This window comes from Rhinopithecus roxellana, chromosome 9, assembly GCF_007565055.1.
Source record: "Rhinopithecus roxellana isolate Shanxi Qingling chromosome 9, ASM756505v1, whole genome shotgun sequence".
Classification (NCBI taxonomy): Eukaryota; Metazoa; Chordata; class Mammalia; order Primates; family Cercopithecidae; genus Rhinopithecus; species Rhinopithecus roxellana.
The window spans coordinates 28,911,083-28,983,171 of record NC_044557.1 but is presented as its reverse complement, the minus strand read 5'-3'; the positions used below and the strand labels follow the sequence as shown (position 1 = coordinate 28,983,171).

The following is a 72,089-nucleotide window of genomic DNA, read 5'->3' as shown; positions in this document are numbered from 1 at the left end:
TGGTGAAACCCCGTCTCCATTAAAAATACAAAAATTAGCCGGGCATGGTGGTGGGCACCTGTAATCCCAGCTACTCCGGAGGCTGAGGCACAAGAATTGCTTGAACCCAGGAGACGGAGGTTGCAGTGAGTCGAGATTGCGCCACTGCACTCCAGCTTGGGCAACAGTGTGAGACTCCATCTCAAAAATTAAAAAAAAATTAAAATAAAAACATTAAAAAAAACCTTTGCTTTCTGCACAAACAGAAGCCATCGTGTTGCTTGACCTTGATTAGCAATAAAACTATAGACGGATGCTACAGTTTTCTTGCTGTTTTGCAAACACTCCAGCAGCCCAGCCTCTGGGGAGGTAAGAGTGGGAGAAAAGTCCAAGGGGCCGCTGCCTGAAGTGCTTGGAGAAAGCAGGTGAGTACCTGTCTTTTCTGAGCCTTGCTCCTTGGAAACTAGGATTTCCTTGCAAGCAGCAAAGCTAAGGTAGACTTGGGAAGATAACACGAGTATGAAAACACATGAGTTATCACTCAAGTCAACAGAGAAGCTCCAGGTCAGCAGGACCCAAAGGCTATCTTGAGTTTGCAGTCTCTAATTAATTTTTTTCCCAAAAGTTCATATTTTGAGCCCTCATGACTTCATTTTCTCCTGCAGTGGCTACCCATCCCAAACCCCTCCCTAAACCTTGTTCTATGTGAACTGACTAGATCAGCACAGTCTTGGCCTATTTATTACACTATCCAACAGTATGTGTTTGTACGTGGGGTGCTTTGGTCATACTGGAACCACCTTTGCAAATATTATATGAGTGAGAAAATGATGGCAGTGGAGGAAATCTGGTCTAGCCAACCCCATTCTCGTCTTTAGCCTTCAAGCTGTCTTAATTATTCCTGGGCTTAAGCTGGGCCAGTTTTGGGAGACACCTAGTTTTTAATGATAATAGCTCTTCCCCTAAATTTAACCACCTTTGTAAAGCTAATGAAAGACCACCAGGCTAGGAGGAAGACAGGAGCCTCAATTCTGCTAAGGTGTAGACACAAATGATTGCCAGACATTATTCTGGAGGTCACAAGATATACAACTTACACAATTATTCTGGCAGATAGCATCAGATAACATTTGGCTCACAAGTTTGGCCTTTTGAGATACATTTTCACATTTATTGCATGTCTGACAGCAATGGCTTCACCTGGACTGCCTAGTGGGTCCCGCTCCTGTGGCCCCACCCAGAAGTGACTCAGCACAAGAGAACAGCTTCAACTACCTATGATTTCATCTCCACTCCCACCAATCAGCTGTAAGCACCCATTGCCTAGCCAAATTACCTTTGAAAAACCCCTAATCTCTAAGCCTTCAATGAGATTGATTTAAGTAATAACTCTGTCTCCCACGTGGCATGGCCAGCCTCATGTCTATTAAACTCTTCCTTCACTGTAATGCTACGGTCTTTGTGAATTGCTTTTGTTTGTGCAGTGAGGAGGAAGAACCCATCAGGCATTTACAATATCCTAATACAGCAAATTGTGATGAACTGACCAGGTCCTTTAACCCGACATAGTGGCCTTTTTTCTTTTTGTGAGACGGAGTCTCGCTCTGTTGCCCAGGCTAGAGTGCAGTGGCATGATCTCAGCTCATTGCAACCTCTGCCTACTGGGTTCAAGCGATTTCCAGCTAATTTTTGTACTTTTGGTAGAGATGGGGTTTCACCATGTTGGCCAGGCTGGTCTCGAACTCCTGACCTCAAGTATCCGCCCACTTCGGCCTCCCAAAGTCTTAGGATTATAGACTTGAGTGACTGTGCCTAGCCCTGGTGACCTTTTGACCACACTTTAGCTATCTTTGTCCTTATAATTAAAGCAACCCAAACCATTTTACATTGTCTTCTCTCCTTCTTTGTTTCTCTCCCATCCTAAAGACAGGCTGCCCTAAACAGTTTCCTCTAAGTTTGCTAAACTAACATCTTAGTTCTACCACGTAGACGCAGTATCTTTCCTCTCTTCCTAATCCACACAGGTCCCTGCTGATGGCATTTCCCTCACCACACCTCTAATGAGCTCCCTGCCTTCTCACTGTTTGCTCAGCCTCTGAAGTGCCCAGTTCCTCACAAGCTGAGCCAGCCAATCCCAGCTTAAGCTTGCACTTGTCTGCACTTCTCTGTGGTTTCTGCCTGACTACCTGCCCCCACAGCAGACCTGCAAGCTCCCCTTTTATTGGTTTCCTTAGGGCTCTGCACTCTTCTGTCCCAATCTACCTACTGTGGGACATGTCAAGACACATCAAAAAGCATATTGAGATGGAGAGCTTGTGCCCATTTATTATTATCACAATGTTCTACTCTACTAAAAACATATTTTTAATATTTAAATAAAATATCATGAATGGTGGCCTTCCTACTCCATTCAGCCCACAGCTGCTTGCATGTGCTCTTATTAAAGCAGGATCCAGTTCTATGCACCTAACACCAACACACTCATAAATCCTAGATACTGTCCCACTGGACTGAGCAGAAGGAACCAGATTAATAACCTAGGTTACATCCTCCTTACCTAAAATAAAAGCTTTGGAAGTAGGATAAAAGGCTGGGCGTGGTGGCTCACACCTGTAATCTCAGCACTTTGGGAGGCCCAGGCGAGTGGATCACCTGAGGTCAGAAATTCAAGACCAACTTGAACAATATAGTGAAACCCTGTCTCTACTAAAAATACAAAAATTAGCCAGGCCTGGTGGCATGCAAGTGTAGTCCCAGATACATGGGAGGCTGAGATAGGAGAATCATTTGAACTCGAGAGGCAGAGGTTGCAGTGAGCTGAGATCGTGCCACTGCACTCCAGCCTGGGTGACAGAGCGAGACTCCATCTCAAAACAAAACAAAACAAAACATGAGAAGTAGGATAAAGGCCAAGAAGGGATCAGCCCTTTGCTCTGCTTTCTAGGGGTTTGAACAGAAGCAGTGTCAGCAAAGTACGGTTGCACTTCTAACCACAAATCAAAAATGATGGCATGACATGAACATAGGGGCATGTAGAGGAAGCTGGATCAGATGTTCCCATTTGAAGTAAAGCCCAGAGAAGAAAACACATGTTTTCTTCTTCCATGTGTAAACATGAGACCAGGTTGAAACTGTATTTCAGCCCAACGGAGTCACAGGTAAGTGTAAAACGGGGAAAATCCAAGTCACAATGAGCCACACAGCCTCCGAGCAACAGCAAAGTCTTTCAGAAACTTTACCAGATTAAAACCACTCAACTACATGGTAACTGAACAACCTGCTTCTCAGTGACTACAGGGTACATAATGAAATGAAGGCAGAAATAAAGATGTTCTTTGAAACCAATGAGAACAAAGATACAACATACCAGAATCTCTGGGACACATTTAAAGCAGTGTGTAGAGGGAAATTTGTAGCACTAAATGCCCACAAGAGAAAGCAGCAAAGATCTAAAATTGACACTCTAACATCACAATTAAAACAACTAGAGAAGCAAGAGCAAACACATTCAAAAGCTAGCAGAAGGCAAGATATAACTAAGATCAGAGCAGAACTGATGGAGATAAGAGACACAAAAAACCCTCCAAAAAATCAAAGAATACAGGAGTTGGTTTTTTGAAAAGATAAACAAAACTGATAGACTGCTAGCAAGACTAATAAAGAAGAAAAGAGAGAAGAATCAAATAGATGCAATAAAAAATGTTAAAGGGGATATCACCACCGACCCCACAGAAATACAAACTACCATCAGAGAATACTATAAACACCTCTACGCAAAAAAATTAGAAAATCTAGAAAAAATGGGTAATTTCCTGGACACTTACACTCTCCCAAGACTAAATCAGGAAGAAGTTTAATCCCTGAATAGACCAATAGCAGGCTCTGAAATTGAGGCAATAATTAATAGCCTACCAACCAAAAAAAGTCCAGGACCAGATGGATTCACAGCTGAATTCTACCAGAGGTACAAGGAGGAGCTGATGCCATTCCTTCTGAAACTATTCCAAACAATAGAAAAAGAGGGAATCCTCCCTAACTCATTTTATGAGGCCAAAATCATCCTGATACCAAAGCCTGGCAGAGACACACACAAAAAAAGAGAATTTTAGACCAATATCCCTGATGAACATCAATGCAAAAATCCTCAATAAAATACTGGCAAACCAAATCCAGCAGCACATCAAAAAGCTTATCCACCATGATCAAGTGGGCTTCATCCCTGGGATGCAAGGCTGGTTCAACATATGCAAATCAATAAACGTAATCCAGCATATAAGCAGAACCAAAGACAAAAACCACATGATTATCTCAATAGATGCAGAAAAGGCTTTTGACAAAATTCAACAGCCCTTCATGCTAAAAACTCTCAATTAAATTCAGTATTGATGGAACATATCTCAAAATAATAAGAGCTATTTATGACAAACCCACAGCCAATATCATGGGCAAAAACTGGAAGCATTCCCTTTGAAAACTGGCAACAAGTCAGGGATGCCCTCTCTCACCACTCCTATTCAACATAGTGTTGGAAGTTCTGGCTAGGGCAATCAGGCAGGAGAAAGAAATAAAGGATATTCAGTTAGGAAAAGGAGAAGTCAAATTGTCCTTGTTTGCAGATGACATGATTGTATATTTAGAAAACCCCATCATCTCAGCTCAAAATCTCCTTAAGCTGATAAGCAACTTCAGCAAAGTCTCAGGATACAAAATTAATGTGCAAAAATCACAAGCATTTTCATACATCAGTAACAGACAAACAGAGAGCCAAATCATGAATGAACTTCCATTCACAATTGCTTCAAAGAGAATAAAATACCTAGGAATCCAACTTACAAGAGATGTAAAGGACCTCTTCAAGGAGAACTACAAACCACTGCTCAGTGAAATAAAACAGGACACAAACAAATGGAAGAACATACCATGCTCATGGATAGGAAGAATCAATATCGTGAAAATGGCCATACTGCCCAAGGTAATTTATAGATTCAATGCCATCCCCATCAAGCTACCAATGAGTTTCTTCACAGAATTGGAAAAAACTGCTTTAAAGTTCATATGGAACCAAAAAAGAGCCCACATTGCCAAGACAATCCTAAGTCAAAAGAACAAAGCTGGAGGCATCACGTTACCTGACTTCAAACTATACTGCAAGTCTATAGTAACCAAAACAGCATGGTACTGGTACCAAAACAGAGATATAGACCAATGGAACAGAACAGAGTCCTCAGAAATAATACCACACATCTACAGTCATCTGATCTTTGACGAACCTGAGAAAAACAAGAAATGGGGAAAGGATTCTCTATTTAATAAATGGTGCTGGGAAAATTGGCTAGCCATAAGTAGAAAGCTGAAAGTGGATCCTTTCCTTACTCCTTATACGAAAATTAATTCAAGATGGATGAGAGACTTAAATGTTAGACCTAATACCATAAAAACCCTAGAAGAAAACCTAGGTAATACCATTCAGGACATAGGCATGGGCAAGGGCTTCATGTCTAAAACACCAAAAGCAATGGCAACAAAAGCCAAAATTGACAAATGGGATCTAATTAAACTAGCTTCTGCACAGCAAAAGAAACTACCATCAGAGTGAACAGGCAACCTACAGAATGGGAGAAAATTTTTGCAATCTACTCATCTGACAAAGGACTAATATCCAGAACCTACAAAGAACTCAAACAAATTTACAAGAAAAAACAAACAACCCCATCAAAAAGTGGGCAAAGGATATGAACAGACATTTCTCAAAAGAAGACATGCATACAGCCAACAGACACATGAAAAAATGCTCATCATCACTGGCCATCAGAGAAATGCAAATCAAAACCACAATGAGATACCATCTCACACCAGTTAGAATGGCAATCATTAAAAAATCAGGTAACAACAGGTGCTGGAGAGGATGTGGAGAAATAGGAACACTTTTACACTGTTGGTGGGATTGTAAACTAGTTCAACCTTATGGAAAACAGCATGGTGATTCCTCAAGGATCTAGAATTAGAAGTACCATATGACCCAGCCATCCCATTACTGGGTATATACCCAAAGGATTATAAATCATGCTGCTATAAAGACACATACACACATATGTTCATTGTGGCACTATTCACAATAGCAAAGACTTGGAATCAACCCAAATGTCCGTAAGTGACAAACTGCATTAAGAAAATGTGGCACATATACACCATGGAATACTATTCAGCCATTAAAAAGGATGAGTTTGTGTCCTTTGTAGAGACATGGATGCAGCTGGAAACCATCATTCTCAGCAAACTATTGCAAGAACAGAAAACCAAACACCACATGTTCTCGCTCATAGTGGGGAACTGAACAATGAGATCACTTGGACTCGGGAAGGGGAACATCACACACTGGGGCCTATTACGGGGAGGGGGTAGGGGGGAGGGATTGCATTGGGAGTTATACCTGATGTAAATGACGAGTTGATGGGTGCTGACGAGTTGATGGGTGCAGCACACCAACATGGCCCAAGTATACATATGTAACAAACCTGCACGTTATGCACATGTACCCTAGAACTTTAATAATAAAAAAAAAAGAAAATTCATTTTTAAATGTTCTAAAATAACTGTTGTGCACAGCAACCAAAATATATTTTTTATTTTTATTTTTTTTTTGTTTTTAATGAGAGATGAGAATGAAAAGAGGCAAAATTTCCCAGAATTAGGAAAAGGTTTTCACAAGTGTTCAAAGTTCTCAATAGTGCTTTTAAAAATCAGGCCAGATAAGATGGCCTCTTTAACTTTATTTTCCCAGTGACCTCTTTTGCCTCCCAGTGTTCAGTTTTATTTTTTAAGTGCCCTCAAAACTGACTAACCATGAGCTCCCACACAATCCTTTAGACTGTAATGGCAAATGTTGCATTCTTGATAATTTTCAGGAAATGTGAAAAAAAATTACCTGGTATTTTTCCTAAATTTTACAAAAGTTTTAGAGTATGATTTAAACACCACTTCAAATGTGATTCTATTTCCAAATGTCGCAGTTTAGAAGCCACTTTCCCAATTCCTTGGACATCTTCTCAAGCTGAGGTATCCACAACCAAGTCTGGAGAAATTTGCTCTGTACAGGCACGTGGCCGTGTGCAGCCACCTGGATGTGTGCTGGGGACAGGAGCAAAGGGGCTGGGGCCTGCTCTCTGCTGCCCTGCCCAGCCCATCACCGGGTGTGGATGGCCCTGGATGTGTGCTAATGTGTTTGATTGAACCTCAGATTCATCCGAGCATTTCTCAGTGTACTCTGGTCATGACAGATGATGTTTTCCTTAAGTATCTTCAACTCTTACCATTTCAAAATATAATGCTCTCTGCTTTATTTTTCCTGTCAGATCCTATGTTCCTTAAGGGCTGAGACTTTGTGAATCATTTTGTGTCCTCCTCCAACATCTGGCTGCAACAATGTTTTGTACCCAGTGAAATCTCAATGAAATTATTGAGTGATAAATGAATATATCAACGTCTTCTCTTCCAAAGATTCTCCCCACTCCATGCTTACTTATCCCTAATTTTCTTCCACATGTCCTAAGCTCTGTTATTGTGTAGTAGCAAATCAGGTCAGCTCCAGGCACCTTAGGGCCTGAAGGAACTTGTCAGATTCATCCTACTGTCTGTGGAACCCTGAAGAGGGCAGGCCTAAGTTAAGGATATAGGTGGGATGGCCACAGACATGGTCATAGGAGGGGAGGAGAGGCAGTAGGTGAGAAGAGGAGATGGGAGGAAGTATTGTGAGGCAGTTAAGAACAGGCTTTGAAGCCACCTGCCTGGACTCACATCTCAAGCCTGCAAGAGGTAGGCCCCCTTCTGCTTCAGTTACTTTGGGTGCAGAATAGAGATGAGACAGTGCAGTGCAGTCTTCCTAGAGTTGCTATAAGGATTAGAAGTCTTAATATGGGTAAGTAACTTTGATAGCGTTTCTGGCATATGCTAAGCACTCATGTTTCTTGTTATTATTGGAGAGGGAAATTAGAATTTAAAGGATACGGAAGTGGCCAGGCAAATGAGTTTGACATTTGTCTATCCATTTTTAGTTCTCATTTAATCAAAAGTTGGTCCTGGTTCCCACATAAATCTGTCTTGCACATGGCAGTGTAGACAGGAAGGGGAGAAAGGCATATGGAGTCAGACAGACCCGAGATCCAGTCCTGTATTCTCCGCTGACTGGCTCTGAATCCTTGATGGAGCTCCACAAAGCCCACCTGAGTCCCAGATTCCTCAGCTGGAGAAGGCTGGGGATACTAGAGAAGAAAAGCCAAAACACATGGCTTACACCACCAACCAGCTAAGCAGCCTGAGAAAGTCAGCTACTCTCTCTCTCCTTCTCTCTTTTCTCATACATGTTGAATAATCTCTGCAAAGATTTTGGAGTTTAATGAACCAACACCTTATATTTATTTCTCTAATCTAAGCATTCAAAAGAAAAGATGGAAATACTTGAAATACTGAGTGTGCACTGATTTTGTTGAGATCATACCAAAAGTCAAGGCCCATCACATCCAAGTCAGGGCACTTGTCTCTAATGATATGAGAGGGTGTGTGGATAAAGTGCTGGTGTTTGGGGAGCCTGGCCCAGCACAGGAGGTGCTTCTTGGCACAAGGCTCTTCCAGCACCAACAAAAGCATGGAGCATCACAAACAAGCAGGTGTTCCTTTGTTTGTGTTTGCCTTTCCGTACAAACTGTAAGGACAGTGGTCTTTGCTCTGCTTGTTTGGTTTCGTGTTGCTTCTGATTTTCCCAGATCACCCTGAGGGAACACATTTGTGACCACATATAATCGGTACTATTTCTGATGATGATATTTGAAGATTATTCATGTACAAGGAATTTTTATTCCTGAGAATGTCATTGAAAAGACCGCCTGCTGTCAAAATGATTGAAAGGCAGGTAAATTCTCTGGTTTCTCTTCAGATCACATAAATACATTGCCTTTTAAAAGGTAGTTAAATAATTGACTGAAAGCTGCAGTCTAATTGCTTCTGAATACTTTGAACTGCAGATGATGTGTGTCCAAAGCTCCGACTCTCCTGTGTTGCTTCTTATTTTCCCAGATCACCCTGAGGGAACACATTTGTGACCACACATAATCGGTATTATTTCTGATGATATTTGGAGATTATTCATGTATGAGGAATTTTTATTCCTGACAATGTCATTGAAAAGACAGGCTGCTGTCAAAATGATTGAAAGGCAGGTAAATTCTCTGGTTTCTCTTCAGATCACATAAATACATTGCCTTTTAAAAGGTAGTTAAATAATTGACTGAAAGCTGCAGTCTAATTGCTTCTGAATACTTTGAACTGCAGATGATGTGTGTCCAAAGCTCTGACTCTCCTGAGAGTTCAAAGGAAATTCCAGGAGGGCACAGGATACACAAACGCTCCTGTGTGTGACCAATAAGCACAGGGACTGCCAGGCGTGGTCCATTGCCTGGTTGGCAGTGCTTGCCTTTCCTGGTAGAACACCATCAAGGAAGGAGACTGACATGCATGAACACATGTATTTCTCCAGAACACAGGTCACCTGTGTCAACTTGAACTAGAGAAAATGGTTTTTCCAAAACGTGGTAATTGAGTTTGTTTTGAAATAAAACCAGCATGAAAACAATGAAAACAGCTCTTTTCTCTTCACACAGCTTAACCATAGTTACAAAACTAAGAATATTGCTCCTTGACTATTGATGCAGTAGACTATTAAACGTAGTCAGCAAACCTAAGCCATGGAAGAAAGGGAATTGAATTTAGAATTTGGACTTGCTCATTATATCAAAAAGACACCTGCACACATATGTTTATTGCAGCACAATTCGCAATTGCACAGATACGGAACCAACCTAAGTGCCCATCAACCAATAAGTGGATAAAGAAATAAGCTATATATACACCATGGAATGCTACTCGGCCAGGAAAAAGAATGAAATAATGTCTTTTGCAGCAACTTGGATGGAACTAAAGGCCATTATTCTAAGTGAAGTAATGCAGAAATAGAAAACCAAATAGCAGGCCAGGCATGGTGGCTCACTCACACCTGTAATCCCTGCACTTTGGGAGGTTGAAGCGGTGGACCACCTGAGTTCGGGAGTTTGAGACCAGCCTGACTAACACGGAGAAACCCCGTCTCTACTAAAAATACAAAGTTAGCCAGGCGTGGTGGCACATGCCTGTAATCCCAGCTACTCGGGAGGCTGAGGCATGAGCATTGCTTACACCCAGGAGGCAGAGGTTGCAGTGAGCTGAGATTGCGCCACTGCACTCCAGCCTGAGCCAAAAGAGAGAAACTCCATCTCAAAAAAAGAAAATCAAATAGCGTTTGTTCTCATTTATAAGTGGAAGCTAAGCTATGGACACACAAAGGCACACAGAGTGATATCAAGGACATGGGAGACTCAGAAGGTGGGAGGTTGGGAGGGGGGTGAGGGATTAACCAAACTACATATTGGGTCCAATGTGCACTACTTGGGTGATGGGCACAGAAAAATTTCAGACATCACTGCTATCCAATTCATCCATGTAACCAAAAACCACTTGTACCCCTAAAGCAATTGAAGAAAAAAAAAGAATTAGGACTTGCAGGCCGGGCACAGGGGCTCACACCTGTAATCCCAGCACTTTGGGAGGCTGAGGTGGGCAGATCGTCTGGAGTTCGAGACCAGCCTGACCAATACGGTGAAACCCCGTCTCTACTAAAAATACAAAAGTTACCCGGGGGTGGTGGCGCATGCCTGTAATCCCAGCTACTCAGGAAGCTGAGGCAGGAGAATTCCTTGAACCCAGGAGGCGGAGGTTGCAGTGAGCGGAGATGGCGGCAAGGCACTCCAGCCTGGGCGACAGAGCAAGACAGAAAAAGCGGAAAAGAAGTAAGTGGGACATTTGGGGATTTTTTTTCTTCTGTATAAAAAAGAAAAAGAAAGGAAGAAAGGGATAAAGGGAGGGAGGGAAATCTTAGTTCTTTCTAAAAAGAATCAGAGAGAAACTGGGCTCTATGAAGAGCTACAGGAAAATATTAACTTGGTAGACAAAGATAAAGAATGTAAGAGAAAAATCTTTGTGACTTATAAATGGCATAGGTAGACTTGCTCAGGACATTAAATATCTAAAGAAAATGAAAAGGAAGAAGCCATTCAAGATACCATGAAATTCCCGAGAAAATGTCCACTTTTCTGCGGCTGAATGAGCACATTTTGCCCTATTGTGCCGAGAATCTTCCTTGATAAGCATTGTGGAATGTAAACAAAAGATAGGAGGTGAAAATATCAAGTTGTTGGCAACTTAAAAAAAATCACCAGTAATTACTACAAAAATCTCTGAAAACATATTTGTTTTTCTAGCTACTGTGCCCAAAGCTGTCTTTTTTATTTCACGGATAACTATAGACAGTATGTTCATCCTCCTCCTCTGACATGGTTACTACTCACTGACTAGAGCTGAGCCTTATGAGAGAATCTCGGGGGAGGGGGAGGGCAGTATAAATGAAGCTGACAATCAATAGTATGAATCATTCTATGTGGCAGGCACTGTGCAGTTTTCATATAAACCTCTCAACAGCCCTGCAAACTAGGTAATATATCTAATTCACAAATGGGGAAACTGAGTCTCAGAGCAGCTATGGAACTTATGCTTGTTTGTGGACTTGCTAATCAGCCTGTGCATTTTCCCCTTCATCTCACTGCCATTACCTAGCTGGAGAAATTAAACTGACCCATGAAGCAATGAATAAGCCATATCAAGCAATACTATGCTGGAATAAATGAGGGAATACATGGGAGGAATTCGGAAGAAGAATACAGAGATTCAGAAGAGATAAAAGATGACTGAATCTTGGCAGAAGACAAATGCTTTTCAAAAGGCATTTGCTTTGATGGGGAACATGGGATTTAGAGAGGCGGGCTTGAGAAAGAGCGGCATGACTGCTCAAACGATCATTCCAAGCAAAGGTGCTGTGGTGGTCAGTAGCCAGCATGGTGAGAAAACAGAGGTCCTGAAGTGGATCCATGAATTGCTGGAAGGTCTGAGTCAGGTTAGAAGATATGTGAGCCCCTAAGGTCACTACAAAATTTATTATCCAAATAGGAAATTTTGAGGTCAAAAGGGAGCACTAACTGGATGTAACACCATGGTTCCAGATACAAGGAAGAATGGCCCAGGACAAACTGGACTGTGCGATCATCCTACACTTGATCCATACACCAATAAGTCCAATCAATGTTAAGCAAATTAAACTAACTTCTGAACCCATTTTCACTGTAAGCAAAATTTTATGTGTCTTTTTGTATATGCATTTCCTAGGGAGAAGATTCGTGGTTTTCATAAGCTTTCCAAAGAGGTCTGTGCATCCCTTCTCCACCCGCCCCACCAAAATGGTTAAAAACTGCCTGACCGAATCAAAGGAGTATGTTCAAATAGGTTGTGGCCAGATAATGATTCATCTTGGAAGGCTGGACTTGATGCAACAGGAGATAGAAGCCTTTCAAAAATGCTAAGTAGCATGATAAGACCAAGAGAATAATTTGTTTCCATCAGTGGGACAATTGCTCCCCCATGCTAAGAGACATCCACTCAAAATTGCCATTTGCTTGCCCACTTGGTGCTTCAGACTCCACATGTGGAAAGATGCACTCAGGAACTATCCCCTAAACCTGCTTCTGCCTCACCTTTCCCTACAGTGGGAATGGCACCTCCATCCACCTAGTTGTTCAAGGTTGAAACCTGAAAGTCTTTCTTTACTCCCTCTTTCCCGTAAGTGCAACCTCCAGGCAAGCCCCAGTCTGGAACCTACTACTTCCTAACTGTGTCACCCTTCTCCCTAACCTAACCGCCAGTACACTAGGCCACACCAGCATCATCCCTGCCTGAAATCCTGTAATGGCCACCTAATTAAATAACCAGAAGCCCCTCCTGCCTCCTCCAGCCCACACTCCATGTGGCACCCAAAATGTTCTTTTTAAAACCCAAATATAATTATGTTATTCACTGGCTTAAAATGTTTTCACTAATTCCCTTTGACCCTAGTAAAAGAAGTCCCACGTCAACAAACAGCCTAGAAGCTCCTAAATAATCTGGTTCCTTCTTCAACTATGACATCCTTGTCCTCCCAGTCCCTCTGCCTAACTATAGGTTCCATGCTCATAGCATTCTGCACATTCATTGTATAACACCCATCACACATGTGATCACCTGTTCATACCTGTCTTTCCTGCTGGGTTAAAGCTGTCAAGCAAGGGCCCTTAAGGAGCCAGCATATCTCATGCCCTAATCAAGTGTCTGCACATAGAAACTGCCCTAGAAATGTTTGTTCAATGTATGAACGAATGAACAAATCATATATGATCATCAGTCTTACATATATGCATGCACCCCTCTGATATGAACTCTAAGCACAGCCTCTAAAAGCAAGTTGAAGCACAGTGGTAGAAACTATAGGGGGAGGCCACAGCAAGGGAAAGCCTGGCTACAATATTCCTTCTGGTGCCCTCGTTCAGATCACCAGACCATGGTAACTCGTTACTCTCTTCACGCTCCCTGTTATACAGGTCCTCACCCTAAGAAACATTTACATCAACTGTGGGAACTTACACCTGGCTGATGCAAACACATTACTCAAAAAAGACACCTCTGGAGTTCAATGATTACTTATAGAACAAATGAATGGAAAGTCAGTGGCCCTTGTCAAAATTGTGAAGCTTGAGTGTTATCTTCTTCTTTCACCATTTCCCCAATTTGTGCGTGCCCTGTGAATGCTCCTATGAGCCACCCGTGTGCCCCTTAACTTTCCCGTCTCTGAGGAAATGATTGCAAATGAAATCGGTTCTAAAGGTATAAATGACTGCAAAGATGCAACATTTTACCACCTAAGGGTCATTCTGCAAAAATAGGAAATGAAATTTTAAGCCAAATGAGTGTACTGTAAATCTAAAATTCTAGGCATTCACAAGCTGACACTTTGTGAAACAGTGGCCTCCTTGACACCGCTGCCCACACAGCAAGTGAAACTGCTTTTTCTGCCCATTTCCAAAACCAGCTCTTTGGGCTAAATTGTTTGATTTTCTGCTGCTGTTTCCTGCTATTCAAAAGCTCAACTAACTAGCCTACAGCTGAGCCCAGGTACCTCCTTTATACAGTTCCTTTTGACATCTCACCCTCCCTTCCCATCATTCAATATCATACTAAAAAAAAAAAAAAAAAATGCAGTTTTAAGGAGACCATCCCTTCTATGAAAAAGAATAGCCGGGAATCACTTATTAAACAAATACTTGTGAAGTTTAACTGTATGTAAATGAGTAGACCTTAAAATTGGCCATGATTTTTTTTCCTATCAATTGTTAAGTCTGACCCATTAAATTATTCAAAATTACAGCATTTCCACTGTTTCAAAACCATGAGAAAAGTTTGGCAGTTTTACCACATCCTGGATTAGTTTCAAATTAAAACTGTGCCCTAATCATAAGTGGTCCCAATGATATCAGGATATTCTTTCTTTTCCTTTTCTATGCCCATGATTATGTCTGAGCAAAGGACTAGGAAAACCATTGTCTTTTGTGGCAGACCTCTTTGTTAACAACAACAACAACAAATCCTAGTTACAGTTGCTTCTCAGCACAGTAAGCTGTATAGTAATTGTATTCATCCTTTTGGGATGAATTCTGGGGAACTGCTTTGATTATGAATAGTAAAAGAGTGCTGAGTCATGGAACACTTGCAATACTGTATTGATGCAGGCAGTTCTGCTATAAAGAACTACCCGACCCTGGGTAATTTATAAAGAAGAGAAGTTTAATGGACTCACGGTTCCACATGGCTGGGGAGGCCTCAGGAAACTTACAATCATGGTGGAAGGGGAAGCAGACGTGTCTTATGTGGCGGCAGGTGAGAGATGTGTGTACACAGGAAAATCTACCATTTACAAAACCATCAGATCTCAAGAAAATTCACTATCACAAGAACAGCATGGGGGAACCACCCCCATAATCCAATCACCTCCCACCAGTTCTCTCCCTCTATACCTGGGGATTACAATTCAAGATAAGATTTGGGTAGAGACACAAAGCCTAATCATATCAAATACCAAGCTGGGAGTTCTTCATCATGCAATAACATATGAGAACTTGTAAAGTTTCTAAGTCATTCAAGAAATTTTGTGAGTGCCCCAGACATGGTTTTCTGTGCTAGGAAAATAACCATGAACCAGAAAATAACAGCCCCTACCCTTGTAAGACCTCCAGTCTAGTGGTCACGCTTTTGAAAGATTCAAGTACATAGAACGGACTGAAGGTTTGAGGTGGAGGAGCAAGTAAGAGGCTTTCCAGCAGTGCAGGCTTTATGCACACATAAGATCAAAAAAAGGTGGCAAAGATGACTCCAAGGTGTTGAGTCTGAGGAACTAAATAGCTGTTATTAGTATTAAGAGAAAGATAAGATTTTGAAAGAATTTGGACAAAAAGTTGATGACTTTGATTTTATATACATTCAGTTTGAGGAAACATTAATATAAAATCTAGATGGAGATGCCCAACTGGCAATGAAAATCCTGTACCTAAAGCTTAGGAAAGGAAGATTTGAGACTCCAATGAACAAAAATATAGCAGGCATTATAGCAGTATCTGAGGTTGACCAGAAGAAGGTAGAAAAGAGAATAGGGACACTAAACTTATCTTTGTATCCAAAGTTGAACAAAAAATCCTACATTGTTTGCATTTTATCATCCAAGTTTACACCCACAACTGTGGTGCCTGTGAAATATTATGATAAAGGCAGAGAGGAAATCTATAATTCAGTGCATTCTGTCCTCCTTAAATGAAAGAAAATCAGATGAGTCCACGCCCTAGAAGGGAAGAGGCTAGCCAGCATTTCTGCCTGGGTCAGCTATTTGCCAGAGCCCTTGATGGTCTGGAATCCCCCAGAGTAGCAGGTCCCAAACTCCTTGTGCCTTTAATTAATAAGAGAGATCACAATGTTTCAGGCTTATGTTGTTTGTAAAAGAGATGAGGTTAGACAGTTGCTGAATGCATTCCAAGGAAGGAATTCATGACAGAAGATGCCTGATCCAGATATCCAATTACTACTGCAAATCCCATGGAAAGGCTAGCTTTGCTGGAGTGGAGAGGGGCACATATTAGGGACATGGAAACTGATAAGCTGCTGCTGTTCCCTCCAGAAAACATGTGAAACAAGGAGGAGCTTGGAAACTACAGGTTTGTAGGTATTTAGAAACCAAGATATGTTGAAAATAAGATCCTAAAAAAGTATGCTATGCAAAGATCAACTCCTAACCAACTTAAATGGTGTGCTATTTTTCTGACGTCAGGGAAGACTTTAATTTGGGAAGAAGGCTGACCAGTGGTATGTATAGAGGAACTCTCTCAGTTTTAAAATTGTTTAAAGAGTAGTAATGCATTTATGTTCAGTTATACTACTCAGAGATCACACACATCAGTTCCCAATATAAAATAAATAAGCAGGACATTTAAATAAAGCAATATAATTCAGCAAGGAAGATAGCAACTGGGAACAGTGGATTTGAATAAATCAAGCATCATGATAGTGTTAACTGCCATCAAATTCAGTGTACACTCAGAAATATACAAGTAGGAAAAAATATTTTTAATGCATCACATAAATCATCTATACAATGTTCTTACCAAATGCTAATGGTTGTTTCAGTCTCTACAATAAAGACATGATGGTCCCATTCTAAACCTGATCTGGTCAAGGTACATCTGGGGTATTGATCAAATTTGAGTGCCCCACTGGAAGCTGTTCAAAGGAAAACAACTACAACAACAAATAAATCAAAAGCTTTCCAACGAAAGGAATTATTGAGGAGGCTTTAGAAATTTGCCTTAGGAAAAATAATATTTAAGAAGAGTATGGTACTGCCAGCAGATATTTTAAAGGGTTGTACTTATTTTATATAACTATACAAGGAAAAACAACAATGAATTTTTTCACTTAACAAATATTTGAGACTCTGCTATGTGCTAGAGGTTTGGTATACAAAGTGAGTAAAAACAGATGTATCCTTGTCCTCTTGAAGTTTACAGTCTAGCACAGGAGGGAGTAACTAATCCCCGCACACAGAGGTGACAAATTCTACAAAGAGGTGCAGGCCATAGGAAAGCATGTAAAAGACGAAGTTGATGAAACCAGTTGGCTGAGAATGACTTCCTTACAGAGGTGATTCAAAAAGGTACAGATGTGGGCTTACTACCAAGAAAATCATTTAAAGAATCATTTAAGAACGGTCAACTTCCAGAGGAAGTGAGCCTCTTATCACCAGAGGCATTCAAATGGCTTTTGAATGGCTGGTTGCTGGTTGATTCACAAAGGAAGTCACCCACTAGGAAGGGTTATACTATTTAAGCTGAGAATCCATCTAACCCTGAGATTCTGGGAATCTACAAACAGCAATACCAAGCACCCCCAAGAAAGCCTTGACGGTGGGTTTTTAAGATGTCTGATTAAAGATTGCCCTTCAGTTACAAAACTACGAAGCTAAGCAACCTGAGACATTTGCATACATGTGTACATACATACATTTGCTTGTACACATGCAAAGATTTATATTTGTATACATCTGTATGTATAGAGATATGTTTTTAATCGCAATAAGAAGCAATATTATTTTATCAAAGCAATGCCATAGCCCCTACCATTCACTCTACCTCTTCTCCATGATTGCCTCTTTTCCTTTTCTGACAAAATAGAAATACATTTTGGTAGGATCACAAGATAGAGCAAGAATTAAATATACTTAATGATGTGCATTTGCTAGGTATTTTTATCTTAGTACACAGATTGTGATTATTTTAGAACAGGAGTCCTCAAACAACGGCCCGTGGGGCTGTCTTTTTTAAATAAACACAACCACACTCATTTATTGACATATCATCTAATGGTAATTGCAACAGAGACTTCATGACCTGCAAAGTCTAAAATTTTTACTACGTGGTCATAACAGCAAACATGGAAGCTATCACACTGCTAGGGTTGTTTCAAAGGCACCTGCTAGATATAAATAGGTTGATTTGAGTAGCAATGAGGATAATAACTGCAATGTAATAAAACATTAAATGTAATTAAATTAAACCTATACATTCACATGTATTAAACATGCACCGTGTTTGGAATACAGATAGAAACCACTCATTATTTTGAAAACTACTAAACATTCATCCTGTCTTTTCTATACTCAGGTTAACCTAAGAATGGATAAGGGGAAGTTTCTCTCTCTAGAAGTATCCTAGCTAATAAATGAAAAATAGACAAAAAAAATTAGAATTTTGCCATTTTACAGTTTCTAAGAAAGTGACAGATTTAGACAATAGTCATCAACGGTTGGTAGCCTGACAAGAAAAGAGGCAGCCCAGACTTTGTATGACTCCTGAGGAGCGGAAGCACCACCACCTAGGAGGAAGTCTTCCTTTCAGCAGGGATCAACAGGACCAGACATTGCTCCCGTCATCCCCGGAGAGCTTCTGTACTAGCTCCCGTTATCGCCGACGTCCATCTGGACTCCAGAGAAGGATGAGAGGTTGGCGCTCTGTGGCTTCCTTTGAATCTCCTGAGAGAATCTCTTCCTTGCTACCCACAGAAACACCCTTTCCCATGTTGGTCCTCCAGTACTACTGCTTCCAGGCTTGCTGGCTTTGCCAGAGCTGTGGCTCTCAGCAAAGTAAAATTAAATTCTGATTTTGTTCAGTAGCTCTACAACCATAGGATAAGTGATATGTGTGCGGTATTCACCAGTACCACATCTGATCTCCTTAAAACAAGTAACAGAGGGCTCCCCTTCTGAGTTAGGTGAGGATTCCTCATTTCCCCGGGTGCCCCCACAGAAGCACACACTGAAGCCCCATCTTCAGGCTGTTCCTCAAGGGAGTGTTTGTGTTTTTCCATCAAGCTGTCTGCAATGCAGAACAAGATGCTTGACACATAACAGGTGTTTGAGAACTCTTTATGGAATGTATTGAACGTATAAGTAATAAATCTGTGAGCCCAGTAAATCAGCAGTGAGCTCATTTACAGCCTGCCTGTTCTGTAAGTACACAGTAGATATAAACAAAATACTCCTTGTGTTATCACAGTCATACCTGAGTTTACAGCCATGCACTATGTCACTGTTGTCATTTGGAGTAATATACAAAATTCAGCCACATTGAATAATAAATCATTTTTAACTGGGATGAATTATGCCTTATGGTAACTATTAAGATGTCATAAATTTAAGTGGGAAAAATGTTTGAAATTATTTAAGTGCCCTTAGCATTGAGTCTTGTGCTCCTGCAAAATATGAAAGAAAACAAATTTAACTAGGTGCAGCCAAAATGTTGGCTGCTTTCTGGAATAAGGCAGAAGCCTCACTAAATGGAGAATAAAGTAATTTGGTGTGGTAATCTACTCGTTAAGTAGAAGAGAAATTAAAACATAGAAATATAAACATTCTGAGATCAAGTATTTTCTGTGTGTGTGTGTGTGTGTGTGTGTGTGTTTCAGTATTTTAGAAGTTAGGTTTTTAAAAAGAGCACTTCTCTATTTCTATTTGAAAAACAGCTGTTCAAATCATTTATAGAGAACGGTCTGATTTTTTTCTTCTAAAGCAATTGCTTTAGCTGCCAGGGTATAAACAGGTTGTGGAATATAAAAGGAATAGCAAAGATCAGAGAACCTCAATATCCAGCTATGAAACTCAGAGCACTATTTTCTTTTCAATAGGCTGACTCCTGGAAACATTCTTGAGTTTTTTTTTTTTTTTTTTTTCCTTTTGAGATATTACCTACCCTGAAATCTAAGACCCATTTAGATTTATGACTTATAAATGTGATAACTCTCCAAGTTATCATGGAGCAACTTCAAAGAAATCTAATTGACATATTTCTGATTATAAAATTGGGAACTTAAAATAATTAAATGTACCTCATAAGATCTAATGTGAAACTTCAAACAAATTCTTCTAGAGTCATGAGAAAATAAACTTTAATTTCTTTTTGCTTAATATCAAATCTGTTAACAATTCAAATAAAGTTTGAGTGCAATTAATTTTGTATCAATTTAATCTCACCAAACTCTCATATTTTCCACAGAAGACAGTTTACGTAAGCTAACTTGGGAATAAAACTAGAATTTAGATTGTTAAAATAAATTTTCTTATCTGATTAAACGTATTTCTTGGTGTCCTTCAGTAAGGAACTCAAGCTTTTGTTTGTAATCCCTAAGTAATAATTTTTAACTTTAGAAGCCTCTCATTGTTTTTTAAAACCCAAATGGTATAAATCTGATGTTTCTGAAAAAGAAATTACTTGGGTCAGGATTTTCTAAGGCTATGAATTAAAAACACTGGTAAAATAGTCTCTGAGACCCAAAACAGATTCAATCTGTTTGGGAAATATGGTTGTCAGGCATGAGCTTTTAGTTTTCCACTTAACTTTATTTTGCTGATTTAAAATAAAAGAGTTGTTTCTGTCACAATTAAAAGACTTTAAGCAGCTGCATGACTTTGTTCTTCAGTGCTCTAAGGGATTTGTTTTCTTTTAAATATGTAAACCTACCAAACAAAATAAATGGCCTTCATGTGCATCCAAGGTCTATTAGCTCATTAGGGATAGGAATTTAGCAAATACCACCAATAAAGGAAATAAACAAATTGGATCTCTGGTGCCCTGGGCTCCAAGGGTTTTCTCCAAGGGGCTATTTTCACTGGGGAGAAGGGATAATTGCTCATCCTGAGGGCTGTAGTGATTTCTTCACATCGAAGCACTTTGCTCCCTATTCACTTGTGAGTTGAAAAACAGAGAAAAGCATGCTCACAGTCCCTAAAGACCCCTAGAAATCTGGTGTAAATAAGAACTTGCCTTCAGAACTGTGAACAAAGCAGGCATTCCATAACTTGCCTGATGAAAATGTAGAAGGAGAACTCCAATGCAAACGCTGGCCTGTGCTCCCGTCCTCCCAGGGGCTCTCTCTGAGCAGACTTTCTGCAGCAACGCATTGTATCCTGATTCGCACCACTTCCGCCCCAGCTTCCAGGGGCTTCATGCTGCCTCTGGGCCTCCCCCCTCACGCATGGCTTCATCTTCCAACCCCCCAAACAAGCATGCACACATGTGCACCCAGGGAATGTCCCTGCCCTCTCCTATCAAGGTGCCCCATTAGCGTCCCAGGAAGGCCCGACACCAAGCCACCAGCTGACCCCCACAGAGCTGAACACAGCCAGTGGGGCCCCAGGAGAAAGTGCCTGTAAGTGCAAACCTAGTGCAAGCACCCAGAAATGGAAATGCGACTATGATGTCCCAGCTCTGTTGCTAATTACTGGGTGTGATCACCCCTGTGGACAAATGATGTATGTCCTCTGCATTTCAGTTTCCTCATCTGTGAAGTGAAGAATAAGTGGTAAATAATCTCTTAGTTGCTTTCAGTTCAAATATGATCTTAATTCCTACTGAGGTATCAGAGGCTGATAAGGGCTGATCATGTCCCCCCACTGTCAATCCTGGGGAATGTGTAATTCACAACAGCCTTAAAGCTTTGGTATCTTTCCGCAAAATAATAAAACTTATCTATGAAAATATAAAGAAACCTAAGTGGGGGCTTTAGAGCACCCCACAAATCATACCTCTCCCCAGCCATGTACTTCTGCCAAGCATGAAGTCTCCTTCTGCACAAACAAGGGATAAGCCTGGAACCTCTGTGCTGATTATTTAATCAATTCAAATATTTATTTTTTTAATGATAGTTCATTCGATTTGATACAGGATATTTCAGAAAGTTGTAAAAATCCTTGGGGAGAATTCTGTGACTGTGACTACTAAGTAGAGAACAAGCATAATTTTGTATGAAAATTTTGTCAAGATAAAAAACTAAATTATCTCAAAAAAAACAAACTATTCAGGTAGGAAGCTACTGCATTTAGGTATTCTTTAGAACATTTTAATAAACTGGAAACTTTCAGTGGTGGCAAATGTAACAGACTATATTCACACAACTAAATGGCTTTAAATGCCTGTTTTCTTTGGCAATTATGAAGCAAAAATGCCTATTATTACATGAACTCACTTTATATATTCGATAAACTGGTTAAAGTCTGTCCATGACTTTTGAGTGATTACCTCTTTTAGAATTGAATAAAGAAACACTCTGAAAAAAATCAGACATGCGTTAGTTGGGAGAAACAATGAACAATTAGAAACGTTTAAATCAGCAAAGAATTGATGGGTTCATATGTCTTTTATTGTATATATTCATCCCATTTCCTTTGTGAGTTTCTTGGGAACAAGAACTGATTTCTGTTTCACTTGCATGCCTCCATGACAGAAAAGGCAAAAGATCCCGACAGACAAGCAGTCCCCAGGAGATCCTTGGGAACTGATCTTACCTGACAACTGGAGGTGGAGGTTCAAGTGTTCCCAGACCAAACTGAGGATCGGGGTGCGATTTCTCATGGCCCAATAATGAAATGCAGATGAACTTGGCAGGGAAGAGAGTTTTATTTCTGCTACCGGTTACAGGGAGAAGGCCTGGAAGTTACTGCCAGACCAACTCAAAATTACAAAGTTTTCCAGAGTTTATATACTTTCTAAGCTGTATGTCTATGTGTAAGTGTGCACTCATCTAAAAACATAAGCGATTAACTTCTTCTAATCTGTAACTAAGATCTGAGTCCTGAAGACCTTCCTCTGGAGCCTCAGTAAATTTACTTAATCTAAATGGGTCCAGGTGCTGGGGTGATTCCCTTTATCTTGTCTCCCGCTAAATCACAGAGGTTTGAGGAGTTCCTTCGGACCCCCAATAAACTTGTTTGTGGAGGCCTGGAGTAGTTTCTTCAGACCTCCCAATAAAACTGGTTTAATCCTAAATGGATCCTGTTAAGAATTACTTCATTATTTTGTCATACTTTAAGGCCCAGAAAAGGCCTAGGCAAAACTCTTGGTGGGCTTTTGTTACATTCCAGCCTTCGTATAAGGACACTGGCTCTGTCAGTTTTTAATATTTAACTTAAACACTGGGTCAGTACTGAAATTGTTGTTATGGAGGCCTGCGTTAGTGAGACCTGGGCTGCCACATAAGGGCACCCCAACAAGGTCACACAGGGTGCCTAAGTAGAGGTCATGAAGGTCACAATGCAGAGCTGAAGACATGCATGTGCCAAGAAGCTGTCCCTGCTTCCAAATGTCATACAGACAATCATTGAAAGATCTTCAGGTCTTTTCTGGGGACTTGAAAGACTATGTATAAGTGTGCTCTCACATTGCCATAAAGAACTACCTAAGACCAGGTAATTTATAAAGAAAAGAGATTTAATCGACTCACAGTTCTGCAGGCTGTACAGGAAGCATGGCTGGGGAGCCCTTGGGAAACTTACAATCATGACAGAAGGTGAAGGGGAAGCAGGCACATCCTACATGTCTAGAGCAGGAGGAAGAGAGCAAAGGTGGAGGTGCTACACACTTCAAACAACCAGATCTCCTGAGAACTCCCTCACTATCACAAGAACAGCAAAAGGGAAATCCGCCTACATGATTCAATCAACTCCCGCCAGGCTCCTCCTCCAACACTGGAGATTACAATTCAACATGAGGTTTGGGCAGTGACACAAATCCAAACCAAATCAGGCAGGAAAGAGGAAACTCCCTTGGATCATCACATACGGGGGCTCTGACAAGGAGGCCTCTCACAGTGCCGCCCCTCAGCCTTCCTGGGCCAGATGAAGAGGGAGGAAGAAGCCAGAATGAGCTGCAGTTTCCAGGCCCTCTTTCCTAAGAATGAGATTGTCCTTACGGTTCACAGAAAGAAAGGAGCCCTGAATTCAGTATAACAATTACGCCTAAAAGGTATGAGGGTAACCAGAACCCTGAGAATACCAGCTGCTGCCTTCATACTGAGCCATTCCCTCTAAAATTGTTTCCACAGTTCCTCTATTACTTAAGAAGGAAGCATACACATGCACTAGCGTGTCCACAGCATCATCACCACAGCTCCGGCAGCTACCCTTGGCTGGATCTTGGTGTGAATTCTTTGGCTGATCAAGCACCCTCTACCTTTCCCTTCCATTTCCTATTCCTGATGAAACCTCCACTCAGTCCTGGCAGCAGAATGGCACATCTTCTTATGTCTGGTCCAAATGGGCAGTATTGGGGCAGTTTGCTCCTCTTTGAATGTTAAAGGATCAGTCTGTATTTTTCCATGTCCCATCCAGCCATACCCTGGCCACACAGGCCAGACATCCTGCCAGCCTCCTCTCTACTTTTGTAGGTCAACATGTGAGCCTTCTGCCTGGGACACGTAACCTTCTGACTAACAAAAGTTTGTCTTTCCAGCATCTCTGAGGACAGCCCGCCCATTGCCTGCTCAAAAGCCTCCTGGGGGCTCTTAGTGTCTGGCTGTGCACCCAGCTCCTCTCTGTGAGGGGGAGGAGAGACTGGCCTCAAGAGGCTGTCAACAAGGCTGTGTGCTCCACACGGTCCAACCAGAACTGGAAGGGCCAGCAGTGATGGTCTCTTTCTCTGTGCAGCTGATATCCTCTTCTGGCCTGTTGACAAAAAGAGTCGAACTCTGTGAAATATTTGAAGAGATTTATTCTGAGCCAAATATGAGTGACCATGACCCGTGACACAGCCCTCAGGAGGTCCTGAGAACATGTGCCCAAGGAGGTCAGGGCGCAGTTTGGTTTTATACATTTTAGAGAGTCATGAGACATCAACCAAATACATTCAAGAAATATGTTGGTTTGGTCCAGAAAGGTGGGACAACACAAAGCAGGGAGCTTACAGACTATAGGTGAATTTAAACATTTTCTGGTTGACAATTGGTTGAGTGTGTCTAAAGACCTGAGATTGATAGAAAGGGAATGTTCAGGTTGAAATAAAGACTGTGGAGACCAAAGTTCTTTTGAAGTCTTATGGTGGCTGCCCTTAGAGACAACAGATGGCAAATGTTTCCTATTCAGATCTTAATTAATCTCTTTAGGATTGGGAGGGTCTGGAAGAAAAAGATCTAGCTATGTTAACAGAGATTCTTTACAGATGCAAATTTTCCACCACGAAGAATAGCTTTGCAGGGCCATCTCAAAATATGGCAAAGAAATATGTTTTGAGGTAAAATGTTCTTATTTGCTTCCTTGTCTAGTAATGTTATGTCAGAGTCAGGGTGGAAAGTAAGTCATGATATATAGAGTTAAATAAAACCCATATGGTAAGAATCTATCTATATCTATCTATCTATCTATCTATCTATCTATCTATCTATCTGTCTGTCTGTCTATCTATCTATCTTATTTATTTTGAGATGGAGTCTTACTCTGTCACCCAGGCTGGAGTGCACTGGTGCGATCTCAGCTCACTGCAAGCTCCACCTCCCACATTCACACCATTCTCCTGCCTCAGCCTCCCGAGTAGCTGGGACTACAGGTGCCCACCACCACGCCCCGCTGATTTTTTGTATTGTTAGTAGAGACGGGTTTCATCGTGTTGGCCAGGATGGTCTCGATCTCCTGACCTCGTGATCCACCTGCCTCGGCCTCCTAAAGTGCTGGGATTACAGGTGTAAGCCACCATGCCTGGCCCACATGGTGAGAATTTATGATTTGTAGGGCATGACACTCAAGAAATATGGGCAAGATAAAAAAAAAAAAAGTCAGAATTTAGTCCTCAGGGCAAATAACCTCTAGACAACTCACAGCTTTTCTTGCAATCCACAAGCAAGGTTTCAGAGTTCATGAAGCCTCTGCAATCTCTTGCTATTTCCAAGGTTGCAAATGCAAACAGGGAACATCTTGACCAGGACTCCGTCCTATGAGATCACTGTGACCAAGCCTGGCACACATTTTCCAGAGGTTGCACAGCATGGGCGTGTGTGCATCTCCCACAGGAGTCTTCTGGGTGGGGTAATTCAAGTTCAGCCTGGAACCTTCTCCTAGAAGGATATGAGAGCCAGCAGGAAGAATGTTCCTTTTCTTTTTAAGTCCTTTAGCCTTAGATTTCAGGCAAATTTGAAATAATTGAGCATCTCCTTTCTCAAGAAATAAGAACCTGTACTTTTTAGAGGAGAGACAGAAAATTCAAGAGACCACAGTTCTTTTCCAATTAGGTCACTACATTCAGTTTTCATGGGCTAGCCACTTTATGTTTGAAATCTCAACCTCTCTCTGATCTATCCAAATAATAATTATAAGAATAGAAAAAAACACTTACATAGTACAAATTATGTCTACATGTGAACATTCCCAGCAACCTTAAGAAATAGTATTCCCATATTACAGATTGGACAAATGAGGCACAGAGAGGTTAAGTAACATACCCAAGATTGTACAGCTAAGGGATGGTGAGCTGGGATTCGAACCCAGTGTCCGGTGCTGGATTCTATGACATTAACCAATTCACAAGGCACTACTGAAACTTGAATGTTTCGTGTTTCAAACTCAAAAGTATAACGATTTGCTGGGAGATGAGACAAAGTGTTTTTTTAAAAAAAGGAGCCAAGAGTATCAGGTACCTCTGCTCCACCTGCAAAATCCATTATTAAGCTACATTTTATAACCCAGGTGTCAGTGGGCCCTCCCTGCCTGCTCAGGATGATCCTGAGATCTTGTCTTAAACTCCCAAATTCCTCAGCATGTGATGTTTCAAACATCAGCCAAGATTTCCACAAATTTCTAGCTGCTTATAACATTATGTCATATTTTGCCTTTTGGTCTCCTGTTTCTGTTACACATATAATAAAATCTATTCTCACAAAATATTTTTGGGCAAACAAAGCTATCATGAGGAGAGAACTGTTCCTAAAGTGTCATCTTGTCACCCTGACTCTGGTATCTTACTGACTCTCCCTCACCTCAGTCTCTCTCCATTTTCCTCTGGCCTGGCCCCTTCTTTCTCCTCCTCATTCTTCCCACTCCAATCACCCGCCACCACCACACCCAAAATGGAACAAATCTTCCTTCAAGTCTTGTTCTTAGCAAAATCCTTTTGCTGCTTGGCCCTGCTCTTGAAGTCTCACCCTCTATCCCAAGCAGTGTAACAAACAAAGACATTCTGGTGCCAGCTGTTCAGATAATAACATTTGTTCTCCCTCATTACAACTTGGAAATAATGTGCTGAATGTGATAAAAGAGAGAGGGTGTGGTTGTACAGAAGAGATCAAGACTGACGATGCTAGGGAACGCCTCGGTCTGCTGTAGCCCTCTATTGGTGTTTACGCCTTTCCACGCAAAGTCAATAAAAAGTCTAGAGTGAAGCCCTTTGGAGGCAGGTCAGTGGATGCGAGGGAGACAGACCAAATGGCCCCTCGTGACGTTACATTCTAGAAACAGAGACGGACAACAGATACACAAATGAACATATGGCAATGTCAGGCAGGGATAGTGCCATGAAAGTAAGAAATAAAAATAAAATCCCAAGACCCCCCCACTCAACTGAACGGATCCCCTCTTAGCCAAGGAGGCCCCAGAGAAAGTTTAAAAACTGAGTTCCTGGCCATGACAGGACAGGAGGCTGGAGACACCTTGGTATACCCGCTCCTTCGCTAACATCCAGTGAACTTTATTTCCTCAGGGAGATATAGAAGCCAGTCCTTTTAAGAAAGACTTGCTCCACTGCCGATTTCAAACATCTACCTGATGTTGTAGCCTTTTTGTGGTTTTGACACAGCAACTGACAGCATTTCCTCCTGATAAAAGACCACTGACCCTGGAGTGGTTCTGGCCAGTTTATACAGGCTGTGCACAGAATGCCTTTGTCTTTTTCACCTTTTGATGTATAGAGCCCAATGTTAATGCAGTTAAATGTTAAGTCTCCACACCAAAGTAAACATGGGACATATGTAACATTCACTGTTGCTTATGTGTGTGCAAGTGTCCCTCCTTTATGAATATTCAACGCTCCTTCCACAAACTGTTAAATATGTGTACTTAGCCAACTCCTTCAGTATAAACTCCTGTTTCACCCTTCCTCCTTTGAAATACCTAGTTTCAGATTCTGCTGGCGGCTATGCTTCCCAACCTTCAGGCAGCAACCATTTATAAGAAATAAAGCTCTCCTCTCTAAATTTACAGCTATTGTGATCTTAAACTGACAAAAGAAACTACAGCTGATGAAAGGACAGAAAGTGAAGGTGTAGGGGGAAGTATTCTGAAAGGGTGGTCAAAGAAGACACCACTGAGAGGTTATGTGGGCAAATATCAGAGTGAAGTGAGGAAGTGAGGCACGAATTTCTCTAGGGAAAAGCATTCCAAGCCAAGGGAGCAGCAAAAACAGGGTTGATTAAAATGACAAGAGGATGTGACTATAGTGCAATGGTAATAGAGTTCAGGCCATCATGCTCTGTTCATTGCAGATAGGAAGGTCAGGGTGTTGACTTCCATGCATAAAATTTTTTGTCTTTAGTCAGCTAAATATTTTGAACATATGATTCTATACAGACATATCTTTCCCTTTTAGACCTAAGTGCAGACCTTTACATGAGTTATTTTCATATTTATTAATTTTTACCAAATTTAACCCATAACAAAAATGTTCAAAACAATGGTTTGAATAGTGACAATGTTATTTCCTCAAATTATTTTCTTACCCGAGAATTCTATCAGCTTTCTTCCCATACCACTTCATGAATAGATGCTTTCTTAATGGTCATGTAGTGTAAAGTATAATTTATTTGGTCCAGGCCTTGTTGGTGGACATTTAGCTTCCTTCTTGAAATATTTGTGTGTGTGTGTGTGTGTGTGTCTGTGTCTGTGCGTGTTTATGAAAGAGACAGAGAGAGAGATTTGTGCTCTCCTGCTCACCATTCCCCTCTCCCACATTTCTATCTACTCTTTCTGTTCTCTTTTACAAGATTTCCTACTTCTATTCCCTTGAATGTTTATGCTGCCCAGGGCTCTGTCCCCTGCTTCCTGTTCCTGTTGCTCTACATACTCTCTGAAAGACTCTAAAAAAACTATGCATTCCTTTCCTATATGCCAGCAATGAACAAGTAAAATTTGAAACTAAAAACCCAATATCATTTACATTATCACTCTCAAAAGTGAAATACTTAGGTGTTAAGCTAACAAAATATGTTTGAGATCTATATGAAGAAAGCTGTGAAATGTTGATGAAAGAAAAAAAAAGAACTACATAAATAAAGAGATAATCCATGTTCATGGATAGAAGACTCAATATTGTCAAGTTGTCAGTTTTTTCCAATTTGATCTATAGATTCAATGCAATCTCAATCAAGATCTTAATAAATTACTTTGTGGACATCAACAAAGTTGTTCTAAAGTTTATGTGAAAAAGCAAAAAGACCCAGAATAGCCAATTCAATATTGAAGAAAAAGAACAAAGTCAGAGGACTGACATAACCTTGGTACTTACCTAAGTACTTACATACCTATAGTATGACTTCAAGACATAAAGCTACAGTAGTCAAGATAGTGTGGTATTGGTGAACTAATAGACAAAAAAGGTCAATGGAAAAAATAGAAAGCTCAGAAATAGATATACATAAATATAGTCAACTGTTCTTTGAGAAAGAAGTAAAGGCAATACAATAAAGCAAAGACAGCCTCTTCAACAAGTGGTATTGGAACAATTGGACATCTACATGCAAAAAAAAAAAAAAAATCTAGACAAAAAACTTTACATCCATTCCAAAAATTAATTCAAAGTGAATCACAGACCTAGATGTAAAACATAAAACTCTGGCCTGGCGCAGTGGCTAACGCCTGTAATCCTAGCACTTTGGGAGGCCAAGGCGGGCAGATCACGAGGTCAGGAGATCATGATCATCCTGGCTAACATGGTGAAACGCCGTCTCTACTAAAAATACAAAAAATTAGCCGGGCGTGGTGGCGGGTGCCTATAGTCCCAACTACTCAGGAGGCTGAGGCAGGAGAATGGCGTGAACCTGGGAGGCGGAGCTTGCAGTGATCGGAGATCGCGCCACTGCACCCCAGCCTGAGCAACAGAGTGAGACTCTATCTCAAAAAAATAAGCAAACAAAGAAAAAAAAAACATAAAACTATACCTCTTAGCTGACCTTAGATATAGAGATAACTTTTCAGATACAACACCAAAGGCACAACTGGTGAGAGAAAGAATTGATAAGTTGGACTTCATTAAAATTAAAAACTTCTGCTTTGCAAAAGACAATTTCAAGAGAGAAGACAAGCGACAAACTGGGAGAAAATATTTAAAAAGACATATCGGATGAGAAGACTATTACCCAAAATATACAAAGACTGAAAGACAGATATTGTATGATATTTATATGTGGAATTTAAAATAGTCAAGCTTAGAGACACAGAGAGTAGAATGGTGTTTGCCAGAGGTTGAGGGACAAATAAACATATAAAAAGATGTTCCACATCATATGTCCTCAGGGAAGTAAAAATTAAAACAACCATGAGATGCCACTACACACCTGTCAAAAGACAAATTACAACACACTTAGTCTAAAGGTTTGATCAGCTTTATTTGTGAACCTAGAATCAGACACTTCATGTCATCAACTAGAATGACTGCTCTGATAAGCTTAGTAGAGGAGGTTGGCTTTATAGGCAGGAAAAGCGTAAGGAAAACAGAAACAAAAATACAAAAAGTAGATTAGTCATTTGAAGTTGCTTTTCTTATGAAGATTAAAGCAGAGGGGATGTCCTTATCATGCCAGCTAAAACTGGCCAGTTTGGGATTTGGCTATTCTCTCTCTCGATTTTTCAGAAAGTTAGATAAAGATCTTAGTGTTGGCTTGGTGGCATGGGACTTCAGCATGAATAACTCTATTTTGGTTTGGTCTGTTGGGCCTAGTTCAGGAGCTCAGTCCAAACCAATGGCCTCCTATAAATTTTATTTAACACACATATTAGAATGGCCAAAATCTAGAACACTGACAGCACCAAAAGCTAGGAAGGATGTGGAACAAGAGAAATCCTCATTCATTGCTGGTGGGAATGCAAAATGGTACAGCCACTTTAGAAAATGGCTTGGATGGTTTGGATATTAACCAAGGGTCTTTTAATACTGATATAAGTGGGGTAAGTCTCAGTCCAGCAAATTTCATTTGGTAATTAACTAACTAGGCAAATATGGAGTTCCAGGCACTGGGAGGTCTGGGAATAAAATGAAAAGCAAAGCAGACACAGAGCTGCTTTATCTGGACTTGTCTGGCCTTTGTCGTCCATCCCTGGGAGGGAAACTTGAAACCCTTAGAATTTCCCAAGTGATAGGAACGTCTCTATTACTCATAGTGGGTCCCTCAGACCACATCTGAGTTTATGCTAAAAGGTGACTCAGGATGGGGCAAGACCAACTACGTGATTAGAGGTTTAGGACTTGGAGCCACATGCTACCAGCTTGCCCTCCAGGGAGGGGAGGAAGGCTGAAGACTGAGTTCAACCTCATCGCCAGTGATTCTATTCATCATACTCATGTAATGAAAACCCAATAAAAACTCTAGACATTGAAGCTTGGGTCAGCTTCCCTGATCAACAGTACTCTATGCATATTATCACGCATGGATGTGCCAGGAGAATGTGCCTGACTCCACAGAGAGGTCACCAGTGGCTTCCCATTTGGGACCTTTCCAGGCCTCACCCTGTGCATCTCATTTTTTTAAAGCTGGTCTTAATTTGTATTGTTTTGTGCTGTAATACATTTGTAATCATAAGTATAGTATTTTCTTGAATTCTGAGTCATTTCTGGCAAATTTTCAAAGGTGATAGTGGAAAATCTCTGGTTTATGGCCAGTTGGTCCAAAGTGCAGGTGGCCTCGGAGCCCCTGCAGTTGTGGCTGTCATCTCAAGCATGGGAGGTCTTGTGGGGGACCATGCCCTTCATCTGTGAAGTCTCTCAGAATTGCCTTGCAACCACCTGACTGTCATGGGTCGTGCCTAAGCTGGAGGGAACTTGTTGAACAACAACAGAAAATTAATTGCGGCCTTGCCTGTAGCCTAGAGCATGTTCCTATGTTATTCCATCTCAGAGATAACATTTCTTCCCTTGTAGCACCTGCTTCAGTTTATTACACTTGATTAGGTGACCAATAATTGAAGTTAGCTTTCCTCACTAGTGAAGCAGCCCTGTGTTTGCTTTGCTTTCCATTTGACTCCTAGCACCTTCCAGTGCCTAGAACTTAATATTTGCCTAGTTAATTAGTTACTTAGTGAAATTAATTAGACTGAGACTTACTCCTACCCCAATACACTTACATCAGATTAAAAGATTCATGGCTAATATCTACAATTGATTTTCCTAACAGTGAAAAAGTGATCCACGTGTTTTTCTGTTTGTTTGTTTGTTTGTTTTGAGACAGAGTTTCGCTTTTTTCACCCAGGTTGGAGTGCAATGGTGCAATTTCATCTCATTGCGACCTCTGCCTCCCAGGTTCAAGCGATTCACCTGCCTCAGTCTACTGAGTAGCTGGAATTACAGGTGCCCGCCACCACATCCAGCTAATTTTTGTTATTTTTAGTAGAGATGGAGTTTCACCATGTTGGCCAGGCTGGTCTCAATCTATTGACCTCAGGTGATCCACCTGCCTCTGCTTCCCAAGGTGCTGGAATTACAGCTGTAAGCCACCGTGCCCAGCTGTGATTGACATTCATAACTGTGAAAACAATTATTTTTCTAGGCTTTGGTCTAGGGCATCAGAAATCCAGATAGTAAGAGCTCTTAAGAAATTCACAGCTTTTATGGAAAACTGCTGATCAAGGAAATGTCACATCTGCTGTTATCATACAACAACTTGGGAGTTTCTTTCAGTGAGTTCCAATCCTGGGGTGCCCTGTGCTCTTCCACATGAGAAAGTATGTGCACCTCTGACACTCCATTGCTTTGTGCACAACATTACCACGTATAGACTGGATGCTGTTTCTGTGGCTGGTACCATCATGTTTAATTACTACAGAAGAAATGAGGCCTGTAACAAGACCAAAGAGGTCAAGAAAAAAAATTAGTAAATGAAAATGGAAGACTGAAATATGAAGCTAGTAGGAAGGCAGACACTGGCATAGTCTCATAAAAGGTATATCAATATCACTTGCCAAGAAGTGTGCTAGGCACTGGGATACAAAGAGAACAAGCCGTGATCCCTGCCCTCAGAGAGAACCAGTCAATAAAGAAACCATTACAAATTGATTAGGCCATTGTTTAAACAGATGTGCCTACCAAGTGCAGTGAGAGGAGAGGGGATGGGAGCATTGAGGCCTGTCTGAGGTTCAAAGAAGATAATGCGAAGAAGGAAGCATTGGAGTTGCAGCTTGCATAACGTGTAGGGATTTTCTAGTGGTTGGGTGACAGGAAGGAATTCTGCCTGCAGAAGGAACCACACATTCAAAAGGGTGGAGCATATGTACTTGTTTAAATGCAAGTAGTTGTATTTGGTTTAAATATCAAGCATGTGTGTGAGAGAGGGTGATAAAGGAAGAGTGAAATAGAGGAGAAAGATTGTCTTAGGCCACAGACAAGGTTTGGCAGCTACGGAGAATCTGGATCACAAATACTAAACATGCAATGTAATATACTTCAGATTACAACTTCTAAAATAATTTTTAAAAATTAGTAAACAGATGAACCAAAAAATGAACTGAAGTGTGATGAGGATGGGAGTCTCATGACCTTATTCAGAAGATGTGGACATTATAAAAATCATGCTGAGGGCAATATGTGATCACAGAGAGAAGTGAGGCAGCCAGTGAGTAATGAAGAAGAGGATCTTGTAGTGCAACTATATCAGGGGACATGGGAGATAGAGGACAAGGACAGGCAAAAGAAGTATGTGGGATCTGGCATCAGTAGACTTGCAGATGGTGAGAAATGGAAGACAGAAATGAAAGATGTTCCATGAAGTCTCTAAGGTCTCTGGCTTGGATTGGTAATGGATCATGAAGTCATTATTTGAGAGGAGAATACAAAAGGGAAGTGACTGAGTTCAGCATGGGAAAGCCGCATGGAGATATGTAAGAAACAGCTGGAGCTCAGAGGGAGTGTTTGCTGGAAATGAAGGCTTGAGAGCCACCAAGTCTAGGTTATGGTTGAGCTCACAGACTAAATAAGCTTGATCAGGAAGAGCTTATAAAGTGAGAAGAGAGGAGGCAAGGGCAGCCCATTCTAAAGAGCTTGGGGCAAACATCCTGAACTTGAGTATCATCTACAAGGAAGATGTTCCAGGAAGAAAACTACTAGTCACTGGCACATAGTATGGCTCTAAGAGCGTTCTTTAGATTTCTTGTCCAGATTGCTTTGCTCTCTTGATTTGCAACTTCTATCTATGCATATTTGATGAATAAATGTATGAACCTATCTGCTATTTCCAGACCTAAGCAATACATCGACAGGTGCAACAGGAGCCATAAAAATGAAAAGAAAAAACAAGAAGAAAATTGCAAGTATAAAAGAGAAGCAGTCTTAAAATATGTAAACAGAAGAGAAACAAATTGTTTAACAGTGATCAGTGCATTAGACTAGCAAATGTAACCAGTAATTAGTGATATTACCTGTAAAGGAACCAAAAACAAAGAAATGAAAGATAAATAATAGTTATAAAGACATAGTGATCCATAAGAAGGAGCAAAAATTCAGAATTGAGATAATAACCTTTCCATAAAAACACTGAGAGACCACATGCCAAAAGATGAGGTTGGATGTTTACCTTGTATCATATACGAAAATTAACTCAAAATGGATAAAAGGCCACTTGATTTAGCAAAGTTTTTTTTGAAATGATGCCCAAAGCACAGGCAATAAAAAAGAAAAAATTAGGTAAGTTAAATTTCAAAATTTGTGCATCAAAGGACACTACCAACAGAGTGAAAAGGCAACTCACGTAATGGAAGAAAGCATTTGCAGATTATGCATCTGATAAGAGGTTGATATCCAGAATACATAAAGAACTCCTACAACTCAACAAGAGCAAAACATGATTTAAAAATAAGCAAAGGAAATAGACATTTTGCCAAAGAACGTATACAAATGACCAGTAAGCACACAAAAAGATGCAAACATCACTAGCCATTAGGGAAATACAAACCAAACCACAATGAGATATTATTTCACACCTATTAGGATGCTATCATCCAAAATTTAAAACTTAAGAAAACAGAAAATCACAAATATTGACAAGAATGTGGAGACATTGGATCCCTCTGCATTACTAGTGGGAATGTAAAATGCTGCAGCTGCTATAGAAAGTGGTGCAGCAATTTCTTTAAAAATTAAATGGAGGATTACTGCATAATCCAGTAATTTCATTTCTGGGTAAATACCCAAAAGAAGTGAAATTACTGGTTTGCTAGAGTTATAACAACATACCACAACTGGGTAGCTTAAGCAACAGGAATTTATTTTCTCACAGTTCTGGTGGCTAGAAGTCCTAGATCAAGGTGTCAGCAAATTTGTTACTCCTGAGGGTTTGCTTCTCTTTAAAAATTAAGTCAAAAATTTTTACCACAATTTTTAACTAAAAATTAAGTTAATTGCTATAGATTTTTGTTTATAGCCTAACTGAGAAACATATTTTTTGCTACTCTCCAAGAAATGCTAAAGCATAATTTGATGAATGGGAAGTCTAATTTTAACCATAAATTCCACTATCAGAAGGGAGCATTGCAAGAACTGACCACGTTAAGTGCAAGAGGAGCTTTTTGTTTGTTTGTTTGTTTTGTTTTGTTTTGCTTTGACATGGACTAGCCCAGGGAATTGCTTGCACTTTTCCCTTGCCTGTAAACAAAAACCTGGATCTGTGTTCTTATTTGGATACAATATTTTAAATATAAAAATAAGACAGTTGGGTAATTAATTCGTAAGAATATCCCATCCAATTAAACATCCTGACTGGACCTTGGCCTTTGGGTGGCTGGCAGAGAGCCTGAAACAGCTTAAAATTTGTATGGTTAGAAGCACCCTTTTACCAGTTTTAGTCAGTTCTGGCTGCTATAACAAAGCATATAGGCTGGGTTGCTTGGAAACCACATACATTTATTTCCTACAGTTCTGAAAGCTGGGAGTCTGAGACTACGGTGCCAGCAGAGCTGGGTACTGCTGAGGGCACTCTTCTGGGTTGCAGATCACTGTCTTCTCATTGTGTCCTCCTATGGCAGAAAGAGAAAGACAGCTCTCTGGGATTCCTTTCAGAATAGCTTTAATCACATCCATGAGGACTCCACTCTCATGACCTAATCACCTTCCAAAAACCCTGCCTCCTAATACCATCACCTTGCAGGTTAGAGCTTCAACATATGAATTTGCTGGGCGACATACACATTCAGTCCATTGCACAGACTAAATATGAGAGAAGTCATTCACTAAGTCAATGTTTCTAGAACTACACAAAATGTCAAAATAACTAGGAGAAAAGAGAAACCTACTCAAGTGTGACATCAAGGGGAAAACGTATCACAGAACTTGGTAGTTTCTTACAGACAGGACTGGTGATAGAATCTGCAGGACTTAGTGAAAAATAAAAATGTGGGAACCCCTTGTTCAAAATGCAGCCCCCAAAGTGCCACTGAAAGTACCAAAATATAAAATTTTTTTCCTTTATTTTATGGTCTCTAACTTGGCTTCTGAAGATGTTTTTTATTTGCTTTTTAATGTTGCTCTAAGTAAAGAAAATTAAAACATTAAATTATGAGGACAAATTTTATTATGCATTTTTATATTGTTTTAAATGCAAATATAAGAACAGCTTACTTGGATGCAGAATCACCAGAATTACACAATTCTTATTTTGTAGCTCGTGCATGCAGGTGCATTTCATTCTTACCAAAACAAAGGAAAGTACACAAAGTTAACTCAACTGTTTTCATTTCACCTCTTGGTATGTATATACTCTACCAACACTCTACCTTAGGCTACAGATAAGTAAGGAAGGATTGAAGGGGAAAGAAACAGTATCATCACCCCATGTCATCCTTGTCAGCATAAGTGATGGCTGATACAAAGAAGTAACACCAGTAAAAAAAGGATATCATAGGGTCTGTTGGTCTTAGAAAACCATTTCCTTCTTTCTGCATTCAAAGGAAGTCCAGGTTTGAATAGAGACTGGCCTTTGGGGAGAGTCAATGCCCCAGCTTACATTGTCCTCACTGTAAGTTTCTCTGAAATCCTACCTGTCATGGACCCATGGGAATTCTGGACTCTCAAATGCTTCTCAAATGCTATATGCTAATTGCGTAGCAAGGAACCAGACACCTATTGCCGGGATCTCCTCTGCTCACATGCTTCCTCCTTTTCCCACTGGACTTCATTTACAAAGCTCAAAAGAATTTCAAGACAGTGACAGCAGAGCATTAAAAAGCAGCATGAGCCACTCTGAATGTGCTCCCTTTGTGATTACAAATGTTGAACACCAGTTTGCACATATTATTGAAATCTATTATATATGGCCATCTAGGAAGGCTCAAGGTAGGCTAACAAGGCAGCATTCAATGACATATCACTGTGGGATGGCAGTTTTCACCAGTGCATTCACAGAGGGATGCTTGGAATGTTATCGGCTCTGGTATTCTAATATTGCCACATGAGATACTACTGTCATGCTCCTCAGTGGTATTTCCTTCCAAAAACAAGTACGTTGATTAAACATAAGAAAGTACACAAATATAATGAACAAATAATACTTAAGCAGGAACTGGTAGGAATGAATGGAGGAACACTACCGAGTCATCTTACAACAGCAGCACAACTCACCGGCAGAAACTCAGATACAGAATGATGCTTCAAATGCTACTAATGGACTCCACAAAGGAGATACTGAATCTATGAAGGGCATTGAAATGCGTACTTTTCTTCAACTTATAATTCCACTCATTTTTAAATTCTATACATGTCTAGAGTAAAGAGAAAATTCTTGGAAAATTGCTTTTACATTTGTTTTTCTCCACTATAATTCAAGAACATTTAAAAATAATATGAGGGACTGTAACTTCATGATGCCACAAGGAAAACGTCACAAATAAGGAAAACAAGTTGATTTTAATTAAAATGAAAGAAGCATATATGACATAACATTTAAAAAAGAAAAATCCCAGTTTTTCAGGCCACGCAGAGTTGTTCACTAGCTGCACTCCGGACCATGAATTCAGTCATTCAGATTCACATCTTGGTAGGATTTACTATCTACCTTGGATTGGAATACTGCCATTATCAGCCTCCAGTGAAATAATGGGCTTAGGCAATAATGAGTTTTAGTTACTAAAACCATAAGATGAAAAGTTGATAGGTAAGATCACAGTGGATGAATCAGGCTGATAACCTAGGAACTCATTGATAAATCTTAACATTACCAAATATGACATTGTGTGCCTCCTCACAGAAATACACATCACCACCTGGAAAGTATCAATGCCAAAAAAATTGAATTGAATCTGATGAGGCATCTAGATCTATCTACAATCTAGAAGAGCATGTTAATTGTATATTAGCATGATTTTACACTCATCGTACTAATCATCAAAGTCCAAAATGTGGTGAATGCTACATGACAACCTATTATCTTTCATAAATGAATCGCAGGGAACCAAAAACGTCAGGATGTGGACACCTGTAGATGAAAATGGATTAAAGCTACATATTCACCAAATATAATCAGTGAACCTTATTTGGATCCTGTATTAGTCTGTTCTGACACTGCTAATAAAGGCATACCCAAGACTGGGTAATAATTTATAAAGAAACAGAAAAAGAGGTTTAATGGACTCACAGTTCCACATGCCTGGGGAGGCCTCACAATGGTGGTGGAAGGCAAAGGAGGACCAAAGGCACATCTTACATAGTGGCAGGCAAGAGAGCTTGTGCGGGGGGACTCCCCTTTATGTAACCATCAGGTCTCCTAAGACTTGTTCACTACCAAGAGAACAGCATGGGAAAGACCCACCCCCATGATTCAATTACCTCCAACAGGGTCCCTCTCATGACATTTGGGAATTATGGAAGCTGCAATTCAAGATGATATTTGGGTGGGGACACAGCCAAACCATATCAGATCCTGATTCAAACTAAGCAACTGGAAAAAAAAAAATGCATGTGACAATTTGAACACTAACTGGATAATCTGATAATATTTAGAAATCATTATTAATACTTCAGATAAGATGATGTTTGCAAGCTTATGTTTTTAGAAAAAAAGAATTAACTTATAAAGATAAATACAAAGACATTTATAGCTGCAATTAATTCTATGATGTCTGGAATTCAAAATAATCCTGTGGTGGAGGAAGGGGAGTATGCATCAAATCAGACTGGTTGAAGTCAGATGATAAGCACATAATGGGGGCAGAGTTATTCTATTATTATATTAATAGTATTATATTAATACTATTAGACCTTATACTATTCTCCCTACTTTTGCACCTATTTGAGATTGTCCACAATAAAAACTTTAAAACATAAAAATTTTTGAAAGCAGTATTTAAACCATGGTTTCATATCATGAGCTGTAGTCTTTACTCATATTTCATCCCTCTTCATGGCCTCTTCCATGGTACCAGGTGTGTGTTACTCACTTTATGTATGTTCCTTCGTATAAGCTGTTCCTCTGTGCCCTCAAGTGTCCAATTTACATAATCCCCACGTTGCCCACACCCTTTCTTCTGTTTCTTGCCTGGAAATGAGAGACTTCAATACAAAGAAAACATATTTAACCCATTGATTGTTTTCTCCAGTGAACTTCGTCTGTCAGAAGTTACTCTTCATTCATCTTTATCTTTCTCTCAGATGTTTAAATAGATGCCAAGTATGTAACATTCCTTGGTATAAACAAATGAAACAATGTAATCATCATTTTCATCTGTTTTCTGACTTCCTTAAGCAAATTTCCTCCTCCAAGATCTTGTGAAGCTCTTCAAACTTCTGCTAGCATGCTTACTAAGTCTATCGCGAGCGTCATTTTGCATATACCTACACTTGTCTGTTTCTTCCTCCACAAGAAAGTGAGAGTTTTGAAGGTGGCAAGTGTTTCTTATTCCTCTATCTCCAGTTTGACATACACTAAGAATTCAATAAAAAAATTTTTTATGTAAAGGAAGAGAGGTAAGAGAAACAGGGGCAGGAGGGAGAAAGAAAATGTTTAAATAAATACATTAGAAACTGTGAATATTAATAGTTTAAATGTTTGACTCCTATATTTTTCCAGTGTTGTTTGCCTGGTAAATCTGCAGGGCTCATACCTTAAACTTGAGTCATGCTTACTACTTATAACTAGCTTCCACAAATTCTCCAAATGTGTAAGAAGACATGAACTATGAAAATCCACAAGTATGATGTCTGAAAAATCACAAAGTACAAGGTTAATCACACAAGATTAGGACTGCATCCCAAATCTGAAAAGAAAATCGTTAACAAAAAAGGCATATTATTTTTGAATAATAAATTAGGTAAAAAATTTTGCAAAGAATCAAAATTTCCATCCAAGAAGAAAGGAGAAAATATGTACATGATTACAAAATTAATAAAAATGGACATTATTTAAAGAGGATTTGACTTGAAAGCTTCTAGGTATTAGTTTGTTTATTTCTGTAGGTTCAAAAGTTGTGAAATACATAGTTTCTAGGACAGAGTGACCAAATATGTTTTATTTAATCATCATTCCACATGCCTTCCACCCGTTGGGAATAGACCGCCTCTATCAGGTCCTGTCTGCTTTAAGTCAACATCACTCTATTCATCAAGCTGACAATCTTAAATGGAAGTCAGTGTTCTATTTGATTTTCTGCCATCATAATGTGCCTTCAGCCACAACCACTTTCAAATTGCTTTTTCCTGGGGAAGATTGCAATATGATAAGCTCACAGCAAAAAGCCTTAATAAATCAAATGGCATGGAGAATAAATGTAAAAAATGCGCTAAAAGAGGACATCAGATCTCATTTACTTTTCATTTTACTCTTTCAGTACACATATATCTTTTTATGTTGAAGTATTATCTCTAAATCACCCATTCAAAAGGGGATTTTCAAATTAATTTAATTTTCATAGCGTGTGCAAGCAAAAACAGTAAGTAAACAAACAAAACAGTCTTTCATTGGCTAAGCTGTGCTTTTTCTTTCTCCATGGAACACCTGCAGGCTGCATTGACTTCTGGGAGAACTGATGCACTGTCTCAGAACTTGCAGGTTTTTAACATGAACTTATACCACAGCAACTACAAGAAATTGTTCTGGGGCCTACCAAAAGTTAGGGATACCTGTTATTTTAGTCTATTTTCTGCTGCTATAACAAAATACCTCAGACTGAGTAATTTATAAAGAAAATACATTTATTTGTCTCACGGTTCAGGAGCCCAGGAAGTCCAGGATCAAGAGGCTGCATCTGGTGAAGGCCTTCTAGCTGCATCATACCATGACAGAAGGCATCACACGGTGAGAGAGCCGGCGGAGAGAGTGCATGAGTCAGAGAGAGATTGGGGCTTGGAACTTCATTTTTATCAGGAACCCAGCCTCACAATAATGGCATTAATCCATTCACAGAAACACAGCCCCTCATGACCTTATCAATTCTTAAAGGCCCTACCTTTCAACACTGTTATAATGGCAATTTACACTTCAACATGAGTTTTGGAGGGGACATTAAAACCGTAGCACCTGTGCATCGGTTAGGATCTGTTCCTCGGCAAATAATGGCACACAACAAGGCTTAACACACCATTTACTTAATATGGATTCAGAGGCAGACAGCGCTGGGGTTGGGCAGGCACACCAACAATGCCAACAAGGACTTCACACTTTTCACCCTTCCTCATGATCCATAGTACGTGAGCTTTTGTCCTTGGGCTTCTTTTTTTTTTTTTTTTAACGGAGTCTCACTCTGTCACCCAGGCTGGAGTGCAGTGGTGCAGTCTCGGCTCACTGCAACCTCCACCTGCCAGGTTCAAGCAATTCTCCTGCCTCAGCCTCCCAAGTAGCTGGGACTACAGGCGTCTGTCACCACGCCCAGCTAATTTTTTATTTTTAGTAGAGGCGGGATTTCACATGTTGGCCAGGATGGTCTCAATATCCTGACCTTGTGATCTGCCCACCTCAACCTCCCAAAGTGTTGGGATTACAGGCATGAGCCACTGCGCCCAGCAGGGCTTCTTTATAGCCATCATATGCTCACACAGCAGCTGTCCAAAGGGAGGGAGAAAGAAGGCAAAAAGAGCTTTCTCTTTGCCCCACTCTCTCTTCTGTCAAGAAGAAAAATCTTTCCCTGAATCCCCCATAGAGTTCCCATTTGGGTTCATTGGCCAGAACTGGGTCACATGCACAACCCTAGAAAAAACACTGGCAAAACAAATGGGGTTAATATGATTAGCCTGAATCAATTACAATTCAACCCCTGAGGTCTCACACTGTTCAAACAAAGGAAGACTTCACTGCTAAATGATGAAGACTTCACTATTAGCAAATGCCTTCAATCAGTCAAAAATTACATATTTGTCCCTAAAGACACCTATAAGTCCATTTTCAGCAAGTTAATACATTGAACAGGGACATGTAGTGAAGTAGAATGGAAATCAAAATACAAAAGATTGATAAAATATTAGCCTTGATAGTTGGAGCTTTAATAAAAGGCCAAACAAGCTTTATTCTTACTTTTAAGATAATTCTAAGTGTGTGATATTTACCATAAAGGCTTCATTAGTGAATGTTAGAGATTTATCATTTTCCTTTCATGTAATGAACTTTACCATTAGTGAATGACATTTGTTAAATTAAATCAACAAGTTCTCCAAGAAGAAACATGAAATTGTAAAGAAGTGTCTAAATGTTAATGTTGCAAGCCCATGAATAACCTTTAAGTTGTCTCTGCAGAGGCTAATTCATCATTAAATACGACCAGTATTGAGGATACCAGCACTGAGGATACCAGGAACACCTGTTTTCTATGAGATCACCACCATTATTCAGATTCTATACAAGAATTTTTCAACAACCTATTTATGAGTCTACCTAACCGTATCATCAAAAAGGACTTACCAAGTTCTTACTTAAATACAGCTATACTATTTCCCTGCTGTACCAAATCACAATCATATATACACACACACACACACATATATACACACACACACACATATATATACACACACACATATATATACACACACACATACACATATATACACACACACACACATATATATACACACACACACATACACATATATACACACACACATATATATACACACACACACATATATATACACACACACACACATATATACACACACACACATATATATACACACACACATATATATACACACACACACATACACATATATACACACACACACATATATATACACACACACATATATATACACACACACACACATATATACACACACACACATATATACACACACACACATACATATATGTTTATTCTGGAAATTTTTTTTTTTCAGATGGAGTTTTGCTCTTGTCGCCCAGGCTGGAGTGCAGTGGCACGATCTCCACTCACTGCAACCTCCACCTTCTGGGTTCAAGTGATTCTCTTGCCTCTGCCTCCTAAATAGCTGGGATTATAGGTGTGCAACAACACGCCCGGCTAATTTTTGCATTTCTAATAGAGATGGGGTTTCATTATGTTGGCCAGGCTGGTCTCAAACTCCTGACCTCAGGTGATTCACCTGCCTCAGCCTCCCATAGTGCTGGGATTACAGGCATGAGCCACTGCGCCTGGTCTGGAAAGATTTTTTTTCTAAGACAACTGGTGCTGACTCCCAGCAATCAACTTTTCCTCTTCTAGTTTCCTGCTGATCATTCATTTGGTAACTGCCCATAGCATTGCCTTCACTGAGCTCTGTGCCATCAGTTACAGGGGGTTCTCCTTAGAGAGGAGCAGAGTTGTCCCTCCGTGCTTTCCTGGAGCAGTCACATTCTCCACAGTCCTCAAATATCACATGGACTGTGGTTCACTTGGGTGTATTAAGTTGTTCTTGCATTGCTATAAAGAAATACCTGAGACTGGGTAATTTACAAAGAAAAGGGTTTTAATTGGCTCACGGTTCTGCAGGCTGTACAGGAAGCACGATACTGGCATCTGCTCGGTTCCTGGGGAGGCCTTGGGAAGTAAAATCACAGCAGAAGGCAAAGAGGGAGCAGGCACATCACATGGCCAGAGCAGGAGCAAGAGAGTGAGGGGGGAGATGCCACACACTTTTAAACAACCAGATCTCACAAGAACTCATCTTCAGGAAGACAGCACCAAGCCATGAGAGATCTGCCCCCGTGATCCCAACAGCTCCCACCAGGTCCCACCTTCAGCATTGGAGATTACATTTCAACATGAGATTTAGAGGAGAGAGATCTAAACTGTATCACTGAGCCATTCCTGTTTGGGTCTGTCCTCAGACAAAATGCTTCTGGAAAAGGAGCTCAGATCCTTTGTGTCCATATTTGTTTCACTCTGAAATATCCTTAGACTTGCCACAAAGCAACGGAAGCAAATGAAGTTTGTGCTGTCTCTTTCTGACGCCTCAGCTGATACGGCCTGCCCAGAGAATGAAACTCTACACTTCCTGCACATTTTCTTGATACAAATATAATATTGAAAAGAACAATAATTTATTTGTTTTCTTTTATTCAGAAAATGAAACACCTCTGACAAATCTGTAATGACCCTGAATTCTGGATGATGAAACTATGTGGTCTCATATTCCATGCTCTACTCTCCTGTGCTTTCACAAGCTTTTAATATAAACAGGGCCTTTGGCATCTCTAAGGTTCTTTTTTTCCCCCCAGTGGAAAACTAGCAGTTTTGAATTCCCACTACTCATTCAGAAAATACTTAAGCACTTACTATCTGCCAGGTGTTGAACAAGACACTCAACAAATGCCATCTCTAACCTGTTGGTAATGGTTGCTAACCATTTAGGCATTTTCTGCATTTTTCTGTTGAGGGAATGAATGCACAGAGAGCTTAATGAACCTGCTCAGGGTCCCACAGACAATAACTAGAGGTGCCAGAAACCCATATTACTGCCCAGTTTGGGTTTTAGTGTACTAACACTACTTCTAAGAATTGTGTCACTTTGTTCCTACGAAGGTCCCAAGAATACTAAATGGGGAAAGGAGAACCTCTTCAACAAATGACAATGGGAAAACTGCATACCCACATGCAAAAGAATAAAACTGGATCCTTATCTTCCATCATACACAAACCTCAAATCAAAATGGATTAAAGACTTAAACCTAAGACCAGAATCTGTAAAACTGCCTAGAAGAAACCAGAAGGGCAAAGCTCTATGATATTGGTCTGGGCAATGGTTTTTGGGAATGACCAAGAAAGCACAGGCAATAAAAACGCAAAAATAGACCAACAGGATCACATCAAACTAAAAAGATTCAGCAAAGCAAAGGAAACAATCAACATAATTATGAAACAACCTATAGAATGGGAGAAAATATTTGAAAACCATGTATCAGATAAAGGGTTAACATTGAAAATATGTAAGAAACACAAAAGACTCAATAGCAAGAAAACAACCTGATTTTTAAGTGGGCAAAGGACGAGAAAAGACATTTCTCAACATAAGAGATACAAATGGTCAATGAGTACATGAGAAATGCTTAACATCAGTAATCGTCAGAGGAATGTACGTTAAAATCACAATGAGATACCATCTCACACCTGTTAGAATGGTTGTATCAAAAAAATGAATGATAACAAGTGTTGGTGAGGATGTGGTGAAAAGGGAACCCTTGTATACAGTTGGTAGAAATGTAAATTAGTACAACCAGCATGGAAAACAATATGGAAGTTACTAAAACAAAATAAAAATAGAACTACCATGTGATCCAGCATTCCCTTTACTGGGTGTCTATCCAAAAAAAATTAAAATCAGTATATCAAAGAGACATCCACACTCCTATGTTCAATGCAGTATTATTCACAATAGCTAAAATATGAAATCAACCTAAGTATCTCTCAACAGATGAATGAATAAAGAAAATGTGGCATATATACACCACGGATTATTATTTAACCTTAAAAAGAGGGAAATCCTGTCACTTGCGACAACACGGATGAACCTGGAGGACATGACGTCAACTGAAATCAGCCAGGACAGAAACACAAATACTGCATGACCTCACTTATGTGTGGAATCTAAGAAAGTCTAACTCCAAGAAGCAGAGAATAGCATGGTGGTTACCAGAGACAGGGATGGGAGGGTTAGGGCGATGTTGGTCAAAGAATACAAAATATCTGCCAGACAGCAGAAATAAATTTAAGAGGTCTATTATACAACATGGTAATATAACTAACAACAATGTACTGTATTCTTAAAAATTTTAAATAAAATATATAATTTTTTTTTTAATTGTGCCTCTTGGTAATACTTTGCCTTGCTTACGTGGCCCTTGCCTACAGTTAGCACATATCATTTTTATCCTGGAGCTCAGCGATACATTTGGTGTTTATAGAGTGGTGGCCTCGGGCTTCAGACACTTCCTGGTTACCGTCTTCATCAGGATCACTCATAACTGAGGCGACATTTCACTTTTAGTGTGTTTCAGTTGCCCCCAAGAGTACATCTCTGAGGCACAACCACTCACAAATTCAGAAAGGCAAAAAGCCCAAGAAGCATGGGGCAGCTAATTGCAGTTGAGAGACGGCAGCAGCCTTCCCTCTGGCGCCAGGACTGCTTATCCGAGGCTCTTCCCTCCCTCTCCCTGCTTGTTCTCAGTCCTGGGCTTTGCTCAGGATGACAATCGTAAACTCCACAACGATCCCATAAGCCCCACCAATGATCCCTCTTTTGCTCTACAACTTCTGCTCTGACATGTTGCAAATTTCCTGTCCCCTGCTCCAGTTCCTCTCTCATTTTCTGTACTCAGAACTCTCCCATTTCCTCTGTGCTGCCAACAAAATAAAACAAGAAAACCTCCCTCAAAAATCTGTCATTCTCTTGGACCAGCATTACCCTTAGTGTTTTGGACGATGAAAGCACAATTGTTTGTTGCACCTCTTTTTGTTTTTATTTTTTATTTTTAATTGGCAAATAAAAGTTGTATACGTTTATGGTGGGGAGGTCGGGGAAAGGGGAGATGTTTGTCAAAGAGTGCAAAGTTTCAGTTAGATGGGAGGAATCAGTTCTGGTAATTTATTGCAAAACATGGTGACTATAGTTAATGTACTATGTATTTCAAAACATCTCAAAGAAAATATTTTAAGTGTTCTCACTACAAAGAAATGATAAATATTTGAGATGCTGAACTTTTTAATACTTATATTCTTAAGTTTTTCAAGGCTTTTCTAATAAGTCTCGCATTCCCGCCCTTGGCAGTGTGAGATGGAAGATGATGTTGCAAGGGTGGCCGAGAAGCAGCTGGGCTGAGCTGTTAAAAGCACAGAGACCGGGGCCAGACTCCTCAGCCTGAAATCCTGCTTCCATCAAGCACTAGCTGGGTAATTTCAGGTAAGTTACTAGGCCCTTCTCTGTTTTGGTTTCTGTTTTATATAAAATTGGATTAGATATAGGAAGATAAAATGAGTTAATACTTGTAAAGTGCTTAGAACAGTGTCTGGCACATAGAAAGTATTACAAGTGTTTGTCAAATACATTTTTAAAAGAAGAAAAAAGAGAGAGACAGCTTTGAACTGTTCCAGAACCAGAAGAAACTGAGTTATTAATCCAGAGTTGGGGGTTGCTGAAGTGTTACTTTCTGTTACATGTGGAAGGGGCAAGTTACTCCCCTTATCATGACATCAGGCTGTGAGGATGAAGAAAGGTAGCTGTGGTTGGACAGAGGGAGACAAGATTGGAGCCCCAGTGGTCTCACAGGGACACAAGGCAGCCACAAAAGGAAAAAATGAGGCAGAGCAGCCAGAAACCAAACCAGAAATGAGAAAAGAAAGAAAGTGTTGATAGATCGCTTCTGCCGACGGCTGGTTTCTAAGAAGCCATGTAACTGAAGTATCTTTTCAAATGGTTTACACACTCATTCTCTTTTCATTTACAACTTGTGTAAAATTAAACTATTTTTATTCATACTGTGGGTAAGTGCGGCTTAACAATGGGTCATGCCAGCACTTATTACTGCTAAGCTACCCCAAGCACAGCAAGATGCGTTTCAAACACATAATCTCATTTAAATACAGCAATATTGCAACAGAAATGTGGTCTGCATTTTGCCCATGAAGCACTGGAGGCCCAGGAAGGTCATAACCTCTCTCAAAGTCAGAGGGCTAGTCAGAGCAGAGCTGAAATCCAACTCATAGCCACCTGCCTCCACAGTGCACTCGCAACTGCTCTGCGAGACTCTACATCTTAAGGTCTTATGTAGCAAGTGCTGCGAAGTGGGAAGAGCTCTAGATTAGGAGGTAGGTGGGTCGCCCTTGGCTCCTGCTGGGCCATAAATCAGCTACTCACTTTGTATTTGAATCAGAGCAAGAAAATTCTGAGACTGTGCCTGTCATGTTCAAGATAGAAATTGTGCAACTCTGTAAAGATGAGCAAGAGTTTTGATCTATTTTTATCATATTTTATTTAGTATCTGATTTTGCCAAGTAAGGAAAACTTTAACCTGGAGGCGAGTGAGTGTTAGTTACGAGGCGAAAATGAGGAATTAGTTCAATCAGAAATGATAAAGTAGTTCAGTGGAGAACTATAAGAAGCAAATTCTCATTTCCTCATGGCTACACAGAGAATACTGTTTCAGAGTCAATCAAGATGAAAATTAAACATGGGACTTCCCAGGAAACTGTCTCATGAATTACCAAAGGAGATGAAGCAAGAGGGCAGTGGGTCTGTGGCTGTTGTCGCCTGTGTGCACCGGGGCCCTCCGCTAGGGGGCAGCACCCCACCCTCCCTGCTCTCCTCCAGCTCCTCAGCAGGTGCAACCCCGCGCAGTGTACGGAACTCACTTCAGTTCACAGGGGAGAAATTAATATCCCCTTTAGCCCACATATAAAACCCTATTCTTCCATCTGGCTTTGATAAGTCATAAAGCCGGTATTTTGATCGTTCCCAGGCTTCTATATGTCTCTTAATTGGCTCTGACCTCAGGAAAAAAAGAGATGACTGTTAACAGTAGCAACAACTAACACATGATTTATGCTAAATTGCGCCCTTGAACTTGGCTTCTTGCAACATGCATATTGATTTAAGTATATGTTAGCAAAATGAATTTTATTGGCTATTTTAAATACAAAAGAAAATGTAAAATGTGTCCATTTCTGACTCCCTGAGTAATCCCAAGGAATATTCTGAAACTGTATAACATTTATACTGCTGTTCATCAACGTTAGTAGTTCATCTCATCACTCGGTTCTAATGAAGGTCTAGGTCCCTGTGCTGATTTTTATTTCAGTGAATTTTAGAAGTTCCTGTGCCCTTTCTTTTTCCCAGTAATGTGTTGGTGGTATTCTGCTGATGTCTAATTATCCTTTCAGCATTCTTCTTTGAGAGGAGCAATGTTGCTGTAGTTTTTCTAACAGACCATTTAAATGGTCATCTCTTTTAAAACTGACATTTTTTTTACTCTGTTGATTTAAGTGCAAATACTTGAATATACTTTGAGAAAGCATCATTGCAGACTCTGAGGGCTTGTGTGCCAGCCGGGGTTGATCACAAACAGCAGAGTAAGGCCTCCCCATAAGACCTCAACCCTGTTTTGGGAATGGTTATGATGATAAACCATTCTGGGCATTCTCACTCTGCCTAATTAGGAATTCATATTTATTTATCTGACAGACACTGGTCCCAGCTGCTCTCAAGTGTCCTCCCTACTAAGCACAAATTAATTGAATGGGTCAACCTTATCAAGACCATGTGCATAACGGGAAATGGGAATGGGCCACTAAGTAGCATCTAGGAAAAGATTTATTGGGCTGTGCTATTAAGTTTTTTAAGATTAAATCCATCTATTTAACACCTGACAAAAATCTTCAAAAAGATCAAATAAGAAGCACAAATGCTACTGGCAAAAGCAGCCACCATAGAACCTGAAACTACTTATGATCGTAAAGGTAGTAAGCAGCTACCAAAACAGACTTTCTAACTATTTCTGAGATTCTTCGATATGAATAGAATTCTGGCAAACTAAACTTTCTTGTTAGTTAGACAGCACTCCCTGCTATTTGTATACTTAGCATCACCCACTCAAGCCAGTTTTGCAAGATGTTTCTGTTTTAAGTTCCTGTCCAGGAGAAACTAGATGGATCTTAAACAGAAAGTGGAGACACAGAAATATGAAATAGCATTTTAAAGGAATATGCATATAAATTCAATGTATATACAATGAATGCAAGACATATATGTCTCCCTTACCAGAATTAATCAAATAAACAGGCACAAAAGTAGTCTTGCAGAACTTGTTCTTTTTATTTCCCTTCTTTCAATAACAATTTCTTCCTCTTGTTACAGGTAGTGTTAGTTCGTGACATTTAATTCCTTAAATATATCAATAACACATTTTAAAAATGAGTATTCAATTATTAAACAACAAGAAAAAAGGAGGGAAAAAATTAAAAGCCTATGTGACTTTAAAGAATTTAATTCCTTCTTGAGTCTATTTGATTACATTCAATCATATAGTCCCTGTGCGGAAATAATTCTGAGGAAGTAATCCAGGCAGTGTTTCCCAGCTGATTCAATTTAGTTAATAACTGGAGTTGTCAATCAATCAATCAAATACCAATTAATTCATAAGGCTGCTGGAAAGAAAGTTTAGGGAAAATTTTATATTCTACCTTGGGAAGTATATTTACATTATCAATGTTTGTATTAGTCTCATGTATGTTTCCTGTTATTTTTTAATCTTCACCTTTGATTAATTTCTTATTTATTAAACTGCCTTCTAATCTCATCAGTTGCACAAGTCAATATCCAGTGTTGCCTAGTGTCTGATGAGTTCAACTTCGGGATAGCTACTGCTCTGCTGTGTTTCATGTCTTAAGAGAAACAAGATCTATCGCTCATCAGAACTGCAACCAGAGAGAATTCTTCAGAGTACTCATTTGAAAACTCTATGTAGCATGATGAATAATGTTTTTCATAATGTTTTTATAACCATAAACCCAAATTTCATAATGTTGCCTCTTGTAGGGTTTGTCAATTCAAGCTTTACATTCCAAGTTCACTACAAGAAAAACAATGCATTAAAAGACAAAAACAAGGCAGTTCAGGTTCTCTGTAACTGACCAGGGTAAGCAGGGGTAAGCTCTCAGATACTTTGTATCTTTACATTCTCTCTTTTCATAAGTTTTACCATATATATTTCACATAAATTTTTGGAAAAGTGTTTCTCCTGCTAGCAGAGTTAGCCACTTATTGATGCTCAGCTCCAAATTCACCCTTTTTGCTTGCTCTGTGAAAATGGTTCTGAGCCACTTGAATATTTTCGCTTTGCTAACTGTTACAATGTTACGTTTTGTCAGTAAAGGCCACTGGTGAGATACTGCAGGAGTGTTTTGCTTCCTGCTCTAGACAGGTTCCTGCAGGGCAGGCAGCTCACCCATACCCCTAGGCTCCTGCAGGGCAGGGCAGCCAGGGGTGCCTGGCACCCAACAGCCACCTCCTGCAGTCTCTCTTGGGCACTGGGGGCAAAGGCTCAGTGCCTCCGGGGGAATACATTCCCACAAACAGCTTCCCTTGTCACCTTAGAAGGAATATCTCCAGTGAGTTCCAGAGGGTGGATTTCCAGCAAGTCCTGCCAGTGCCTCACCACAGTGACCTGTCTACCATCCAGTGACACAGGGTTGTGCCCTTCCAGTGAGGTCTGACTCTCAGCCCAGCCCTTCCTCAGGTGTTCATCTCAGGCCTGGGGGAGTGGCAGCTCTTTCCAGCTGCTGTGTCAATATTCCTTAGAACCCTCTAGTTCTTATTAGCCAAACTCTCCTTACGCCAATCCCCTGTTACAGTTAATAATTCTTTATGTTCAGCTTTTCCTGTTCAAATTTCTGGATGATTTCTCTCTCCTAACTGATGCTTAGAATAACTAATAATGAGTAATGCTAAAGTCATATCACACTAACACCACTTACAATTAACCAAAGTTAACCAAAGGATAATCCTTACCTGTTATCTTTTTATTACTGTCACTATAATTTTATTTTAACACCAGGAAAAAAATTAAATTTTTGAAAATTTTAATTACATGTCAAATATTAGTGGTAAATACTTGTTATTTGAGTAATTGAAAAGGTAAACACTTAAGAATTTTTATTTTGTCAGAAACTGCAGCATGAGTTACACAAATATTAACTTATTTGGTTCTATTTTTTTAAAAAACTTCAAGGTATATTGTTGGTGCCCACTTTATAGACAAGGTAACTGAGCCTAGATGTTAAGTAACGTGCTCAAATTCACATACTCCATAAATGGTCAAGCCTAGATTCAAAGCCAGACTCTCCAGAGCTCCAGAGTTTTTTCTTAACACAACTCACAGAATCATGGCAGCTTCTGCGGAAAGTCTATGAGTCAGTCATTTTCCGCATCAACACAACAGCAGTTGTGCTTCAGGTCCAGAGTTGCTTTCTCTCCTCCTTTGTTAATTTAATCTCATTCCTTGAATATATATGCAAATTAATAGGAACTCAAGTTTACAGCTATCTTGGACAACTCTAATCTCTTTTTTAGGGCGGGGGAGTTAGAGAAGTGGCAAACTTATATTTAAAAATAATACTGCTTCACATTTTTCCTTTTCACATTTACATCTCTGTACTAACATAATTGCCTAGTGATCCCTAGTTGATAATGAAAAACCGATTTTATATGTTATCCATACATCCCCGTGGAAACAAACATTTCCTTTGATTCCCTATAAATAAAACATTCCCCTGAGGAAAAAACTGAGGAATCATCTTTTGGGTTGCTAAAATGTTCATAGGTCTTCCCATCTCTTACAGAGAAGATAAACATTGAAACCTTGTTTTAAAATGGCAAAATCCATAAAAATTAAAGACAAATATCCATAACTTGAAATTAAAATGAGAATTCTGTATTGCTGGGTTTGAATCTGACTAGTTCTTGGTCATTGTTAAATGCTTACTCACACGTCTCATAATACTGTCACTGAAAACTCAATCCAGAACTCAAGAGAACATCACAATGCCCCCTGAGAACGAAGAAAGGGTGAAGAGTGCATATTTCCTGTTACCTTTCTCTTTCCTAAGAGAACAATGACAAAACCATAGGAACTAGAGGATGGCTCAAGGAATTAAACATCTTTACGCAGAAGGAAGAAAAGAAACAAAACAAACACCTACTTGGCAAGGCCATCTTATCAAAACAGTCTAATATGCATAAAAACATCAATCCACTCAACATTCTCCCCAAGACAGCCGTGAGGAGGCAGGAGCTTTCTGATTTCCTCTGCTCTCCTCCACATAGCCTGTTCAATATCACTGAAACTTTTTCATTATTTTGAACTTGGAAATCACATTTTACTTTGTTCTTAGGGGAACAGCTGTAGATTCTCACACTCAAGCTTCAAAATGCTAAGCTAATGACTAGGCTAACTGAACTAGTGAACAAAACTGGGCCCAACTCCTGCTTCATCCTCATTCCTCTGTCAGCCTTCAATAATTCTTTTCAGCAAAGCCAAGATAGGAGTAACGAATAGCCCCTTTCAAAAAACTGTTTTATATCTGCTGCTCACCTGCTTTTAAATGACTCAGAGCCATCCAATTTGAATTGCAAATCATGGGAAACGTTGCCAGGCTTTACTTGTAAAGCAGAACATACCTTATGTGCTCTCACATAATATAACAATAATTAGTCATTTAAAATCAACCAAGTGTTCTAGTTGTTTAAGAAGAATTTTATTCAATGACAATGTACATAATTTTAGAGACCAAACCACAGTGACTATGAAACATAAAATAGCTTAATCCAAGCTTCTACTATGATGTAGACATTTAGAAATGCTTTTAAAACCTGGTATCTAAAGTCTATTCAGAAAATTATACTCATATGCTTGAGTACTCACCGTGTCTTACAATTTTTGATTAAAAGTAGCTTGTCTCCACCAAATGGATCCCACATTATTGGTGACCTATATGACAAAAGAAAAAAAATCAAGTTCAGAGGATAATTGAATGACGTGTAAACTCAGCGCTCCATGGTTTATTACTGAAGTCTGGTTTCGTGCACTTCAAAATTTAACTCTGTGACCTGAGAGCTTAGGAGTAGAGCTGAAGTAACTTCAAAAGCATTAATTCTGCATGTTTTACATTAGAAATTCATAAGATTTTTCCAACCTTCCTCTTATGTGAGTCTGTTTTGTTTTGTTTTGTTTTTTAATGGAGAAAAACTCCCCAGATCTTCAAATACAATCAGCTCTCCACCAAGATGTTCTTTGTTTGTGCTGTGGTTTCTCACCTCCTTGGGGAAACCACAGCACCCCCATTTGAGGAATACAGTTGATCAAGTCGGGAGGCCAACAGCTGTCTTTGAAAGAACAGTCTAGTGCTCTGGTAAGTTTTATTTTTCAATATATTAGGTATCAATAATCCCCATTTTTAAAAGCTGTTCATAAGAGCAACAATCCACAGGGAGATAACCCAAAAATTAATCCACGTGTCCAACCAGAACAGTCAGGTGTAGGGTTCCTGACTGTTCTATCAGACACTGGCCTTACCTGAACACTCCCCACACACTGCACAGTCTGGGAGCCATGCCCTGCCTCCAAGGCTTCACAGGGAGCGCAGCGTCACCAAACTACTTCTGTGTCCTCAAATCCAGGAGGGAGTACCACATTTTCAAAGGAATGCTATCCAACGACTAGCTGTTTAACATTTTTCCATTTTCCGTGTCAAAAGCCTGGCCTGTCTTCTTAATCCCAGGGCCCAGCAGAGTGTCTGGCACATAGCAGAATGTTGAGGTTCAGGAGTTATGGACAGCTTCAGCCCCAATATAGGTGAGGTCTTGCAGAGGCTACCTACCTTCTGTAAGCCTCAGAGGACTGTTTTGAGGAGTAATGAGGTCATGTACAATGGCACTTGGTGACTATAATTATGTTTGCCCTTATCAATGACACCTTAATGGAGCAGAGGATGCAGGCAAGATGGGGTGCCCCATACCCCAAGCTGAGGAGTTTGAACCTGGTCTCCCAGCTGTGACCCACCACTCCAGTCTGCCTAAGACAGAGGGGCCTCCCCTGGATGTGGGATTTCAATGCCACAAGTGGACCAGCCCTAAACAAACCAGGTTGGTGGGTCACCCTCAGTCCAGATAACAGTAAGATGGGGAAAATGTGTAGAATGGGGTCGAACTGTATGAAACTACTAAAATTTGACCATTTTCAATCTACCAAAATGGCAAAATTGTATGCCTTAACCAAATGATGACCAATTCCAAAAACAGTTGATCCGGCTGGGTGCGGTGGCTCACACCTCTAATCCCAGCACTTTGGGAGGCCAAGGCGGGTGGATCACGAGGTCAGGAGTTCAAGACCAGCCTGGCCAACATGGTGAAACTCTGGCTCTACTAAAAATACAAAAATTAGTTGGGTGTGGTGGCACGCACCTATAATCCCAGCTACTTGGGAAGCTGAAGCAGAACTGCTTGAACCTGGCAGAAGGTTGCAGTGAGCCGAGACAGCACCACTGCACTCCAGCCTGGGCAACAGAGCAAGACTCCGACTGGAAACAAACAAACAAACAAAAAACAAAACTAGAAAATCCATGCGCTGTCGCCCAGAGTGCTGATTCCTCTTCCATAACACACCGGTAGTAACCATTCATTCTTTGTGCACTGCTGGTGCTGACATCTGAATTCTCTGGAAGAATTTAAAGATGTACATCCTTGGTGGGGTGGCCCAGTTAATGGGGGAAAATAGTAAGAGCTATTTAAAGCATCCTCTTTTCCAGACCCTGCAGGCCTCAAATACGTTTTTTGGAAGGAAAGATCTGTCTTTCAACTTCCCAGCTAAACAAAAGCTAAAGTAGGATTTTCTGAAGGAGCAAGTGTTTAATAAGTGAGATGGGCAAACCTGGCCGGCTCCAGCAGGTAGTGTCAAAGGGCCATTAGTTGAGGTCACATTCATAGAGCCTGTCAGGTGATTTTGATGCTCAACTCACACTGAATTTGGAGGCACTAACACTTCCCCTCTAGGTTGTCTTTTGAAATGTGGTGCCTTGCCCACATGGACTTGGAATCCCTGGACTGTCTACACCACACACATGCATCAAACCAATGTCAATCAGTTTTAAGTTACAAAGAATCTGGCAAAAAAAGAAAGAAAGAAAGAAACACCACCTTTGTGAATCTCTCTTACAGCAAAATTGAAAAACACAGGAAGACGGGCAGCAACTGAACTTGAATTTTCAACTTCTTTTGATGTGATGTAAACAGCCGGAGTTTGCGGAGTTCACTTTTTCTGAAATTTAATTCTTGGCTTCCTTTGAGTAGAAGGCATTACAGTTGACATTCAACTGTAAAATGGATTTATGGTTTCCACAAATCATTCCCTGGGGCCTTTAAGCAACAGAAGCCCTGTGAAGCCATGAGGAACTGTGGCTCAGGCAATGGCTTGATGTGATACAGACTTCCAGTGGTCTCTGAGCTACCTGGAGCGTGAGAACAGGCGCCTGTGAGCGGCAGGGATTTGTGAGGCCTGGCCCTGTCTTCAGCTGATAAGCAGAAGACGCTTCATGGGTGTCCAGCCAACCCATCAGTTTTTATCACCAGTTATTAAAAAACCAGGGACAGGGCTGGGCGTGGTGACTCACACCCGTAATCCCAGCACTTCGGGAGGCCGAGGTGGGTGAATCACGAGGTCAGGAGATCCAGACCAGCCTGGCCAGCATGATGAAACCCCGTCTCTACTAAAAATACAAAAAAATTAGCTGTGCGTGGTGGTGCACCCCTGTAGTCTCAACTACTCTGGAAGCTGAGGCAGGAGAATCGCTTGAATCAGGAAGGCAGAGGTTGCAGTGAGCCAAAATCGTCCCACTGCACTCTAGCCTGGCAACGGAATGAGACTCTGTCTCAAAATTAATTAATTAATTAAAAATAAATAAATAACCAGGGACAGAGATCTTTCATGTGCAAAGGCCAGATGGCTTATCTGCTGCAACTTCATGCAGGCAACAGTGATTTCCAATTCTCACAAACACAAAATCCTTCACTTTGAAGCCAGCCCACAGCCATTTCCACCATTTTCTTTCCTTTCAGCAAATGTGTGCTGTCTTCTGTGTCTGCTTGTCTGCTCCCTGGATGTGTCACCTTGGAAGGTTTATTTATCTCCTCTGATCCCAGTCATTTTCCTGATTTGAAAAATACATCGGTGGACAGGAGAACATGTGAAGATTGAATGAACTAATGCAGTGAATAAACTTACAGCAACGACTGGCACAAAGTGAATTTCCAATGAGAGATGGCGATATTATTATTCTTCTATTCATGACTCTCTTTCAAGTGCAGTAATTCTAAACTTTTAAAATATAAGCTTTTTTATCATTGAGGTCTGGCAAGGCCAACAGATCAGGAGACAAGTGCCACTGAAGAGATAGTTCATTACTCACAGGTCCCAAGAGGACGGGGTGCACTACATGGGGGCAGTGCATAGAGGGAAGCGTCAGGTCAGTCTGGAGGTGGGTGGGGGAGCAAAGCACGAGTAAGAGCCTTTACTGTGGTTTCCATGGGGAACACAGGCAAGGCAGGATACGCAGGCTTAGGACTGGCTGGTTTGAATCATTTCAGGGCTCTCAGGACTTAGGGGCTGTCCCTACCTGTCTGGTCCCTGTCCTGGGGTGATTAGGGAGGGGAACACTGGCCCAGAGTGTGAAACCCCAAAGAGGAGGTGGTGGGAGTAGGCTGTGGATTGGTTGTTTTGCATATGAAAGGCAAGCTCTCAGAGGCGTTGTGTGTGATCTCGGAATTAGCTACCCACTTCACACTTCATACCATCAAATTATGAAGAAAAGGCATGGTGAATACATAAACTCTCCTTCCATACCTCAGGAGACCTGCATATCTGAGTTCACATTAGGCTTCTCCTCACCCACCTTCACCCAAATCCTCAAAGCCATTACATAGGACCTCTTGCAAATATACAGTCTCCCAGATAGTAGAGGCCAGCTCAGGGCAAAAAGAAACGCTCAGAAAAGTCTGTTGCTTTCTTCTTCTTTCTGAAATCCAGAGGCACCAATCCTGCCATGGTTCACACCAACATTGAACCCTTGCCTGGAGGTGAAGTAAAAGACTGGCCTCCAAGAGTGACACATACAGAGAGTAAGGCAGGCCCAGCATTTATTTTTCAAGATATATTATTTCAAGATATTTCCCTTTAGTGAGATGTGGTAGTGATAGTTAATGATGGTTCCTCTTCCTGCACAGAGTTCAGAAAGAATCCAGAAAGAAACAAAAACATCAGGTTTGTTGTGAGTGAAGCAGAACTGGAAACATTTTGCGTCTGGGGACATAATAGAGCATTTACATCCTCCCCTCCAATTGCCCTTTCCCACGGGCTGACAGACAGAGCACTGCAGACCTCTCCATAGGGAGGGAAGAAGGAAGTGTATGGCCCTGGATAGGCTGTTCTGGAAAAGAGACCACCCCAATGATAGGAGCCATCCGGTTCCAGCTCCTTCCCGCAGTTTCACATCTGACTCCATGCTCCCCTCCCTTGGGGATGATGAGTGCGGGGCAAGGAAAGGAGGGAAGCTAATTTTCCCTAAAACCTCAGAAAGAGAGGGACTTCTTTTTTATTAGCATGGGCCAACCTGGGATAATGGGGAGAGGAGAGAACAATGTTTCCTACAAATGCATGAGTACTTGGCCAGGCGCGGTGGCTCAAGCCTGTAATCCCAGCACTTTGGGAGGCTGAGACGGGTGGATCACGAGGTCAGGAGATCAAGACCATCCTGGCTAACACGGTGAAACCCCGCCTCTACTAAAAATTACAAAAAAAAACTAGCCGGGCGAGGTGGCGGGCGCCTGTAGTCCCAGCTACTCGGGAGGCTGAGGCAGGAGAATGGCATAAACCTGGGAGGCGGAGCTTGCAGTGAGCTGAGATCCGGCCACTGCACTCCAACCTGGGCAACAGAGCGAGACTCCGTCTCAAAAAAAAAAAAAAAAAAAAAGTATGAGTACTTACTGAGGGCAGGGCTTTGGGCTGGGTCCTGCAGCTGCAGAGATCAATTAGGCAACTCTCCTTTCCTAACACTCATGGGCTGGCAGGGGAAAGAAAGGAGCCTTTGAAACAAGTCACGCTTGGCCACTGCAGTTCACATTTGGTGTGTATTAAAAGAGACAATGCTGTGGATATTCCAGATTTGTCTAATCTCACAGTTGCCTACTCCCACTTCCTGAGACCTCCAGCAGGATGGCTGTCCATCAACACACACACACACACACACACACACACACACACACACCTGATAGTCCACGGTGTAAACCAGGTTCTCCCAGAATCACAGAACGGCCATTTTAAAAAGCAACATTGAGGTCTTTTTATGTGCTGGTCTGCAGACATTCAAAGAAGTATTAAGTACAATGCTTGCCTTTTAGAAATGAAAGAAAATGTAAAACAAGATCAACATTATTTCTAAGGTAACCATGATACAGGCAAGTCTGTGGTAAATTTGTACAGAAAATGCAGGTAATCAGAAGAAGGAAAAACTATCAGAGACTGGCATCATGCACACAGGCTTCCTGGAGGAGTTGGGTCTCTGTCTAGACTTTGAAGAATGTGTCTAGACAGAGAAAGAGAAAATTTCCAAAGAAAAGAAACAGCTACTTGAAAATCCCTGGTACAGGAGGGTTAAAGGCACATGGGGAAGGCCTCAAAGTTGGGTAGTTATTTCATCAAGGCATGGGCAACATGTGAGTGTGGCTGCTTCTCAGACTGTGGATAGCAGTTTGCTGGCTTTTCAAGGTCAGAAGGGACTTCCACTCTGCCAGCTGACAGCCTGATGACCTCCAATCTCTGGCCTCAGAGGGTGGGCACACTGGAGGAATACTTAACACATCTGAAGCCAGAGGAGAAAACACACAGAATCCTTCAATGACCGAAGCAAGGCTGAGTCTGGCAAAGACTTTGCAGTCAGATCCGCCAAGCTGTTGCATTTGCTACCTCAGTTGGCTGCTGTCACTGAGTCCCACTGGGCACAGAGACAATCCCATTGACACACTCCTGCCTCTCTTACAAGACAAGAATGGAAATGGCAGCACATGGTAGTCACCTCAAAACCACTTTCAAAAGGAGAGCCCGCACTGTTGTGTCCCCAGGACACCAGGGACTGCATGGGCACCTTTTCTCTGCTCCCCATCATCACCTAGGCAACCCACCTATCCTTCCTTGGTGAAGATGAGCCTCTACCTTTTGTGTATTCTCCCTTTGTGTTTTCGTCTCGCATGCCCTTCCTCATCTGAAGTCTTGTGTTGAGGACAAAGCAGCCTAAGACGACTGATGCAGTCTAATAAACTGCACCAAGACAAGTGCTCAGCAGCAAATCTATTTTCCTGGCAGTTGTAAGATGCAATCTCCTTGTTGTTGGAGGGTGTCATGCACAGGGCTGGGCTCCTCCAGTCTGCACATCCCCCAGAGCCTTGCAGTATGACAGCCTTCATTAGAAGAGAAACAAACCCCTGGACAAGACATTGCCACCCTGAAAATTCGGCTCTGTGGGGTGGCATGAATATCTTACCTTCTGACAAACAAGTTTCCTCCAGAACTGACATATTCTTGGCCATGTGACATGATCTAAACTAAGTTTCCTGGTGGCTTTTTTTCTCTTTTTAATTGAGGTTTTGCCTGACAATCTAGAAACTGAACACACTCTGACAGGTGATGCTATTTGAAGCATTTGTTACCGTGAGGATAGGAGGAGGCGTGAGGCGGGGCCCCTAGCAAATTCACCTCCCTCTGTCCCCAGAGAAAGTTTCTGAGCTTCATGGAGCTCATGTGCCTCAAGCACATGGCTTTTGCCTTTCCCTTTTCCCCTGACACAAGTACACCTGTGGTAGCAAACGGGTCTGGAACACATGTGCTGTGGCTGAGGATCCAGCAAACCATACCTGAGTGTGCACTGTGTGCCTGGCACTACGTTCCACCTGGGATGTGCATGTTTGGTTTAATCCTCCCCACCACCCCGCAGGATAGGTATATTTCTGTCCACATTGCACAGATGTGGAAACTGGGTAACTGAAAGGTTAAGTGCTAAGATCGCTGAGCCAGTCTGTGACTCTAGCAGAGGCACTTATCCAGGGGAGATTTGGCCCCTTACCTCTGTCCTTTAAAAGGTGGGCAGATTGGCCAGGAGCAGCCAGACTCGTGTTAAATACTTGTGCTGTTTGATTTCCTTTTATTTTTCTGATATTTGTTCTCCTTGGAAAAAGAAACGGACCAGGAAAGGTAGATGGAAATCTCCTTTACGTCGAAAAATGATCATAACACATAGAATCACTGGAAGCACTTAATTGCCATGGAGAAGGAAGGGGTCGTCATCACCTGGATGTCAGCTCTCTTAGCAGCTTGTTTGTGCCCTACCTACATCTGAGTGCCTCGAATCCACCTTCCTGACAAGTAAAATGGGCCTCAGAAAGCAAGGGAAGGGGGAGGGAGTTGGTGCGCCTCCTCGCCATTGCAGAGAAGGCCTTGCTGCAAGCATCACTTCAGATTTGCCTCTGCTTGTGCATAAAGGCACAAAAAGAATGAACCAGACAAACATTCTCATGGACCTGCAGAAAAAACAAACTGCATTGTGCAAGTTTTCCCATTTTCCCTGGAAATGTTCTGCTCTAAAGAGCCTGGTGCTCAGCTGCAGGGAAGTGTTTGTGGTGTCCAAGCAGTGACTGCTGCCCAGACAGAGGAACTACTTGCACCTCCATTCACCCAATCCCATCCACATCTTTTCCCAGGGTACCCAGGCTCATAAACGCCAGCAGGTCTCCACCTGGGTGTGCTGGGGTCTGTGTCATAAGAGGCAGCATGTGGTAGAAAGGGGCTAAAATGAGAGTTAGCAGGCCACAGTTGAGTCCGTCTCTGCCACTTCCAAGTCGGGTTAACTGGGTAAGCTAGGAGACACTGACACCCTGGCAACATCACGCAGGGTGCGTTTGAAGAACAAATGCAATGGAGCTCAAGAAAGGGCTTTGTGAGCTCGAAAGCACAATTCGATGTCACCCCTTCCCTGACTAGCACATGGGCTCCCCAGGTTGGAGCCCCTTTCCCTCTCCCCTGCATGTCCATTGTGGGCTTCAGTGTGTCTGGTGGGCAGGTAAGTGCCCAGGTCGCATATAGCCCTGGGACCTCTGCAGAGGTGGCCGCGAGGAACCACACTTCCTTCTTTGTATCCAAGTCATCCTTCCACAAGTACAGGACCTCTTTTTTGTTCTCAATCGAGAATATTAGGAGAGTTCTCTACTCTCACTATGGTGGCTCCCTTGCCTGTCCCATGTACCCTGGCAGGAGGTCAGTGAGGGCAGGATGAGGAGACCAATCTCTCTTTCTCCCTAACTCTCCACCACTCTCCCCCACCCTACCCCCATCTCTCTCTGCCTTTGTGTATGTCGGTGCTTCTCTGCCCCGCCACTGTCTCTCCCTCTCTCTCTGCCTCTCTCTGTCTGCCTTTGTCTCTCTCCTCTCCCTCTCTCCCTGCCTCTCCCCGCTTTCTCCCTCTCTCTCCCTCTGCCTCTCCCTCTCTTTCTCCCCTGTCTCTGCCTCTCTTTCCCTCTGCTTCTCCCTCTCTCTCCTCCCATCTCTTCCTCTCTGTCTGTCTGCCTTTCTCTCTCTCTCTCTGCCTCTGTGTGCATGTTTGTGCTTCTCTGCTCCCCCTTGCACTGTCTCTCCCTCTCTCTCTGCCTCTGTGTCTGCCTCTCTCTCTCTAGCTCTCTCCCTCTTTCTCTCTCTCTGCCTCTTTGTGTGTGCTTCTCTGCCCCACCTCTCCGCTGTCTTTCCCTCTCTCCCTGCCCCTCTGTCTCGGAGTCTCCCTCTCTCTCTCTCTGCCTCTCTCTCTGCGTGTGTGTGTGTGTGTGCGCGCGCGCGCACGCATGTGCACGTGCACATGCGCGTGCATGCTATAGCACTTGCTTCTCTGGCCACCCCCCCTTCTCCTGCTGTCTCTCCCTCTCTCTCTCTCTCCCTCTTTCTCTCTCTGTTTTTCTCTCTTTCTCTCCCTCAGTCTCCTTCTTTCTCTCCCTTCCTCCCTCCCTCCGCAACCACCACCCTCCAAGCACGCTCACATTCCAGCTGCCAGTGTGAGGTGAGCACAGTCTCCACCTGCTTCAGGGGTGTGCTGCACAGAGTGGGGAATCTGGCCCGGGAATTTCAGTTTGCTGTTGAGACATTTGGCTGTGGAAATGGCTGCTCCACTCAAGAGTGAGCACTTCGTCATAGAGACAGCATCTGTTTTGCCTCATGGGGAAAGCAGAATGATAGTTATTCTTTTTATTATGAGAACACCAGGCTGTGCCAAGTATATTATTCCCATGCAGGGGAATTTTACTGACACCATTGCCCTCCCTCCTCCTCCCCATCCCGTTCCTGCCCAGCATTCTCCCTCTCCCATGACAGTGTCTTTCCCCAGCATGAGATTGCAAATGTCCTTTCCTGGCATCACACTTATGAAGGGGAATGAGAAGACATTTACCATTTTTATTAACTATATTCTGGGATTTTTTAAAAAACAAATTCTCCTCAATTCTAAGAGACTATAGAATCAAATTCATCATGAAAGACTCCCATGATCACCAGGCAGTTTTTTAGTAGATTGATAATGGACCTGTCACTCTTTGCCATTTCCACCCAGGAAAATCAAAGTGCGAATTTGAGGGACCGTCTCTATGTCCAAAATGGAAAATGGCATTCATCGGACTACTTCTTTCTCTTATTTAATGTGTAACTCCTTAACAGAAAACAACTCCTGCACACGGAGGGCCTTATCAGACACGGGACAGAGACCACAGTATTGGTCTCAAGTGCTCATAGCCTTTGCCTCACCAAGCCCATCCATTCTGTGCACTGTTGGCCCCAGGGAATATGAGGCAATATTCTCCCTTCCAGGTCATCTTGGGGCCCAGACCATCAGCCGGAGAAATGATACGGAGAGAGCAGGCAGGAGCTCCCTTCCAGGTGGGAAACGCAAGGCAGGCAGCCTCCTCTAACGGCGCTGCCGTGGCTGGATTGAAATTGTGCTCACTTCCACTCAAGTGAGCAAAGCACATCTGTGTTGCTTATTTTCTACTATTGATCTTTCCTTCCTTAGTCTCCCATCCCATCAGCTCCACTGGACAGCAAGGGAAGGGAAAAGGCCTTTTCAACGTGTCCATTCACAGGAAAGCAGTGTCATAAGGCTTCCGACTGCCTCCTTCCTCACTGCAGCTGTCATGTCAAGTGTATGCTCCTTCTTCGGCCTCTCCTGCCACAAGAGCACCCAGTGGGTGGGATACACATGGAGTTACCATGTTCCCAGGTGGGCGAGGGAGACACAGGTCACAGGTCTGTAGGCAGCCAGTGTAGGCCCTGCTGTCTGGGCCCCTGCTGGCCTCTGCAGCAATGGAGTCCTCTGCCAGGCCCTGCTCACCTCTGCTCCTGAACCCTGCACCTGGCATCTCAAAGTCCATGTTGTCTCTGTCAGGCCTGGCATCTTTCTCAGCTGCTGACATGGCCTTGCTTTGGGTCTCTCATCTATTCTGCAGCCCTGGTGGATAGAGTCACCATGCTCCCTACGGCAAGGCCCCTGAGTGCTTACCCTCACCTAGTGGTTCTGACCTCAGCCCCTCCGTCTCTCCTCTGCTACATGGGAACTCCAAGACACCTTCCAAGACACTCAAGGTCAAAACAGACTCATGGTCAATAAATTCTGAGCCTCATCTGTCTACATACACCCACCTGCCATACTATTTATTCTGATGGGGCTGCAGGTCCTCTGATTTTGAGGACCCCATGCAAGATGGTGTCGGTCTAGGCTCACTGGGTGAAGGGAAAGGGCCTGTTCACTTTTAGCTTTGTTTCCATCCCATTCAATGCCACCCCCTCTTTCAAAAGTCTGCGCTCAGAGTGAGGTTAATGCAGCAGACAGGGTTTGGCTGCTACTTTATTCTCTCCCACAATCCACAAACCAGACAGAGCCACTTCCCCAGGGTCATGTTCTTCCCTTCCAAAGGGGCTTCTGCCCTGTCCTCTTTCCCAGAATCATAAGGACTGTTGGAGCAAAATGAGAAAGCCAGCTTACAGGTAAGAGAAAAATCCAAAATATTCTAAGGATACTTCCTCCCCTCAAGCTTCCTACTAAATAATAATGACATACAGTGTGGTCATTGTTAAAGAAAAAGGAAACACAGCCATCCATCTCAACATCACTGAATTTAAGTAATCAATGACTATAATAAGAAAGGAATGATTTAGGGGAAATTCTTGTAGTGACAAAATGTTGGAACTAGAAGTTCCAGAATCATATAAAACATTTAGGACCTTTCTATTTTGTAGATGAGAAAGCTGAAATACTGCAAGTTGAAATGACTCATCCTAGGTCCCAGGTCTAGAGAAGAGTGAGGACCAAAAATCACATGTACTGGGCTACCAGCAGTCAGATATAATCAGCCCCCAAATCTCCTGTGGTTCACTATAGATAAAACACAAAACAAACAAAAACAAGGAATATCCGACCAAAACAAGGTACATACACAGCAGGGTTCACTGGGCAAGAACAGATGCAAACCAGAGAGATTCTGAAGAGCCTGGGATCTCTAGACTATTCGGCACTGCCGTGGATTGTGTGTTTGTATACCCTCTAAATACGTATGTTAAAGCCCGAGCCCCTAGTGTGATGGTATTTGGAGATGGGCCTTTGGGAGGTGATAAGGTCATTAAAGTGGAGCCCTCATGAATGACGTTAGCGCCTTACAAGAAAAGGCAGCAGAGTGTTTGCTTCCTCTCGCTCTCCTCATGTGAGGTCTGAAATTGTCTACAAAGCAGGAAGAGGGCCCTCAGCAGAATCCGACCATGCTGGCACCCTGATCTCAGACTTCCCAGACTCCAGACCGTGTTAAATAAATTTCTGTTGTGTGAGCCACCCAGTCTATGGTAATTTTTTTACAGCAGTCTGAACAAACGAAGACAGGCACTTCAAAGAAAACGTCAATGCCATATTGGGCCATTGACTCAACAAGTTCTTAATAACAGTGCGCTACGTGCCAGGCACCATGGTACATCAAAGCAGAGTCGCAAGGAAGAGTAAAACAGCAATCTGGGAACCGGAGACCACACATTTCAAGAAGCAAATGAAAGAGGCCACCGAGCAAGAGGTTGGGATAAAGAAAGACAGAAATACAAGGGATAGTCCAAATTCTAAGCACCATGTTTGGCAAACCCCACACCATTTAGAAGACTGCATACAGAATCAACCATCTGCCCCAGGTAAGAAGCTTCTAGGGTATTTCTTGCTAAGGCAGAAATCTCTCCCAATAAAGAATCCTCAGGAATGTGCCTCGCACACCAGCCCCATCCCGCCAGACCCTTCCTGCTCCCCACCTCATAGACCTCTCTGAGACAACACCTATTTCTCACTTGGCTATTTTTCTGCTGGAAAATAACCATGTGTACCCACCAAAGCAAAGGCTTCTGGTTATGTTACCAGAACACCAGGGGTTTGGCCTAGGTCCTCCGGTTTGCCACACAGCAGAAAGCCAAGCACTGAGACAATTATTGCCAAGAAAGAAGTCTTTAATCCAGTGCTGTAGCCAAGGCAATGGGAGCCCAGTCTCAAACCCATCTCCCTGACCTACTAAACCTAGGGGTTTCTATAGTAGGGAAGAAATGTAACAATGTGTAAGAAAACAGGAACTAGGGAGGGCCAGAGAAGCAATCAGGATGAATGAGGGGTCTTCCATCTCATTGTCTGAATGTGATGATCTGGTGAGTTTCAATTCTTTGACACTTTTTTTTGAGAGACCTGAAGGTCATTTCCTGAGGAAGGAACTCAGATAAAACAAATGTAAGGTTTAAGCTTTAAGACCAGAAGGGTCAAGTTCTATGTTTATGCAAGAAACTATCTATGAAACTATTGGGTTGGTTTCAGTTAGCTAAATGTTCACCTTTCCATTGTCATTATTTGGACAAAAATTTCCTCTTTCTGTTTTCCTCTTCCCCTCCTCTCTACATTTTTGCCTGTGCAAAGGAAACTTGGAAAATCAGAACACTAAGAACAATTTTTCAACCACCATGATTCTAGCAAAAAGGATTTTCTAATCACAAGAAATCCTCCAAATGGAGACACAAAATTCTTCACTTAAACAAGATTGTGCTTTATAGAGTGGAGGAGATAAATGTGCCATGTAAACCCCTGTAAAGTATTTCTCTTGGTAAAGTATGTTAGATATACAATTGTTGTCAGTATTTTATAACAATGAATTGCATTGTAAATGCGACACCTAGAAGGTTTTTAAACTACTCCTTTTAAAAAATTTACACCTTCCTTGTTCCAAAAACGTTTAAGGTGGGGGAAAATCCCATCACTAGTTGTATGTGGTAGTTTCCTTCCATGTCACACTCTCAAGAGTTTAGCATAGCACTAGATCTGTTGTTCGCATTGCACTGATGGTTAGCCCTTAAACAACACAGTTTTAAACTTCAAAGATCCACTTATGGGTGGATTTCCTCCAACTTTGCCGCCCCTGAAACAGCAAGACCAACCCTCCTCTTTCTCTTCCTCCTCAGCCTACTCAACATGAGATGATGAGGATGAAGACTTTTATGGTGGTCCACTTCCACTTAATGAACAGTAAATATATTTTCTCTTCCTTACAATTTTCTTAATAATAACACTTTTTCTGTAGCGTACTTTATTGTAAGAATACAGTATTTAACACATATGATATATGAAATATGTGTTAGTCAACGTTTTATGTTTTTGGTAAGGCTTATGGTCAACAGTAAGCTATTAGTAGTTAAGTTTGGGGAAAGTCAAAAGTTATATGTGGATTTTTGATTGTGCAGGAGTTCGGCGCCCCTGATTCCCAAGTTGTTCAAGGGTCAACTGCACTTACAATGCTGTCCTATTTCATATTTTATTGTCCATAAGATGGAAAGTAGACACATGTTGTAAAATTTTTGTGCCATAATTTCGCTTTTTTCCCTTTTTGGTAATGCCATGATATTTCCATAATTCAGAGAAAATTATGGACTACATGAATGCCCTTCTACACCACAACACAGGCCTAACCCTTCAGAGAACTCACTCTTTCTTTCCCCAGTCTCACATCTATCGTGATGAGATAACGCAGTGATGGGCATGTCCCCTGTCTGAAGTTCTCAGACCGAATTTGAGCTCTCCCCATTCGGGCTCAGACAACTTTCCTGGCTTCTTGGCCCACAGGCCCCATACACTGCATGCCCTGGCTACTCTGATGCCTTATGCTCCTAGTGTCCTATTTTCACTCTTTACGTTCTCTCTACCTCGGGATATTCTTCCCCAAATCATGCCATGAAATCTTCCTCATCCTCCACCTCTCTCCACACTTTCCTGGCATTCAATTTACAGATAATTGTTTCTTTCAGTTACTTGGATTCCTGCTTTGTTGACCCATCTGTATGTGGAATCAGATCTGCCACTTTGCTGCCCTCTCTGCTCCCGCTCACACTTGGATCCTGACCAATGCATCCTATCATCAGGTCCCATGAGCCTTGAAAGGCAAACCTTACAGACCCTCATTCTTCAAGCATCCCTTCATTTAGCTGACAAATATTTCCTTCATGCCTAATATGTGCAAGGGCTTCCGTAAGTTGGGGCTGACTCAGGAGTAACTTACCGCGTGCTTTTGGTCAGCTTTTTGCTTGGTCTCCTCTTCTTGACTCCAAATTCCTGGCCGATACCTTGTCCCTCATACCTCATACCTGTGACTCAGGCCCTTGGCATTGGACTTATCTTCCTGACATCGCAGAGCTGAATTCCACTATCCTCTCCAGTTCCTCATGATCACTTTCTGCTCCTGGGCTTGCCCCATGCAGCCCTATTCCTGAGTCAACACTAGATGGTTCCCCAGCAGGCCTGCAACCCACCATCCCTCCATTGCTGCCCTGCCACGCAATAGTCATTTGTTTCTAGATCCACAGTATGTATGTGTTTTACTGAAAACTAACAATAAAAATTAAACTAAAAAATTATTGAGAGGAAGCAATTAATCTATTAGTCTAGTTACTGTGTTTTTCCAAGTGTGTATTATATAGGAAGCTCTCTTCCTTTCTATTTTGTCTCGGTGAGGTTGCATGATACTATTTCCTGACTTTGACTTTCAACTATTCCTGAGCCTCTTTGGCTTAGCAAATGATTAGGTTTGAGCCAAGCTGAGGCTGTCTCAGAAAGTAACTGAGCATTTCTCAACAAGCCAGTGGGGCACTTTGTTCTCTTTGTTCTTCTTAGGTAATTAACACCTGCTCGTTCTGCAGCTCATATAGTCATGAAATGTTGAGATAGAAGCAGGGGAGGGAAAGATTATCTCGCCCCACTTTCCATCCTATGTCATAATTCAGACTATTGGGAGGCTGATGGTGACATAGATTATTTATGTCACAAGGAAGTTCCCTTTTTGGAAGTGTACTTTTGTGTGTGTGTGTGTGTGTGTGTGTGTGTGTGTGTGTGTTTGACTGAGTCTCTCTCTGTTGCCCAGACTGGAGTGCAATGGCACAATCTCGACTCACTACAACCCCAACCTCCACCTCCCAGGTTCAAGTGATTCTCCTGCCTTAGCCTCCCAAGTAGCTGGGATTACAGGTACCCCCCACCATGCCTGGCTAATTTTTTATATTGTTAGTAGAGACAGGGTTTCACCATGTTGACCAACCTGGTCTCAAACTCTTGACCTCAGGTGATCCACCCGCCTCAGCCTCCCAAAGTCCTGGGATTACAGGCGTGCACCACTGAGTTCAGCCGGAAGTGTACTTTTTCAACCTTTCTACTGATGGTGGGTTAAATTGGAGCATTGAGCAAGGAACAAATGCATTTAATGTTCTTGACCCACCAGTCCTTCTCTGTCCAGGGCTCATTGTCACTGATGGAGGGCACAGTAGTGGTCCAGGCAGCCACACCAGCCCAGCTAGCCCCGTGGGGCCAAAATGGTACATCCAGACCACCTTGTCCTTCTGTTATAGTGAACCAAGTGATAACTCCCAGGACTTTTCTCCCAACTGTCTTTACTACTTTTAGAGGTTGTAAAAAATGTCAGTTTTCCATGAGATGTCCTTCCAGTATGGGAATGATAACTATTATCATAAGTACCAAATAATATAATGCATGTAAAGTGCATGGCTGTTCTGTATGGTTAAAGAAATGATCAGGGTATGATATCACAAATCACTCAGTTTATTGCCATACAAAGAGATATTTTTTCTTTTGGGTCACAATGCTTACACGTGAACGCATTTCATAGGGAATACCCTCGATTAGATGACGTCCATTTACCACATAGTGAGTGAGCTTCAAAATTATTAAAGTCAAATTGCTCAAGTGGGATGGAAGCAGGCCTCTGTGGAAAGGAGAGTCTAATCAAAGATTGAGGTGTATCTTTACACAAGCAGTTCTCAGAAGAGATGGCATCCAAGAGATGGCAGCAGAGATATGTGACTACTAGAAGGCACCTGGACGCTGGCTAACTTTGTTTTGTCAGAGAAGTGGCTAGTAGAGTGCAGCCTAAGCTTTCGGAGTATCTGTGAAACTCTGGAGTTTCTATGTATTTGAATTTCAGCAGCTAACATGTGCGGTCTCATAATGTATGATGTCACATTCTCAAGACAGCAGGAAAACCCTCCAAGTTCTCCTCACAGCAAAACATGTCATTCACATAGCAAACTACAAAAGTGGAATTATTTCAAAACTCCATAATACTGGCACAGTATCTGGCACAGAGTGGGCATTTGAGAGGCAGTGGGTTTGCAACAAATATTTTAAGTGATCTAAATATCGGCCTTAGGTTTTTTCTCTTCTCTAGCTGTTATCCAAACTTAATAGTGCTCCCTTATGACACGGATTGGTAAGCAATCCTTCCCCATATTCTAGCATACACTATACATGTGAACATAGTCTCATCCAACCCCTCAGGCATAAACTGTAAATAAATGAAGTTCTACTTTTGGCTTGTAAAATACATACCTTTTATCATATCTTTATTTCGAAAAAATATAAACTGTCCCAAAATTTCATTTATTTCCCCAGGTTTTCAAGAAATAATACCTTAATTTGAATTACAGCAGGGAATTAAAGCTTTTGCTTGTTAAATAGTCCAAAGAGAACAGCTTGACTAATACCGTATCTTCAAAGATTGTCATGTGGAGATTTGCCTTGGCTTTTTAGAAGACAGATATGTAACTGTCCAGGTGTCTCTAAATGACCAAAATGTCCAAAAGACACCAAAAAATAATAATGAAGAGCGCATGAGAAGGCATCTGAAGTGTAAGGAGGCATTCAGCCGGACGCGGTGGCTCAGGATTTACAAAACTCCAGGATTACAAGGGTAAATTTGTTTATTCAAACTTGTACTGGGTGAGCTCTTTTAAAAGATTTCATTTTAGTCTTCATCTTTCTTCACAGTGATATCTTAGTTTGTACAACATTGTACAATTTTCAAAGATACCATCATAGACCCTCAAGCCTTTTCGAACTCTTACAAGTCAGGCTGTTTGACTCTCAATCTGGTACTTGAGCCTCTTCAACGCATTCAGCATCCGGATGCTCACTCCCGGAGCCTCTGGCAATCACGCACCTCCCATAATGGGGAGTCTGTTTCCTTCTAACATAACTCATTCCACATTTATGGCTCTGTACCTCAGAGTCATCTGTAAACATTTTACTCCTACAACACGGAACCGTACAGTGTATTCCTGTAAGATGTTTATAAGACTGATACTGAAACGGGAAAAGTTCCCTTTTCCCCCTCAGATGGCATGGGATGGGGGTGTGGCTCACTTCCTCAGTGCTCAAACCTCTCAGGACATACAGATGGGCAGGCTGTGGGGCTCCAACCCCACAGCAATGTCTAGGGGTGAATGTTTACAGCTCCTGAAGCCCCAGTGGGCGTGTTACAGGATGCTCTTTTAGTTTGGCTGTCGATAGACAGCTTGTGTTAGTCAGCTCAATTACATCTTCTACCTTATTACAAGGACAGAGGGCTTTCTGTATCCCTGGGTTCTTGTGTTGGTATACCAGAAAAATAAGATCACACGTGGCCTTGGAGAATGAGTGCAAGGTTTCATTGAGTGGAAATAGT

General features: G+C 41.5%; 1 long non-coding RNA gene across 1 annotated transcript; it reads left to right on the top strand.

Moving 5' to 3' along the window:
• The first annotated feature begins 47,235 nt into the window (after positions 1 to 47,235).
• On the top strand, positions 47,236 to 57,245 carry LOC104661770. The gene is made up of 3 exons (XR_004059290.1): positions 47,236 to 47,360; positions 54,194 to 54,361; positions 57,063 to 57,245. It is a non-coding gene; the product is annotated as an uncharacterized LOC104661770 (long non-coding RNA).
• Positions 57,246 to 72,089: the final 14,844 nt, after the last annotated feature.